We start from the raw sequence: 72089 nt of genomic DNA, 5'->3' as shown, positions 1-72089 counted from the left end.
TGAAGCCTCCATCTATGCCCATGTAACTACTTCTATCTTGTCATTTATCGTAATCATCTTCGACGATCCTCTCGTAACCCTTCCCATGTTTTCTTCACTATTCTTAGCTCCATGCACCTGGCAGTATTGCCTGGGAGGTCATCCCTGTGCACCCCTCTGCTCTGGAGATATTGGCTCAGCTTCAAGTAGATTCTTGACTATCTACTGCTTCTGCTCTCTACTGGCCTATACCAGCTTTTCACTACCCAAATCTTCTTGCCCGTATCAGTTTCAATATCTTCTCCCCCGTATCAGTTTCAACATCACCATTGCTAAGAAGTGCAACCCAAATCTGTATCAGGTTTTTTCTCTTCAACCATTCTTGATTTTTTGAATTCTTGCATACTTTTATTTTCTACTCTGTCAATGTGTATGATCTGAATTCTAATCGACATGTTCAAAACTTTAAAGCTAATCATAGATAATGATTTAATATGAGACAAAAATATGTGTACCTTGTTGTATCGTTGAATTTGATAATGGATGCGGTGATATCCAAGTGCTAGTTGTCAATGACAAGATGGGAAAGTAGGTTTGTATTACATAAGCGACATGGACGTCAAGGAAAATTTGAAATAGAGCAAGACCATTTTAAATTCTTAAAGGGTGGGATAATTTAAATTTAAAATTGGGCGGGATAATTTGAATGCTCTACCGCATGCTAGAGCTGGAGAAATGCATTCTAGCTCTACCACATGGTAGAGCTGGAGTTGAAATGACTTAAACTAGTGCAAGATGACTTGAAATGACAAACCATCCATCTAGTATCGTACCTCTATCTTGACTTGAAGAGTCAAAAATCACTTACTCTTACCTACTAGGCCTTTCAAGGTTCTATGCTATGGCTGACCTTACTAGTCACACCCATTTAAGTCTAGCTCTACCACATGGTTCCACCCCAGCTAGACTTTAGAGTGTTCTAGCTCTACCATGTGGTACAGCTACATTTATGCAACAAAAGATTTGAGACAATTTGGGTATGCATAGTGAATTGATTCTTCTCTTTGTATGGGTGACCCCATCAGAGAACGGACAACACGAACTTGTGCTAGGGAAGTTTCTCTATGTCCACATCACTCCGTGCATGGATTTGAGCATCGCAATCACTTCTTCCAGTGCATCAAAGTTGGGTCCCGACGAAGATAGTGCAAAATCACCATAACAGAGTTTTGGATCCGAAATGAGTCCGAATCGCATCTGAACACAACAAGAAAGATCCGGGTTGCTTGCCACACATTTGTCCATGCATGGTTCAAATTTCATGCCTCTTCAGCACCGTTTGGGCCACTGTTGGAAATTTTGGCCATTTGGCACGCTCGTGCATCTTTTTCGAGAACTCCGATTCGGACAGTTAGAAGTTGAGGATCCGGGACCCCATCAGAGAACGGACCACACAGACTTGTGCTAGGGAAGTTGCTCTATGTCCACATCACTCCGTGCATACATTTGGAGATCGCAATCACTTCTCCCAGCACGTCAAAGTTGGGTCCCAGCGCCATTCAACACACTTGTTTATCTCCTTGGTTCTCGTCATGGTCTCTTCTTGGAGTAATTGGTTTTGTTGATTTGCATGGTACACAGCTAGATCAATGCATTCTAGCTCTACCACATGGTAGAGCTAGACCTCAAATGCAATTCTAGCTCCACCACATGGTAGAGCTAGACCTCAAAGCAGTCTAGCTCTACGATGTGGTCTAGGTTGGATACCGCTCTACCACATGGTAGAGCTAGATCAAATGCAATTCTAGCTTCTTGGTTCTTGTCATGTGAAGTAGATCTCATCTTGGAGTAATTGGTACACAGCTAGATCGATGCATTCTAGCTCCACCACATGGTAGACCTAGATCGGATGCAATTGTAGCTCCTTGGTTCTCGTCATGTGAAGTAGGTCTCTTCTTAGAGTAATTGGTTTTGTTGATCTGCATGGTACACAGCTAGATTCAGGTTTCTTGCTACACATTTTTCCATGCATGATTCGAATTTCATGGCTCTTCGGCGCCGTTTGGGCCACGGTTGGAAATTTCTGCCATTTGGCACGCTCGTTCATCTTTTTCGAGAACCCGGATTCGAACAGTTAGAAGTTGAGGATCCGGGACCCCATCAGAGTACGGACCACACGGACTTGTGCTAGGGAAGTTGCTCTATGTCCACATCACTTCCTGCATGGATTTGGGCATCGCAATCCGTTCTCCCAGCGCGTCAAAGCTGGGTCTCGGCCAAGATAGTACAAAATCGCCATAACAGAGTTTCGGATCTGAAATGAGTCCGAATCGCATCTGAACACAACAAGAAAGATCCGAGTTGCTTGCCACACATTTGTCCATGCATGATTCAATTTTCATGCCTCTTCGGCGCCGTTTGGACCCCTGTTGGAAATTTTTGCCATTTGACACGCTCGTGCATCTTTTTCGAGAACCCGGATTCCGACAGTTAGAAGTTGAGGATGTGGGACCCCATCAGAGAACGGACCACATGGACTTGTGCTAGGGAAGTTGCTCTATGTCCACATCACTCCGTGCACGGATTTGGGCATCGCAATCACTTCTTCCAGTGCGTCAAAGTCGGGTCCCAGCGAAGATAGTGCAAAATCGCCATAACAGAGTTTCGGATCCGAAATGAGTCCAAATCGCATCTGAAAATAACAAGAAAGATCCGGGTTGGTTGCCACACATTTGTCCATGCATGATTTGAATTTCATGGCTCTTTGGCGCCGTTTGGGCCACGGTTGGAAATTTTTGCCATTTGGCACACGCTCGTGCATCTTTTTCGAGAACCCGAATTCGGACAGTTAGAAGTTGAGGATCTGGGACCCCATGAGAGAACGGACCACACGGACTTGTGCTAGGATAAAACAACTACTTGCTTCTCTCTTTGGCGAGAAGAATCCCTTGCAGGCACCTCCTAAGGTCGTGTGACTACGTTTTTTGCTTGCCTACAAGACGGCAGAATTCGGCCAGTTTGTTTCTGTGTGACGGCAGGACTGCAGGTCTTCTTATTCGCTTCTTACTTGCCCCTGTTTGCTTGCCTTTCTCTGATGCTCCATTTCTAGCGTTACACCTTCGTTTGTCCCTCTTTTGCAGCTACAACATACCACCAACTGTTTACGGTCCATAATCCTTTTGGCAATCTAACTCATCACAGCAATTTACCGTGCGTGCAGTCCCCAGCCTGTGTTTTCCACTCAAGATTTTGTTTGAGTACTATACCAGCTTTTAATGATCACCATCGTTCTATCGACTAGTCAGTGTCCAAGTCGGTGACCGACCGCCAAGAGGACGCATTGGGTCAACTGGGTCAATGTCCCTCACTAGGTCTAATCGACCACGTCTTGGTGGCTATATATGAGCGAGCCTGTGAGGTCCATATTCACCATAGCTACAATAACCTTGTTTCTAGAGCATACAACCTCAGCCCTCTACCATTTCTAGCATGCCAAGGGCCATATGTAGGCATCTCTACATGATCACTAACATCATAGACGACCTGAGATCAAATGTCACCGAGCTTCTAGAATAGCTCCCGTTGAATCTAGCACACATCTAGAAGCATCTAGGTGGCATCAACCACCACCTATTAGTGCCAGCACACACACAAGACCACAGGTGTGCCTCAGAGGCTAGCTACAAAGAGTGCGACATTAGGTATGCTGATATCCGCTAAAACATATTAGGTGAAATTTGGACTTAAAAATGGCACTTTGATTAAGGAGGCTAATTTTGATCCTTATACAAAAATTAGAAGTCCACTTGAGAAAACTCTTGTGCAACCAACCTAGCCTTATACTTTTTCAAAGTCTCGTCAACCTTATACTTTACTTTCCACACCCACTTGGTGCCAATAACCTTCCTATGACATGGACAATCTACTATCTCCCAAGTTTCATTCTTCGGAATCCTTCATACTCTTCTTGCATTAGTGTCTTTCCAAGCTAAGGCATAAAACCGGCCTCCAGCCCTTCTCCCCATTAGGGCCAAAAACGTCTCAAAATGGGCTGTGTAAGGAGTTTCGCTAACTTGCTAATTAGTAGAATGTTGACGGTCAAAACGGCTCTAAATTTGGCCGTTTTGGATATTTAAAGCGTATCTATCTGATTGAACACGTATCTAAGTACATATTTTAAAATCTAAAAAAATATATCATTTTCATGCTACTCTTTAATGGCTCGTCTCGAAATTTGTCCTCTTTTAGTGACTTCGCGGCAAAATGACCATTCCCTCCAAACGCGCTCTCATCCATTCTCCAAAAAAATTTCACTCCTCTGCTTCTCTAAGAATTTCACAAGCTACATCTCATTCTCATTCTTCTGTGTCTCTCATGTTCTAATAGCTCTGTTAGTAATGAGTGATACATCTAATCGTAAGTTTCATTTGAATATCAAGCTCAACTAAGAGTATGCAACTACACGGAGTGTCTACCAAAGATCCCTTTCATGTGCAAATGAAGCTCAACATCTTCGCAACGAAGGAAAGAAGCATATTGACCTATGGTGGACAGATGGAAGTCTATATCCACCGGCTCCCAAAACAGGAAGGTATCCTTCTTTTCACACACCACATGATTTGATTAGATTTGTTGGTGATGGGGTGGATGGCTTACTTGGTTATAGTTCAAGACTATCTCAATCACATATTAATTATGCAGAATATACTACATATCTTCAAAATACTTCATCTTTGAATGCAACAAAAATTATAGAACTTGAAAAAAAAATAGTGTCTTTGAAACAAGAAAATGATCAATTGAAAATCTTAAAAGAAACTCCAATAGGGTTAAGAGCACGAGTAAAACGAATGCGGGATGTAGTTAACTTAACAGAGAGATCTGGACAAAGAAAAAAAAGGTTAAAGCTTGTAAGAGATCATGTTACTAACCTTTTAGGATTTGACATGTCTAATGCTCAGGAAAGGGTAAGATTTTTGAATGAGCTTATGAATAGGTCGGATATCTTGAAACTTTTGGAACTTCCTGAAAATCAAACTCAAAAAAAACTAGTCTTTCAACATCTATTAAAAGATATGGACTTATTAGTCCAGCCTTCCCAAATGCAAGAAGTTTGTGACACAGTGGGAGTGAGTAGAAAGGGATACAGAGCCATCTCTAAAACCTGGTTCAGGGTCCTTAAGTATTACAAAATCAAAGCTTTTGGGTTGCCTAGACCTCACAATGTTGGAAAATATAGAACTCTGTTAAATGAGGAAATTTCTAAACATTTCGAAGAGTATTTCCATATTGAGGGAACAATGCCATATGAGAGACAAAAAAAAAATCGTCTTTTGAATACAACGTTTATAATAATATTTGGATGAACATTAGAAAAGTCCAATCTTTTATGGTGAGATATTACAATATAAGAGAAGTAGATTGTGGAGGAAAACTTGTATTTGTTTTAAAATTAGATGAAGCTCAAATCCAAAAATGTCAAAAAATGGAAAGAATATCTATATCCCTAATGAATAAAGCATTGGACTATAGTCAAGGTAAGCTTGATTCTCCATACCACAAAACTCAATTAGAAATGGAGCTATGGTGGATTGGATCAGCTCATGTACCAGTAGAGAGTCATGAAACATTAAAGTGGCTCTTCTCACAAACAGACATTCCTTCAGTTATTCAGAGCCAAAATACAGGTGAACACCTTCATGTAGACGACATAGGTGATTTCATTGTGGAATGGCATTTGAGTGCCGACCTCAAGGCGTTGAAGTGTATGTTTGGTGTATGTGGAGGAGCAAATACCAAATATCCATGTCTTTATTGCATGGCAAGCACAGGGACAAGAGAATGGCTTGCAGAAAATGAGATTGGAAAACCACCATCCAGAAATAATGTGAATGTTGTCGCTTATCCAACTTCTATTAAAATATGGGATCCAATTCTACCAATACATTTAAAAAATGTGCATATATGTACATTGCATGCAGAGATAAGAATCTTGGACAAATTGCTCAGACTTCATCTGGACTATGCATATTCTATTAAGCCAACTAAACTTGCAGATGAGTGCATAGAAAAATGCGAAGCCTTGCTCTCTCAAATGGGTTTCCATGGTGGGGAAGTGCATCTTAAAAAAGATCCTGTTCTTTCTGGAGGTACAGGTGATGTTCTGCAAGATGTTTCAATGGGAGGAGCAAAAGCGAGAAGATTTTTGAGCAACCATGACACCAAACAAGTCAATGCAATGTGGAACTGCTGGAAACAGCTATGTGTCATCACCACAAATGTCAAAAGTAGACCAGATGTAGCCAACAAACGTATGGAAGTTTGGAAAAAACTCGACAATTTTTTCAAAGTCCTAAGACAACAAGTTGGTTCAAATACTTATGTAGATGATTTCAAAAAAGCAATAAAGCTTTTGATCAAAGCTATCATAGATGCCTGGGGAGAAAAAGACATAACTTATTACTTGGTGAGTGTTCAGACTTATCAAAATAGTTAAAATTAAAGTGTAATTTCTTAAATTTACTAACAAAAAATTATCTTTGTAGCATATTCTTTACTTGCATGGACCATATTTTGCTACAGAAGGACCCCTTGCAACATGGAATACACAAGGAATGGAAAAGTCACACTATCAAGCGAGAACTTCCTTTTTTAGATGTACCAGAAGAGGAGGTGGTCAAAGAAGAAGCAATGCACTTAAAGAATTATTCAATTGGTTCTACAGGAGGCAATTACAAAGGATGAGATCAAAGACCCAGCAATCTGAAATTACACAAACACCTCAAGACAGAGACTAATGATTTACTAACACATTTGTATCTCTTACAAAATATTTGCTGAAATATAATCAGTCCTTGCAAAATATTGTGTACATTAGTTTTTGATTCTCTTGGGACTACTTGGCATATCACCTCTGTATCTCAAAAATTTTCTCCTTCTATAACCTCCAAGAAGATTGATATCTGACACCTCAGCTGCCAGCTGCATAGCTAGAGTAGCAAAGAAAGTATCCTGCTCTTGAGGCATTGAAACCTGCAGCATATCCAAAGATTCTAAGAGCAGCAGCTCTCTCTAGAAGCAAAACCTTGTTAGCATTTATTTGAAGGGGAGTGTATCCCATGAACCTTGACAAAACCTTCATGGCAAATATTGGCAACTCAGCATCTTCAGAGAAGTTCATGTGGAATGCACAGAACACAGCCTTATCCAATGTAGGTAAGTAGTGCATGAGAGCAGATGAAGGCCTTCTTGACCTAGTGTCTGTAGCTTTCACTCTGCTGCCTCTAGCTCTTCCTAGAAAATCATCCTTATCAAGCAATTCAATCTGCAAGACAAAAACCTCAATTTAAAAAAATAACAATCACAATAACATTTTACAAAAGATTAAATGGAAGCTACCTTCTGCAACTCATCCTCAATTACTACTTTGTCTTTCATCAAGTTGCATGAGCCAACCCTTCCCACTTTATCAGAATCTGCCTGAAGCTTGAAATCTCTGCCAAAAGACTCAATACCTAACTCAATAAGCCTGTCCTCAAAATCCTCATCTCTAAGTGAAGGTTTCCCCTCATCCACTTCTTTAAGGCACAAGGCAAGGGCATCAGTAGCAGGGATAAATGAGTGGTCAGATGTTTGCAAATCAAGTGCCAAAAACTCTTCCTTTGACTCTACTTCTGTATCAATAAAGTCTTTGGTCACTTCACAAGCTTCTGAAATTACTGCAATACAGTAGTCTTCTCTGATATTGAAGAGACATTGAAGATAGGGCAGAGGAATAAAATCTTTCTCATTGATATAGAAGAAAGGAAGGTTTGGAACACTAATTGAGGATTCAGATATGCTTGCTTCCTCTGAGGGCTCTTCAGTTATAGTGAAAGCCCTAAATTCTGCAACATCAAGATTGGCACTTTCTCTCTCCTCAGCTTGAACATCAATTTCTTCCTCTTCTAAAATCTCACTTTTCTCTAAATTTGAGACTGTGGTGACATTAAAGTTTTCTTCCTCATTCTCTGCATCAATTTCTAGTTGTTGCTCTTTATCTTGTATTTCTGCTTTCAAAAATAGGAAGAAAAGAAAGGAGACATCCTTGGGGACAAGGTTGCAATGCTTTTTATGGATTGGACAAGAAATGGATGAAGGGCATGTGAAAGAGGTTCTATTCGAAAATCTATTGAATCTCTTTGTAACTTTGGCTTTCTCCACTGACAGCTGTGTAAAATCGGTAAGGTGACAAAAATCGTTGTCTCCGATATGAATACAATCAGCTTCAATTGACATTTCAAATTGTTTGTACTCCTCTTCAAGAATGCCCTTAAGCTTCAACAAAACATCTGAAAGAGAAAACCTTGGATTGAATATCTCCACTGCATCTACGAATATCTTCATATCATGACCATCTTGCAAAATAGCATTCAAGAGTCTTTCACTTGGGCTTTCTTCAAGAAGTTCATGTCGACCCGCAACACTTTTACTCATTGAGATATTTGAAAAAAATGCTGGAATAATTCTGATGAGCCCGAACGAAGCGAAAATGAATGGTCCAAAACTTTTGGAATTCCTCTATCGCTTGGTGCGGGCTTTGGCAATTCCAAGGTCCCAAAAAAAAAATAGAGTTTTGCAAAATAGGGCTAGGAAGACACTGTAGTGCAGAGGTTGACTAGACGAAAACATGTGGTCCAAAAGCGGGGAAAAAATTTGTAAGAGCTTTTAAGAATATTTGTAGCGTGATAAAAACACCTTAAATAGTGACCGTTTATGCCACGTGGCAAAAATGATTACATGACACGTGTATCCAACGATCCATTGTACGACAGATTCGAGGTATAAAAGTTTAATTTTGTTGAAAATATTTCTATTTTTCACCGACACGGTATCAAGCGAGATCAGTCCACCTTCTTTCCCGAAAACTACTTTTACATTTCTTACCCATATCAAGCGATTGCACGTTTCCACTACATTTGGATTCCTTCAATCGCTTTGTTCCGTCTTTCTCTTAATTGCCCGAATCAAGCGATTAAGCTTATCCGACTTTTTTGGATTTCCCTCATCGCTTCGTTCGGGCCTCCTTTTTCACCCTGCTTTGAGCGATTGTGTGATTTCCCGAATCAAGCGATTATCCCTTTCCAACACCCTTGGATTTGCTCTATCGCTTCATTCGGGCCACTTTATTTTTTTATCTTATTACACAAATCACGTCCATCGAGTCTCTTTTTTTTACTTCAATGGCGAGGACAAAACAGACTGCAAGGAAAGTCTACCCACCTTTGGAGACTGAAAAAGCTGAGGACAAACCAGGACCTTCCAAACAAGAAAAGCCTCTTCCAAAGCCTCGTGCAAGGGCAACAGCAAGAAAGAGATTAAACTATCAAGTGAAGTCCTTAAGAGAGATCAGAGCAGCACAAAAATCTACTAGTCTTCTCATCCCTCGACTGCCATTTACTCGGGTTGTCAGGGACATATCAGAAAGGTTAGTTGGCAAAATGAGAAACACAAATCTTGATAAAGTCTGATGGGAGTCATAGGCCCTTATGTGTCTTCAAGAGGCTGCTGAAGATTTTTTAATCGACTTTATGAATAATGGATACATTGCTGCTGCATTTGCTCATAGGATCACTCTTATGAGCAAAGATTTTGTGCTTATGTCCAGACTTAGATATAAGTTTGACAAAGCTTTGGAGCCCATTCCAAGTCAAGATATGAGAGCTTTTGAAATTCTTAATATCCCTCCAGCAAGACAACCCAAACAATCAGTTGTTATTGAAGATATTTCTCATACTTATGGTACAAGAAAAGCTCAGGATATCAAAGAAGAAGTTGAGAAAGAGAGAGAGCAGGAGAAGATTACAGAGGATGCCATTCTTTCTCAGCAAGCTGAAATTCTCCATGCATCCAATTCAGAGCTTTATCAGAATGTGACAGGTCAAATGATAGTAGATGTGTCCATGCATGGAGAGGATGAGGTTTATTGTGACATTGCCCCTGAAGACACAAGTATGCTTGTGAATCACAATATTGAGATATCTGACACAGCCCTCTTCATCTGTCTGAGGTTTGTGTGGATTTGCTTTTGCCTTCTTGATGAATTTCTCATATTCCATATTTTGTTGACATGTTTTGTTTATGTCTCCAGATGTCTTATGAGGGATCTTCATGAATCAATGGTTGTACAAGTGACCATCCTTGATCCCCTTGTTACACAGTGCCTTTTCAATAGGCAAGTGGATCTTGCAAGTTTTCTCAAAAACTTTGATATGCTTACCTGCAATTACATTGTATACCCTTATGTTGAAGTGTAAGACTCACACTCAATTATCTTTTGCCTATAATAGACATTTTAATATTCACAACTAATTGCAGTATCCATCTTATCACAGGGGCCATTGGAGTCTTATTATCTTCAATCTTTTGGATAGAGATGTGATCTTTATGAATTCTTTAGCATCCATTCATGGGAGGAGTAAAATGTAAGAATCAACTTTTCCATGGTTTATGTCCTAGAACAATATTTTGTATGTTTTCAATTATTTGGTTGACCCTCAATATTTTATGCTTGCAGTGCTGCCAAACTTATCTTGAGTTTTCTAGGTTCTACCTATGTAGACTACAAACTTGAAGATTTTAAGTACTACAATCAGAAAGTTCCTTTGCAGAAAGACTCAACATCTTGTGGATGGATGGTGCTTGCTAATGCTTGGAGATATCTTGAGTCAAGATTTAGAATGACAACACTTACTGTAAGTTCATGAATGAAAACCATTGATTGATTTAGTAGCAACCTATTTTCTTACTTTCTTATTTTCTTTTGTCTAAGTTGCATGAATATCCAGATTCTTGGGTAAGTTGGGTAAGGGAGAAGGAAGTATCCATGGTTTTGAACAGATCCATCAATCCATATGATCCTGATTCCCCCTATCCACCTAATAAAGGAGCCAAGGATACAACTTCAAAGAAAAGGAAAAGGGAGGAGAAGGAAAGCAATGTCAAGGATGGCTCATCCAAAAAGGAAAAGACCTCTGCCAAAGAGAAGAAGAAAAGAAAGAAGAGCCCTTCTAAGAGCAGATCTTCCAAGGGGAAAAAGAGCCATTCTAAAGAGAAGACCCATTCTAAAGGAAAGATCCCTCAGGCTACAGAGAAGAGCCCTACCCCTCCTGCTAAAGAGAAGAGCCCTACCCCTCCTGCTAAAGAGAAGAGCCCTACCCCTCCTGCTAAAGAGAAGACCCCTAGCCCTCCTGCCAAAGAGATGAGCTCTTCACCAGCTCAAGGGAAGACTCCTATCAAAGAGAAGATCCCTAGTCCTCCTGCCAAAGAGAAGAGCTCTTCTCCAGCTCAAGAGAAGACACCTATCAAAGAGAAGACCCTTGTCAAAGAGAAGAGTGCTACTAAAGGTCTTCCGTTTCACTCACCAGTGAAATTTAAAATTCAGAAGCGTCGTTTATCCAACAAAGATAGTAAGAGTGCAAATGTTGGCTCTCCATTAAATTTCTTTTTCATGTTCCCCAAGAAGACTGCCAAGTCTCCAAGGCCAACCTCCAAAGAACCTTCTCCAAAACCAGACCCCACTGCCAAATCTCCCTCACCAACACCTAAAGATCTCAGAGAAGAGCCCAACTTACCACTATTTGAGGAATTCACTCTAAAGTCTTCCTCTCCAACACCTCAAGAGCTGAAAACTCCAGAACTTGAACCTCAATCAGCAAAATTTGATCGAAGCAAACAGAAGAGAGAAAGATTCTCTAAAGATGCAGGGTCATCTCATGCCAAAAGGAAAGTTGATTTTGTTGAGTGATTCCACAAGTTGGCTTTTGTTTTGTTCATTTTGTCCATATGAACACACCCTTTTTGGGACAATATTCTGTACTTAAATTCAGTATCAATAATTTGATATTCAACTATTAAACCTTGTTCTGTGTTGTGAACAATATGTTGACCATTTTTGTGAAGAAGTCAAGACGAAATTTAGCAGAATATATTGATTACATTATTGGAGAAATCCTTTTCAGCTATACAAACTTGCCCTTGCAAGTGGCTCAAATACAACTTTTTTTGGGGGGAGACATGTGATGCATGAGGTTACTTTCTCCATCCTTGTACTGACAATAATATCATCTACTTTGAATCTATATTCTGGTGGTATTTCGTCTAGAAACTCAAGCGACTCTCTTACATGTTGCAGTCGCCAGTTTGATGTTACTATGAGTTTCCTGGGATCTATGAATGGATGGACTATGATGTTAAATTCAAACTCTGGACAATTCTCTTCAGAATCCAAAGGGACCCAACTACCAAGCTTGCTTTTCCATCTCCTATAGTCATAGCCCAAAACTAGGGATTGGCGACACAGTTGGTATGAGATAGACAAAGAATTTGGGCTTACTCTACAACTGATATTGTCCCCCATATGAAAAGTTTCCTTGGTACTCCATCCTTCTCCAAGTACAGTGTCCAGATCAGTCAGAGATAGTCTTCTATTAAGCCACATCGTTCTTGTCCTCTCCAATTCCATTGTATTGAAACATGCCACAAAGACATGTATAGGCAAGAACCATTGAATTTTTATCCTTCTTGAAATCCTTCCAGGAGACATAGCTTTAAGAATATCATCTTTGATTTTGGATTTGAAGCTTGTTATGGTATTTGGATCAGGAACTTTCCATTCCAGTGACATTAATGTGGGAATAGGTATGTCATAATTCTTCACTCAACACTCAACACACCATATACAAGAATAAGAGTACACATAATATGAAAGGTACTCAACCAATACATCCATGGGTTCTCTATAGTGTGAACCCGACTAAATGAGCAGGCGCTATAACTATGCCAGTCTCTAGAATGGTTGTCACACAGCCTGTCATCCCACTGGCTGCATATCACCCAAGATCTCACCAACCATGCCAGTGGTGTAAGTGTGGGGCCTATCCCCCAGGCGGGTCATCTCAGTGGCCACCGCCTCACTAGACGAGCTCGATATCTCAACACTCCCCCTCGAGCTCAACTCCATCTCATGTACACCAAGCAAAGCTCTGAATCTGCGGAGCTTCTTTGTACCCAATGCTTTGGTGAAGATGTCAGCTACCTGATCATCTGTGCTGACATAAACAAGGTCAAGGTCTCCTGCTAAGACCTTCTCTCTGACGAAGTGGTAGTGAACCTCTATGTGCTTCGTACGAGCATGAAAGACTGGTTCCTAGCCAATTGTATACTACTAATGTTGTCACAGAAAATGACAACTTGTCTATCCACTGATAGACCCAAATCTGCAAGTAGCTTTCTCAACCAAGCTACCTCACATGCTGCCATAACAGCTCCTCTGTACTCGGCCTCTGTACTGGATAGAGAAACCGTAGGCTGCTTCTTGCTGCTCCAAGTCACAGCAACACTCCCCAAAGAAAACATGAATCCACTGGTAGATCTTCTATCTGAGATACTACCAGCCCAATCAGCATCTGTGTACCCATGTACACATATCTCTGTCCCAGTCTCATAGAATAGTCCACAATGCAAAGTAGACCTCACATACCTCAGTATGCGTCTCACTGCATCCAAATGCGGTTTTCGTGGAACCTGCATCGTGGAACTTGCATAAACTGACTCACCAACCCAACAGCATAGCTCAAATCTGGTCTGGTGATCGTCATGTAGATCAAACTTCCTACTATGCGCCTATACATAGTAGGATCCTCCAAGATCTCTCCTGAATCTGCACTCAACTTGCCATTCTGATCTAATGGCACGGAAATAGTCTTACAGCCTGTCATACCATACTTGGACAACATGTCCAAACCATACTGCCTCTGCAGTAATCCAATACCATGTGGTGACCTAATCACCTCAATGCCCAAGAAATATCTAAGCTCCCCCAGATCCTTCATCTCGAACTTCTGTCTAAGCAAGATCTTTACATCAAAGATCTCTGCATCATGGTCCCCCGTAATGATCAAGTCATCTACATAGATGACAACAAGCACAACTCCTCTATCACCATGTCTCACATACAGCGAGAAATCTGCATTGGCTACATGAAAGCCAATAGTGACAAGATATTCAGAAATCTTGTCAGACCATGCTCTTGGTGCTTGCTTTAAGCCATACAAGGCTTTCTTCAACCTGCAAACATGCTCGGGGTGACCCACATCCTCATAACCAGGTGGCTGCAACATATACACCTCTTCTTGCAAATCCCCATGCAAGAATGCATTCTTTACATCCATCTGATGTAAAGACCATTGCTTTGACACAGCCACTGCTATCACAACTCCCACCGTTGCCATCTTGGCAACTGGGCTGAAAGTTTCCTCATAATCAATGCCATATGTCTGCGCATATCCTTTGGCTACCAATCTAGCCTTGTACCTGTTTATGCTTCCATCACTGTTATGTTTAACTTTGTACACCCACTTGCATCCAATGGCTTTCTTGCCTTCAGGCAATTGCACTAAATCCCAAGTTTCATTTCCATATAGTGCATCCATCTCCTCATCCATAGCTTTCTCCCAACACACATTTCCAACAGCCTCATCAATGCATGTGGGCTCAACAACCTGCACAACCTTTGCCATATATGCATAGTGATGTGCCACATAACCATCATATGTAAATCTCTGCACAGGATTTTTCACTCTCCTAGATCTTCGCAGCTTTTCATTCATGGCTTCCATAGCCTTCTTTACACTAGGTGTTCTCATAGCTGGGATCCCAAGCTCCTCATCAAGGCTCATATCTGAGCCACTAGACTCTCCATCAACATGAGAATGCCCTGCAGAAATGTCAGGCATACCAAGGGGCTCAACCATTTTCTCTTTTCCTTTACGTGATGTAGTAATCACATTTGCAGGGTTGGTATTATGACGTAGCCTGCCACTCCATGGTCTGTCAATAGACCCACTAGATGAGGACTCTCCTGGTCCACTCAAAGACTTTGATTGCTGACCTGCATTCTGTGCAACCACACTTCCACTCAAATCAGCCCCAACAGCTTCTTTTTCAGCAGCATACCAGCTGCTCATCTCATCAAAGACAACATCCCTGCTTACCCTCAACTCACGTGTAGCAGGGTTATAACACCTGTATCCCTTTTGCTCAAGGGAGTATCCAATAAACACACATTTTTCAGCTTTTGGATCCAGCTTAGTTCTCAGCTCATCTGGCACATGCACATATGCAATGCATCCAAAGACTTTCAGATGAGACAAATCTGGTTTTCTGCCAGTAAACCTCTCCTCTGGAGTTACATCATGTATGGCTGCAGTTGGAGTCCTGTTCATGATGTATACTGCTGTAGAAACAGCCTCAGCCCAATAGCTATGCGGCATATTCTTCTCTTCCATCGATGCTCGCGCAATCTCAGCAATGTGGCTGTTTTTCCGCTCAGCAACTCCATTTTGCTGCGGAGTGTATCTGCATGTAAACTGTCTCCGAATACCATTCTTCTTCAAAAAATCAGAGAACTCATTGGAGAAGTACTCTCCCCCTCCATCTGACCTTAGGCACTTTACATATTTCCCTGTTTGCTTTTCAACCAAAACTCTGAAATTCTGAAAGTGAGTGAACACCTCACTCTTCTCCTTCATGAAATATACCCACACTTTCCTTGTGTGGTCATCAATAAAAGTCACATAGTACCTGCAGCCTCCCATAGATATGGTCTTCGTAGGACCCCATACATCTGAATGCACAACATCTAGTGCATTTCTGCTCACATATCTGTTACGTGGAAACACATGCTTTGTTTGCTTCCCAAATTGGCATGCTTCACATATTTTCTGCATACCTTCCACTTTAAATTTTGGCAGTCCTGTCACAATTCCTTTTGTCTGCATAGACTTCAATCTCTGCACATTTACATGTCCAATCCTTTTATCCCAAATGTCTGTGTCTGCAACAATTCCTGAACCGTTTGCAAACATCGCAGCACTCATTTCAGGCATGTCTACATTCAATGTAAACATTCTGCCCACTCTATTGCCTTTTGCAACCAACCTGCACTTGTCTTTAAAGTCTTCAACATAACAACCATCAGGGTTAAACCGAACCTGCAAACCCTGCTCAATCATCTGGCCAACTGAAACCAGATTTTTTGTTATGTTCGGTACATGAAGTACATCTGCAAGGTACTTCACTTTGCCATCCTGCATAGACAATGGCACATCTCCAACATGGGCAATTGGATGAGCAGTGTCATCCCCTGTTTCCACAAAACTTGGTCTTTCCGGGTTTTTCATCTCCTTGAACCACTCCCTATGACTTGTCATGTGGTTTGAAGTGCCTGAATCCACATACCATACATTATCTTTTTGTGCTGCATCAACATTTTCAGACATGGCATTCACGACATGCTGCATAACAAACAACCTTTCATTATCCTCATTATTTCTGCTTGAGGATGCATAGTTGTTTTGCTGCACTTTCCCATTTTGCATGTCAGTCTGCTTCTTATAACATTCTGCCTGCACATGTCCAGGCTTACCACAATAATAGCATTCACGTGCATCATTATATTGCCTTTGCCAATTTCCACGGCCTCTTTGACTCCCCCTGCCTCTAAATTTGCCTCTTCCACCTGCGTGTTGTTGTTGTTATTGTTGATTCTGGGATTGTTGTTGTTGCTGCTGCTGCTGCTGACCATAATTCTGATTACCTGTTCGGCCACCTCCTTGACCGCGTCCACGGCCTCCTCTACCTCGTCCTCTTCCTGAACTCGTGTAGAAGGCCTGTTGCTCTGAACTGTTTTTGCTTTGTGAAGACTGTTGGTCTTCACCCAAGCTCTTCTCTTCGATAATAAGCATAGACACCAAATCTGTAAAGTTGGGAATGTTTTCCCGAGTCTGAATGGACGTCTTGAACGCCTTATATTGTGGCCCGAGACCACGTAGACAGACTTCCACCTTATCATCATCATCTACTGACACACCAATAGATGCAAGGGATTCCACAATACCCTTTATCTTGAGCGCATAGTCATTCACAGACATGCTCTTTTTCTCCACAGTATGAAGTTCATTCTTCAACTGTATTTTACGTGCCTTGGTATTTGTTTCATAGAGCTTTACCAAGGTGTCCCACGCCTCCTTGGGGGACTTGGCATCCTGAATGTGCCCAATCATGGTGTCCTGTATACTAATGGAGAGCCAATACATAACCTTCCTGGCTCTTTGGTTCCAATCTTTAAACTCTTTCACATCTGCAGAGCAGTTGGATTTATATCCAACTGCTCCAGTATCTCCGGTGCCTCTTCATGCTCACCTTCTATGTAGTCCCAATAGCCTTTTCCCATCAGGAAATTCGTCAACCTGAACCTCCAAGCATGGAAGTTATTCTTATCAAGCTTCTCAGCCACAATCTGGGTTATCCCATCATTTGACATCTTGCCAAACACACAATTTACCAGAAACAGCACTCTGGTTTTTCTGCACAAACTGCTGTATTTTTTGCAGCGGTACTGTAGTACTCTCAAATGTCACAACCAGTGACTTCAATGTGCATACATACACCCAATGGCAACTGTAGACCTCTTTGCAGCACCCACAGTGTCTGTACAGTCAATCTGTCTTCCTGCAGTTCTTAAAACAGAGTTCTGCAGAGAATCGATGACTTACCCGCAGTGCTCGAAATCGCCTGCTTTCTGAAAAACGGAGGTCCAAACGCGCCCGAAACGCATTTTCGGCCCGAAAATTTAGTCCGATAGGACTGTATAGGTGCCCTATAGCTTTACTCTCGCAAAGAAAGCTCCTCAATCATCAGAGACCGTTTGCCGGTGCCTCCCGTAGAGCTCCCAACAAGGGTGTAGTCACCAACACAATAGGGAAGAGTAGTTGAAGCTCTTACCCTCGTACCGCTTCCTGTGGTTCTCTTGCTTGCAGCTCAGCCCTTAGCACGAACCAGGCTCTGATACCATGAAAAAATGCAGGGGGGAAGAGAGCTTGAGCTCTTGCAAGCACACACACTCACAAAACCCTAATAGAGAACACACAAGGTGAGAGGCTGAAATCTTCTTCTTTTCTACTCAACACTCTTCAACACACCATATACAAGATAAGAGTACACATAATATGAAAGGTACTCAACCAATACATCCACGGGTTCTCTATAGTGTGAACCCGACTAAATGAGCTGGCGCTATAACTATGCCAGTCTCTAGAATGGCTGTCACACAGCCTGTCATCCCACTGGCCGCATATCACCCAAGATCTCACCAACCATGCCAGTGGTGTAAGTGTGGGGCCTATCCCCCAGGCGGGTCATCAGTGGCCACTGCCTCACTAGACGAGCTCGATATCTCAACAAAGACCATTGCTTTGACGCAGCCACTGCTATCACAACTCTCACTGTTGCCATCTTGGCAACTGGGCTGAAAGTTTCCTCATAATCAATGCCATATGTTTGCGCATATCCTTTGGCTACCAATCTAGCCTTGTACCTGTTTATCCTTCCATCACTGTTATGTTTAACTTTGTACACCCATTTGCATCCACAGTGGCTTTCTTGCCTTCAGGCAATTGCACTAAATCCCAAGTTTCATTTCCATATAGTGCATCCATCTCCTCATCCATAGCTTTCTCCCAATACACATTTCCAACAGCCTCATCAATGCATGTGGGCTCAACAACCTGCACAACCTTTGCCATATATGCATAGTGACGTGCCACATAACCATCATATGTAAATCTCTGCACAGGGTTCTTCACTCTCCCTGATCTTCGCAGCTTTTCATTCATGGCTTCCATAGCCTTCTTTACACTAGGTGTTCTCATAGCTGGGATCCCAAGCTCCTCATCAAGGCTCATATCTGAGCCACTACTCTCCATCAACATGAGAATGCCCTGCAGAAATGTCAGGCATACTAAGGGGCTCAATCACTTTCTCTTTTCCTTTACGTGATGTACTAATCACATTTGCAGGATTGGTATTATGACGCAGCCTGCCACTCCATGGTCTATCAACAGACCCACTACATGAGGACTCTCCTGGTCGACTCAAAGACTGTGATTGCTGACCTGCATTCTATGCAACCACACTTACACTCACATCAGCCCCAACAGCTTCTTTTTCAACAGCATACCAGCTGCTCATCTCATCAAAGACAACATCCCTGCTTACCCTCAACTCACGTGTAGCAGGGTTAAAACACCTGTATCCCTTTTGCTTAAGGGAATATCCAATAAACACACATTTTTCAGCTTTCGGATCCAGCTTAGTTCTCAGCTCATCTGGCACATGCACATATGCAATGCATCCAAAGACTTTCAGATGAGACAAATCAGGTTTTCTGCCAGTAAACCTCTCCTCTGGAGTTACATCATGTATGGCTGCAGTTGGAGTCCTGTTCATGATGTATACTGCTGTAGAAACAGCCTCAGCCCAATAGCTATGCGGCATATTCTTCTCTTCCATCAATGCTCGCGCAATCTCAGCAATGTGCCTGTTTTTTCGGTCAGCAACTCCATTTTGCTGCGGAGTGTATCTGCATGTAAACTGTCTCCGAATACCATTCTTCTTCAAAAATTCAGAGAACTCATTGGAGAAGTACTCTTCCCCTCCATCTGACCTTAGGCACTTTACATATTTCCCTGTTTGCTTTTCAACCAAAACTCTGAAATTCTGAAAGTGAGTGAACACCTCACTCTTCTCCTTCATGAAATATACCCACACTTTCCTTGTGTGGTCTCATCAATAAACGTCACATAATACCTGCAGCCTCCCATAGATATGGTCTTCGTAGGACCCCATACATCTGAATGCACAACATCTAGTGCATTTCTGCTCACATATCTGTTACGTGGAAACACATGCTTAGTTTGCTTCCCAAATTAGCATGCTTCACATATTTTCTGTATACCTTCCACTTTAAATTTTGGCAGCCCTCTCACAATTCCTTTTGTTTGCATAGACTTCAATCTCTGCACATTCACATGTCCAATCCTTTTATGCTAAATATCTGTGTCTGCAACAATTCCTGAACCATTTGCAAACATCGCAGCACTCATTTCAGGCATGTCTACATTCAACATAAACATTCTGCCCACTCTGTTGCCTTTTGCAACCAACCTGCACTTGTCTTTAAAGTCTTCAACATAACAACCATCAGGGTTAAACCGAACCTGCAAACCCTGCTCAATCATCTGGCCAACTCAAACCAGATTCTTTGTTATGTTCAGTACATGTACATCTGCAAGGTACTTCACTTTGCCATCTTGCATAGACAATGGCACATCTCCAACATGGGCAATTGGATGAGCAGTGTCATCCCCTGTTTCCACAAAACCTGGTCTTTCCGGGTTTTTCATCTCCTTGAACCACTCCCCATGACTTGTCATGTGGTTCGAAGCACCTGAATCCACATACCATACATTATCTTTTTGTGCTGCATCAACATTTTCAGACATGGCATTCACGACATGCTGCATAACAAACAACCTTTCATTATCCTCATTATTTCTGCTTGAGGATGCATAGTTGTTTTGCTGCACTTTCCCATTTTGCATGTCAGCCTGCTTCTTATAACATTATGCCTGCACATGTCCAGGCTTACCACAATAATAGCATTCACGTGCATCATCATACTGCCTTTGCCAATTTCCACGGCCTCTTTGACTCCCCCTGCCTCTGAATTTGCCTCTTCTACCTGCGTGTTGTTTTTGTTGTTGCTGTGTATTCTGGGACTGTTGTTGCTGCTGCTGCTATCCATAATTCTGATTACCTGTTCGGCCACCTCCTTGACTGCGTCCACAGCCTCCTCTACCTCGTCCTCTTCTTGAACTTTTGTAGAAGGCCTGTTGCTCTGAACTGTTTTTGTTTTATGAAGACTGTTGGTCTTCACCCAAGCTCTTCTCTTCTATAATCACCATGGACACCAAATCTGTAAAGTTGGGAATGTTTTCCCGAGTCTAAATAGACGTCTTGAACGCCTTATATTGTGGCCCGAGACCACGTAGACAGACCTCCATCTTATCATCATCATCTAGTGACACACCAATAGATGCAAGGGATTCCACAATACCCTTTATCTTCAACGCATAGTCATTCACAGACATGCTCTTTTTCTCCACAGTATGAAGTTCGTTCTTCAACTGTATCTTGCGTGCCTTGGTATTTGTTTCATAGAGTTTAACCAAGGTGTCCCACGCCTCCTTGGGGGACTTGGCATCCTGAATGTGCCCAATCATGGTGTCCTGTATACTAATGGAGAGCCAATACATGACTTTCCTGGCTCCTTGGTTCCAGTCTTTAAACTCTTTCACATCTGCAGCAGTAGGATTTATGTCCGGTATCTCCGATGCCTCTTCATGCTCACCTTCTATGTAGTCCCAATAGCCCTTTCCCATCAGGAAATTCGTCAACCTGAACCTCCAAGCATGGAAGTTATTCTTATCTAGCTTCTCAGCCACAATTTGGGTTATCCCATCAGTTGACATCTTGCCAAACACACAATTTTACCAGAAACAGCACTCTGGTTTTTCCTGCACAAACTGCTGTATTTTCTGCAGCAGTACTGTAGTACTCTCAAATGTCACAACCAGTGACTTCACTGTGCATACATACACCCAATGGCAACTGTTGACCTCTTTGCAGCACCCACAGTGTCTGCACAATCAATCTGTCTTCTTGCAGTTCTTAAAACAGAGTTCTGCAGAGAATCGATGACTTACCAGCAGTGCTCGAAATCGCCTGCTTTCTGAAAAACGGAGGTCCAGACGCGCCCGAAACGCGTTTTCGGCCCAAAAATTTTTTAGCCGATAGGACAACATAGTTACCCTATAGCTTTACTCCCGCGCGAGAAAGCTCCTCAATCAGAGATCGTTTGCCGGTGCCTCCCGACAAGGGTGTAGTCACCAACACAAATAGGGAAGAGTAGTTGAAGCTCTTACCCTCGTACCGCTTCCTGTGGTTCTCTTGCTTGCAGCTCAGCCCTTAGCACACCAGGCTCTGATACCATGAAAAGATGCAGGGGGGAAGAGAGCTTGAGCTCTTGCAAGCACACACACACTCACAAAACCCTAATAGAGAACACACAAGGTGAGAGGCTGAAAATCTTCTTCTTCTTCTTTACTCAACACTCAACACACCATATACAAGAATAAGAGTACACATAATATGAAAGGTACTCAACCAATACATACATGGGTTCTCTATAGTGTGAACCCGACTAAATGAGCTGGCGCTATAACTATGCCAGTCTCTAGAATGGCTGTCACACAGCCTGTCATCCCACTGGCCGCATATCACCCAAGATCTCACCAACCATGCTAGTGGTGTAAGTGTGAGGCCTATCCCCCAGGCGGGTCATCAGTGTCCACCGCCTCACTAGACGAGCTCGATATCTCAACATTTATGTACTTGAGGATCTGTCTAGCCGCATCCAAGTGTGGCTTCCTAGGGTCTTGCATAAACTGACTCACAAGTCCATAGCTCAAATCTGGCCTCGTAATGGTCATGTAGATCAAACTACCCACTATGCGCCTGTATGTAGTGGGGTCCTCCAAAAGCTCACCTGTATCTGCGAAAAGCTTTGTGTTCTTCTCCAATGGCACTAAAATAGGATTAAGAAGCTAGCAAGGGAATTTTATACAAATGGCTATGTTACCAATCATTTGCTCCATCTCTCCTCATCCCATAATCTTGTTAGAGAAGTGACTCAAGATGATATTATTGCATGGGATGACATCTGTGGGGCGATTGAAAAACGAGGAGTTCGAGAATATGATCAAAGGCACAGAGTGGGAATTCATGAGCAACAAGATGTTTTATGTGTGGGATGGTGGTCATCGAGTTATGGCATGGATGGAGGAGATTAATAAATGTGAGTCTACTTAAACTGGCTACTTTTTGAATGCGGTCTTTTTTTTAATAAAATAGTTTTGGGATGGTGGTCATCGAGTTATGGCATGGATGGAGGAGATTAATAAATGTGAGTCTACTTAAACTGGCTACTTTTTGAATGCGGTCTTTTTTTTAATAAAATAGTTTTGGGACTAATTAGATTTACACAATCTAACTGTAGCATTCAAGAATGTTGCATCAAGGCATCCTTTTGTTGACGTTATCCTTATTGAATTCAATGAGGATAGCAAGGGGGAGGTTCTCACAGTGATAGCTCACTTAAACAGGTAAGAGAATATATGTTTTAAGACTCTTTAAATTAGGAATATTCAACGTACTATGTTTCAATCTTTCATCATAACCTTAAATTTTGTTGCCATAGGATGAATGAAGTGAGCTATGTTTCTTCTTTCGTTGTGGACAAAGTGTGCCTCATTAGGGTGCTTGGGTTGGCAAATAAAGAAACAATTATGAAGCACACTAGAGAGATAAAAAAGGCATGGATGGACAAACATGCCTTGACACATAAAAAAAGGGTCGCCCATCCTGGTAACTATGAGCTTTCGAAACTTTCCTAAATAGTATCCAGGTAAACCTTCAATCTTTAGACACTTGCAATATATGATTTACATTTTCATATCATCCACTAATGTTATAATTCGTGAATAATAGGATGAGTACCTCGTAGCCACCCGAGATATTGACCCCCTATAGTAGATAGTTTGCTTGTAGAAGAGTTTCAAGAGAAATGGAGAACATAATTTTATAAAGATGAAAGAAAGTGGAGGGATGCTACAAGGTGGCTGGCGGCGGTGATTGTAAACCTTGAACAAGGGGAAGGTTTCTTTGAGTAAGAAATCTTACGCTATTTCCTTTGTCTATTTCACAGACAATAATATTTTATGGTTTTAATGTTGCGGTTTAATTTTGTTGTTATGTTGCAAACAACTAGTGCAGGGATGAGAAACCAGATTGTTTGATAGAGGATAGGCTATACAGCTTGGCATCTAGCTCATGCTAAATGACCACAAAGAATAGATTTTGGATATTTTGATTGATGGCAATTTGCAGAGGCTGAAGGATTCACAAATCTCTAAAAGTATGTAATAATTAATTTTCCTATCTTCTTGATATTTACAAAGTACTCTATTTTGTTTAAATAACAATTTCAATGGCAACGTATCAAATGCAAGTTTGTTCAGGGATTAGCTTCGAAGAGAAGTCATATGGCATGAGATTGGAGTGCAGGGTGTAGCCGATCCTTACAGTAATATAAAAAAAGTAGAAGGTAATTTTTCCATGTACATTCTTGGATGACCTCGCCATCGTTCCTGGATGATCTTGCCAATATTAAGAGATTGTATTTTGGGAAGTTGTTTGAGGAAACGGTGGGATCCCTAAAGAAGTAAGGTGTGGTAGCTTCAAACCATGCTGTCGTCAAGGCTACCAAGCGTGTTGTGTTCAAGTGCATAACATTCTACAAAGCATACTTACTACTTGGTTGTACTCTTATATTTGTAAACTGAATGGATATAATAATGTGTAGATGGATTTGTAAGTGCGTTGCGGAGAGATCTATTGCAGATGTGCCTACAATCTTAAAAGAATGGTGCAATCTAAAACATGAGAGCACTATGTATACATAACAACAACTTTGAGACCTTTGGGATGCATGCCCTTTGTTCCTTGACATCCCAAGAGTGAGAAGCAGATGTATACTTGGGCTTGTAAAGTGAAGCAATCAACCATGGTATGAACTATACAATTAGATATTTCACTTTATTTTAAATATTATTTCTTATATCTTTTTGAATCATGAATTCTATTGTAAAGCCTAGAAGTCTACGTGATAAATCACATGTTCAAGCCGAGGGCAAAGGTCTTATGAAAGATGAAGGGGATGATGAAGATGAAAAGGATGATGATGAGTGATGAAGGGAAAAAAATGCCAAAAAAGGATGCAACGAAGGGAAAAGGAAAAGGAAAGTCACTACAGGAAGAGGACGACTCTGATACCTCTCCATCAAAATATGATGAAATCGATTCTAATGATAGCAATCGCAAGATCGAGGCAACCCCAAAAGTTGAAGAAGTTGGTCATACAGCAACACAGGCAAGGAACTCTTTTACTTGTGGTTCATTGGTATTATTATTACATTGTTTGGATACTTACATAGATTAAGGTATGGATTCAAATAAGCTTGGCAGCAAGAGGTGAAGCACCAAATGCACCATTGGGCCGACCAATTAATCCACCTATCCTAGGTAACCTGACTCCAATCCAAATGAATTTTCCGGATATGATTTTACTCATTAGTAATGATAATGTAAAGTATTTGTGTGTGGTGCATGCACTTACAAAAGGTATGCTTTGTAGAAGTGTCTCGTTGTACCACGATAGTAGTCCTTGACGCTCCTAGAGCGAACATCAAAGTGCTAGTTCCTTTACTATTATAGAAGCCTCAACGTTAACAAGTGTAATAATCAATTATGACCACATGTGAAAATATTGTAAAGGTGTTTCTTATATCTTGTAATAACAATTGATGTATAACTCTACTCAACATGGTGTGGTAGGACATCATTCTACAAAGATGATGGTATATGTTGGGGATCCTTTAAAGATAGGCCGTGCACTTCTGAACCAATAGTGTCCACTGGAGCTAGAACATATCTTTGATATGTTGTTGAAAAGCCAATGTGGGAGACATAACCTTTACTGTTAAAGGTGTCAATAATACAAGCACAACATGTGATTGTAGTGTAGTCAGGTTGTCCACTTGAGGTTCTGTTTATGGCTACCCTGATGACATTGTCCCATCATGGAATCTCTGCACATGTGAGTGATGAGATGATTTTCCCTGCATTAAGACCTTATGTGTTGTTGTGCATATGTTGTGTGTATGTCATGCTTACATTTTTGTGTATGTCATTCTGATGCCACATAGATGGAGAGGAGCATGCATTGCTTCAGATTTGTGAGACCATCTTAGATGACAATGGCTCTATTATTGTCATCGGTACTGTGTATCAAGTGGCAAACATTATAGCTTACGTCGAGCACCCTGGTTTCTCCTTAGACACCCTGGTGAATGTGCAATGCACAACGTAGATTGGAAGGGCCTTTGGACAAGAGGTAAGCAATACTAACCATAGAGGTTGCCATTGAACATCACTTTTTGCTACAAAAATCATCTCATACTCTTGTGTAGATACATACCCTCGCTGCTACCTTCACGAGCATAGTTGGACAAAACCATACACAACCTTTCTCACCTGATTCTATCATTGATCCTTGTAACATGATACAGTGGGGTAGACGCCCACAGATGGGACATCATGGAGAGGTATGGAGTTAGCTCTTCATGTGCTATGGTAGCACAAAAATTAAGTGTGAACATTGTTTGTATTGATCCTGAAGAGGAAAAATTCAATCTTTTTGCCATTACGCATAAGCTTGTGTTTCCTCAATTCATCAAATAATTGTTTATGATTGTGTTATGATCTTATTTTTTATATTAAAAAAGAGAGAAAGAGGGCGAGAGCAACGCATGTTGGGGTTTTGCAATAAGACATCATTCCCCTCTTCAACGATGTTTATATACAACATGTCAAACAAACCAATAAAGAATCAACATTTTTTGTATTGTGTAGATAAATAAGGTAGTGAAGTGTTTGTAGACTTGAGAATCTGTACGCAAAACATGAGTTGAGTAAGCTTTATTGAGAAATGAGAAAGAAATATAGAGAGAGTGAGCAAGGAGAAGGACAAAAAGAGTGAGTGAGAGAGACAGAGAGGGAGGGAGCGAGAGCAAAGAGAAGGGAAAAGAGAGAGGGAGGATAAAGAGAATGAGCAAAGAAAGGGACTGAAAGAGTGAGAGAGAAGGGTAGAGAGGGAGAGAGAGAGAGAGAGAGAGAGAGAGGGAAGATAGAGAGAGTGAGCAAAAATAATAATTGAAAGAGTGAGTGAGTTAGAGAGAGAGAGGCGAGAGTGAGCAAAGAGAAGAACAGAAGAGTTAGCAAAGAGAAGGAGAGAGAGAGAGAGAGAGAGAGAGAGAGAGAGAGAGAGAGAGAGAGAGAGAGAGAGAGAGAGAGAGAGAGAGCCAAGAGAAGGATAGAGCGAGAGTTAGCAAGAGAAGGATATAGAGAGAGAAGGATAGAGAGAGAGAGAGAGAGAGAGAGAGAGAGAGAGAGAGAGAGAGAGAGAGAGCGAGAGCCAAAAGAAGGATAGAGAGAGGGGGAGGATAGAAAGAGAGAGAGAGAGAGAGAGAGAGAGAGAGAGAGAGAGAGAGAGAGGAGAGAGAGAGAGAGAGAGAGAGAAAGAGAGAGAGAGAGAGAGAGAGTGAGCAATGATATGGATAGAGAGAGAGATGAGGATATAGAGAGAGAGAGGGAAGGAGGATAGGAGGCAAGAGAAGGATAGGGAGGGAGAGAGAGAGAGATATACAAAAGAGAGAAGGATAGAGAGAGTTAGCAAAGAGAAGGATAGAGAGCGAGAGCGAGAGCGAAGAGAAGGATAGAGAGATAGAGAGAGGGAGGATAGAGAGAGAGAGAGAGAGAGAGAGAGAGAGAGAGAGAGAGAGTAAAGACGAGGGTTTAAGGTTAGCAAAGAGAAATGGACAGTGGTAATAGAAGAGAGAGAGTGTGTGTGTTAGCAAAGAGAGACAAGGATAGAGAGAGTGAGAGAGGGAGGGTTGGAGAGGAAGGGATGGAAGCGAGAGAGGGGGAGGGAAGAGGGTGGGAGAAGGAGAGAGAGGGATGGAAGAGTGAAAGGGAGGGAGAGAGAGGAAGGGTGGGAGAAGGAGAGAGAGGGAGGGTGGGAGAGTGAAAGGGAGAGAGAGGGGGAGGCTAGGAGAGGAGAGAGAAGGATATAGCCCACACCACACTCTCTCTCCTAGAGAGAGTGAGAGAGGGAGGGTGGGAGAGGGAAAGGGGGGAAAGAGAGAGAGGGGGAGGGAAGAGAGAGGGGGGGAAGAGAGAGAGGGGGAGGGAGGGAGAGAGAGGAAGGGTGGGATAAGGAGAGAGAGGGAGGGTGGGAAAGTGAAAGGGAGAGAGAGGGGGAGGGTGGGAGAGGAGAGAGAAGGATATTGCCCACACCACACTCTCTCCTAGAGAGAGTGAGAGAGGGAGGGTGGGAGGGGGAAAGGGGGGGAAGAGAGAGAGGGGGAGGGAAGAGGGTGGGAGAAGGAGAGAGAGGGTGGTGTGGGCTATAGGCTGGGCTGGGCGGTGGTGGGCGGAGATGTTTGTGGCATTAGTTAGAGAGAGATTGTTCAAGTAGAGAGAGAGAGCAGCCAAGAAATGCTCCCTCCACCAAGCTCCCTCGATGACCATCCTTGTGTTCTATCTCCTTCTTTCTATGGTATGAAAGAGTGGTTAAGATGGTAGAGGCATCAGTTCATGTGGTTTTTCACAACAATATCATAGATCATACTTAGAGAGTATATAACACTATATGTCAATCACTTTGCAAGACCCCCAGTTGTATGGCCAAATAGAAGAGGTACGAACCTTACTTTGGATGAGATCCGAGCATTGGAGGCTGGAGGATTTGTGTTGCAAAAGTGATAACACCAAGAAGCAAAGATGTAGCCTACCATCATCGGTCTCAACAAGGTATAGAAGTGCCATACACTAGATATGGCAACTAAGATGATAGATTCTGTAAGATCCCTATTCCCACCGAGCAATGGATTCAGGATACTGGCAGCGGAAGTAGCACTTCTCGCGCGGGACAGGGGTCCCACATTCGGGGCCTCACCCACAGATATCCGGATAAGAGACTAATCCGTCGGTTATTCCAAAACCAAACCCGGAAAAACTTCCTTTACCGGAAAGCACAGGTGATTCCACCAGAAAAAAACTCTTACTCTAACGTAGTCAAACCCTTACTGATCAACAGATCCGACTGCAGATCTATAAAGATACTTGGTCAGATCAAGGAAGAAACTTGCACTTGGATCATTGGGATCAACGCTTTTTTCCCCATCAAGAGGCACAGCCGTTGATTCCTATCCATAGAACAATTACTATCCGGGATTTACTTTATCTATCGTAGCAACAGAATTTGAGTCTCGATTTACGGATCCATCAGTCCAGCCTAACCCCATCCAGTCCCATGGGTTAGCCAACCGCCCAACCACTGTAGTGATGGGATCCAATTAAGAATTTGGTTAGGTTTTGTCCCGGGTACCAAGGAAAAGAGTTCCAAGGCCCCCTAGCCGGAAGTTCATGCAAAAATAAAACTAGTCACACCACTTACACACCCAATATGAAATTGTCTTTTCACAGATTCAACCAGTTTTAAAACAATCCTTTAATAAAACCATAGTATCACTGATCACCATCTTCCAATTTATCCGGTTGATTCTTAATTTTCCCAACATTCCTTCATCAGAGTATCTATGGCATCATTGGCAACTAGGACGCTCACCACCTGTCCACTCAGAGGCGGTTTCCTAATTCCTAGCCCATAATACTTGGCAATATAATCACTTATCAAGATGGACTCTCGTTGAAGATCAGCAAGATCAACCAACAGATCCATATAAAGAGCCATGGACTCATCCGTGAGGACCAGCAAGGTCAGTCAACCAGATCCATGCCCGGTTTCAGAAAACAACTCTTACTCCTTGTTCCAATATCTTCCTCGATGCACGCGTGGGTATCCTGGGTGACCCAGAGCCCGAGCACCGTATGGTCATCACCCTCTAGGATCCTTCGCAGGTGACCTAGCGCTTCACTCATAGGCCGCTTCCTTGGCCCCTCATCCACCGTACCGGAAGCTCACCATTTTAATCGCACCGAAGCTGGTCAAGACCTCGGCCGACCTTGCTACGCGAGACGTCCTCCATTGACTCTCCGTCAGCAGTTGCAACTTTATCAGTTAGGTCTCCACGACCTTAATCACAAGATGGTCACAATGCTTTCCCAGCATTCTTGACATAAAACAGTCATTTACAAACAGCATTTACAAACAGTCACAAAATACAGTTTCTATATTAACTCTCATTTTTCCACATTATCCCTCATCAATCCACATTGCTTATTCCACATTCCAGTTATATGTGTACTCATCCCATCACATCATTTTCCATCTCATCACTTTAGATTCCTTCACATCACATATCATATATTCACATCCATACATATATCCACATCCACATCCATGCATCTACATCGACATCCTCATTTACATCCATACATCCACATTCACACTCACATCTACATGCATACATCCATACATACACATCCATACACTATTTCCTCATTCCCATTCATATAACCCCATATGCCTTCTCATCTATTCTTTTTCATCACATCCATTCTCACCCTATCACAACCCATATTCATCTTATCTCATCACATACACTTCTTATCTCATCCCATACACATCTTATCACATCTTAACTCTTCTTTTCACATCCTAACCCATCTCTTATGCATACCTCTATGCATGAAATTCAATTATGCTAAAAGTAACTCTTTTATAATAAAATATTCATCTCTTATGCATACCTCTATGCATGAATTTCAATTATGCTAAAAGTAACTCTTTTAATAAAATATTCATCTCTTATGCATACCTCTATGCATGAATTTCAATTATGCTAAAAGTAACTCTTTTATAATAAAAGATCCATCTCTTATGCATACCTCTGCATGAATTTCAATTATGCTAAAAGTAACTCTTTTATAATAAAATATCCATCTCTTATGCATACCTCTATGCATGAATTTCAATTATGCTAAAAGTAACTCTTTTATAATAAAATATCCATCTCTTATGCATACCTCTATGCATGAATTTCAATTATGCTAAAAGTAACTCTTTTATAATAAAATATCCATCTCTTATGCATACCTCTATGCATGAATTTCAATTATGCTAAAAGTAACTCTTTTATAATAAAATATTCATCTCTTATGCATACCTCTATGCATGAAAATCAATTATGCATAATATAAAAATCAATTTCTCTAGGATTACAATGCATATCTTTCAATTAATCTAGGATGATAATTCCTAGAATATGGTAGGAAATCCTCTTTTCATGCTTTGAATGAAATTATTTTATGTGTAATGTTTTATAAAATTTTGCCATAGCTCCGCTACTATAACTAATAAATCTCAATTATTTTAAAAGATAGGTTATCTTTAAGGAAATGATTAGAATGATCCCTAATTGGATCATTAACCCTTAATGGATTAAATCAAAATTATCATAAACTAAAAGCATAGATTAAAAAAACTCTTAATTTATTCTCAAGCATAGATTAATCTTGGATTAAGAAAAAGCTTTATGAAAAGCTTCATTTGGATTGAGAATGGGTCATGAGTATGACCATTTCTTAAGTGAGAGAGAGAAAAAACCATTAGAATTAAACATAAATGAAAATTTATGTAATTCGTTACTATCATTAATTAATTAACTTCAATAGCATTTCAAAAACCATACCAATTAAGCTTCTCAAGCTTGAGAGGGGTTGAGAAGAGAGAAACATTGAGAAATTATAGAAAAGATCAAAATTCACCATACTTACCTTACAATTTGCTTGATTCTTTGTTCACGGTAGAGGCCCCCAACCAATCAATTGGTTTAGTATGTTGATGGAGCCACCAATGGGGATTGAAGAAAGAGAGAAGTGTCAAAAACTAGTGAATTATTAAAGAATTCACAGTTCTTGGCTTAGGTGGAGTAGAGTAACAAAGCATAAGACACTATATTTTTTTCGACAAGTGAAGGCTTCTATTTATAGGAAAAATTGAGCTCCTAACCAAACAAACTGATTCTAGAATTTTCCAAGTCAGTTAGGTCACTTTTTGACCATTTTTAGGTCAGTTAAGCTAACTTTTTGGAACTAGACTTGAATGAGAAGAGAGGAGAGATGAAATATCTCAATTTTTATGAGTTTAAAACTCATTCAAGCATGTGAAATATGCACCTCCTTTAAAGAACTCCCCTTCCTTACATATGTGTCAAAATGGAATCATTATACCCAAAATATCTCATATTTTTAATATTGCTCATAGTTTTTTACTAATAAACCTTGTACATTTTCAACTCTTCATCTTATGTGAAATATGCACATCCTTTAAAGAACTCCCCTTCCTTACATATGTGTCAAAATGGAATCATTATACCCAAAATATCTCATATTTTTAATATTGCTCATAGTTTTTTACTAATAAACCTTGTACATTTTCAACTCTTCATCTTATGTGAGCATTTACTCATTTTTGGATACCCAAAATATCTCATATTTTTAATATTGCTCATAGTTTTTTACTAATAAACCTTGTACATTTTTAACTCTTCATCTTATGTAAGCATTTACTCATTTTTGGGTATCTTCTTTTACAATTTGGATTTATCTCCTTCCTACACATGGATTGATGCTATTGGCCCATAGGAACCTTAATTGGACCATAATCCAAAAATTTCTGAAAATCTAGACCCTTAGACTAAGGTCCATTATACCCATTTCCAATTAATTCCAATTGCACATTGGAAAATTCTTTTTGAATTTCTGTTTTAGGGGAACTTATTTTAATAAGATGAGTTATTTTTCTATCCAAAAATATTCATAATCTGAATATTCTCTCTCTAGAATAATTTTCTCTCTCTAGGCTAAAACAATTAGAAACAAGGTCTTTATATTTCTGAAGAGGGATTGATTACAGGGGAAGATACTAGACATCAAAAAGGGGTTGGGGGAGGAATCTTACAGATTCAACGATATTGAATACAGCCACTATCTTTAAGCATTTGGTCATTAAGGCTGGACAGATGGAAGTGGAGACCGAGGAATCACTACTACTACGTAGTGAAAAATACACGGTGACTATGGGAAAGGATCCATCATGCCCCTATGGATTTTCAAATTAGGGTTGGGGCAGGTAAATCATACTATGCATACAAGTACCTATATTTTGTATATTTGCATACCTTTGGGTTAGATGAGTACCATTACATGTTTATTCATCAACCATTAGTGCATATACAAGCACCTATATTTTGTATATTTGTGTATTTTTGAGTTAGATGCGAACCATAACATGTTTATACATCAATCCACTCTACAAAAGGAGGACTTAATCAGAATGTTTAGCATTAGACGAATAATCTAAAAAGGAGCTCTTTTAGTTGGTATATAAGTTGAATGATAATATTAATGAGAAGACTATTTTTAGAATGTTTGCTTTGGAAAATTTGCATGAGAATGTGTACATAGCGTTGAACTCACACACACACACACACACATATATTATAATATGATATTGCCAATATATATAATGTCCTAGATGTCTTGTTACCTTCTATGAAGGTTTATATACTTTTCACTTTTTTATATCTTTCTAGGACAATCGACATGGTTGTTGTAATGCAATGCTTCAAATGGAAATAATAAAATAAATTTATTTTTCTATCGATGTCAATATTGTTATTTTATATATAATTGATGTCATATCACTATCAACTTTCTCTATGAAGGTTTATATACTTTTTCGCTTTTTAATATCTTTCTAGGATAAGTGACATGGTTTTATTGCAATCGCTCAAATAAAAATGATAAACTTTTTTTTTGGGTTAATGTCAATGATTGGAAATGATAAATACATTTTTTTTTGTTAATGTCAATGGTGAATATCATCATTTTATATATTAACACTTTTTTAATGTTGATGTCAACATCAACATTTTATATATTATCAATGGTTGGAATATCTTGGTACATTTATTTAAGTATAGAATTTGTCTATGCAATTACTATTCCTAAATATAGTATTTATTTACACAATTAATTTTGCTATTTTAGCAATTATCCTTGCTAATCAATCTGTGCTTTTAGTATATTCTATATATATATATATGAACCCCTAGCTCTTACTTTCACCCTCACTCCCATCTTTCATTGTCTCCGTCTCTCTCACTATCATTCTCTTCCTCACTATCATACTCTCCCTCTACCTTACCCTCATTCTCTCCCTCATCTCACCCTTATTCTCTCCCTTCCTCATTCTCCCTCTTTCCTTTCCTCTCTCTCTCTCTCTCTCTCCATTATTCTCTACCTCACCCACCCTCATTATCACCCTCTCCATCTTTCTTTATTTTTCTTTGACTCTCATTATCCTTACCCTCACTCATCATGTCTTCATCAAATGCCCGGAACTTTACTAATTATCCTTACCCTCCACCCTCATTCTCACCCTCTTCCTCTTTCTCTAATTTTCTTTAACTCTCATTATCCTTACCCTCACTCATCAAATTCCCTGAACTCAGCTTATTATCCTTACCCTCACTCATCATATCTTCATCACAAATGCCCCGAACTCTACTCTCAAGGATACCCTCGAAGCTGTGTTCAAGGATTTGTACAAGAAGTCGGATAGAGATCTCAAAATTATAATAGAGGCCTTTAATTTTTGGGATAAGCTTTTAGCAGATGAGCTCATTGACTCAGGAGATCTATATGTGTAGAACATGAAGATTAGAGCCACCATCGGTACTTGACTTGGCAGAGTTACGGTTACATTGGTAAAGAAAAGGAGGAGCCCCTCTATGAGGAGCTAAAGAATAGAGTAGCCCCTCTATGAGGAGCTAAAGAATAGAGCAGCCCTTAAAAGCACTTAGGTTGAGGAACCCTGAGAATCCTCTGCTGATATGCCGTTAACTAGCTTGCATGTAGTTGTGTAGTTATGCAGCTATGCCATGTTGTTTTTAGGAAACACTATTTCGTAATAACTTTTTTGGAATAAAATAAACTTTTACCTATAACTGTGAATGTTATTTACCTTGTCAATTTTACATTGTTTATTGTTTTTAGGAAATAGTATGCAAGGCTGATGTAATATCTTTTATAAAATTCTTTTATCTATAATTGTCTATGTTATTAGCCTTGTTACTTTTACATTATTTATTGTTTTTAGAAAACAATATGTAAGGATGATATAATATCTTTTCTAAAATAAAATTATTAACTACGTATGATTGTATATATTATTCACCTTGTCAATTGTACATTGTTCATTGTTTTTTAGAAAGTGAAATCTTTAATTTTAAGTTTCATGAATCCATAATGACATGTAAGTGCATGCACTGATATGCAAAAGTGTACAAAGAATAAGAAGGACATGTAATGAAAAGGCATGCAATCACATGCAAGGGCATGTAATCATGTGAAAAGGCCTGGAATCACTTGCATAGGCATGCAATGACATGTAACACTATGTTGCAAAGAGTATTAAAGAGCATGAAAGCACATGCAAAGATATGCAACGCTATACAAGTACACGCAAAGAGTATTAAAGGACATGCAATGCTATGCAAGCACATGAAAGATACATAAAGGATAGAAATGGTCATGCAAGGACATAAAAGCGCATCCAAGGGATAATAAAGGGTAAGTAATACCATGCAATGTAATACAATGACATGCACATGAAATAACATACAAGTGTAATGCAATGCAATGACATACACATGCAATGACATGCAAAGAACAGTAAAGGGCAAGAAATGTCATGTAAATGAAAAAAAGAAGAAGCAAAGGAATGCAAAGAGTATTGAAAGGCATACGATCACATGTAGAGGCATACAATAACATGCAGAGATGAGGTAAGAGAGGCAGAGAGGGAGGGCGAGAGAGAAAGAGATAAGAGAGAAAATAAGATGAGGTGAGAGAGAGACAAAGGGAGAAAGGGAGGGAGGCAGGGTAAGAGATGAGGTGAGAGCGAGAGAGGGTAGGTGAGAGAGATAGTGACATGCCAGTACATGCAAAGGAATAAGCAAAGAGAGAGAGAGAGAGAGAGAGAGAGAGAGAGAGAGAGAACGACATGCCAGCACATGCAAAGGAATAATAAAAGCAAACAAATTAAGAGAGAGAGAGTAGACAAGTGGAGAGAGAGAGAGAGAGAGAGAGAGAGAGAGAGAGAGAGAGAGAGAGAGAGAGAGATACACAAGGAGAGGGAGGAAGAGAGAGACACCCTTGACAAGGCAGGGAGGAGAGAGACAAGGATAAGACGAGGTAAGAGAGACAGAGAGGGAGTGAGGGATAGAGAGAGAGAGAGAGAGATAAGAGAGAGAGAGAGAGAGAGTAAGATGAGGTGAGAGAGAGAGAGAGGGAGAAAGGGAGGGAGAGGTAGGGTGGGAGATGAGGTGAGAGAGAGAGAGAGAGAGAGAGAGAGAGAGAGAGAATGACATGCCACAACTGATGCAAAGGAATAATAAAACCAAACATAGTAAGTGAGGAAGAGAGAGAGAGAGAGAGAGAGAGAGAGAGCTGAGGTAAGAGAGAGAGATAGAGAGAGATGAGGTGACCGAGGGGAGAGAGAAAGATGCGATGAGAGCAAATAACAAATCATGCCTACAACGTGCTTTCTACAAAGGCAAGCAAACGATTAACAGATTCTCACTCAAACATAACTAGAATGCCTTGACTTTTGCAAAGTTTTAGGATAGAATATGGCAGTATATATCTTCTCTTTTTTTTTTTGAACACCATTGGTTCCTCCTCTTATGGAGGCTCTCACGCATTAATGTACAATTGAAAATATTCTCTCTCTCACGAATCTCCAATCACTTAAAAAGAATGTGTGTGTGTGTGTGGGGGGGGGCATGGGGGGGAGCAACGAGTGACATGGTCGACCCACTTGCCCTGAACCCATGTGGATGCCTTCTCAAATGTTTGATCCATGGTGGTTTAAATGATTTCCAAATCCATATCTAATGGATTGTGCATCAAATTCATGCCATGCTCTATCTAGATTAGGAAAAAGGAAGGAAGCTGCTTTTGAGGCCTCTTCTAGAAAAGTTATTCCACTTCATTGTAAAGGGTAATAAGATGAAGAAGAAGAAATAAGGTGGTGGAGGAATGATGGCTATTATAAAAGGTTAAAGAAAAAGAGAGTATCTGTTGATGAGTTGGCGCAAGTCCAAGTGTCACTCATCCGAAGGAAAACACACACACACACACACACACACACACAAAGCAGTTTTTGCTCGGCTCTGTTGTTGCTGCTGCTGCTTGAAGAGCCCGAGGCACTATGGCTTCCAACCATTCTGGTGAGAGACCAATCCCATCGTACATTGTGTTTTCTTTGTATGCTTGTACGTATTTTTGGGAGAGATTGTTCGGATCTACCGTGCATTTATGAAAGGTACACCGATCGCCCATTGCAGGCCCCTGAAGCTTAGGGGTCGCAATGTTATGTAGCTTCTCTCCTAGACCTGGCCTCAGTAGACATGGTCCTGACCCTTGATGCATGTGTCCCCTCTCGCTTACCTTTCTCAGTAGACATGATGCTGCATGCATCTGAACCTTGATGCATGTGACATCCCCCTCTCGCTTATCTGTAGATCCGAAAACAGAGCAACACTCGGAGTGTTGCATTCGACTCTCCACTTGGCCTCTCCGTAGACATGGCATTTGCATGAGGCTTGATGCATATGACATCCCCTCTTGCTTTTTACTTAGATAGGATGCCCGAACGTTGCTCTCGGCGGAAGAGGAAGCCAGGGTTTTGCACTCAACACTCCACTGGCAGCTTCCAAATTTTGACCACTTCCATTTTTATATCTTTGAATCTGGAACAGCAGGAACTGTACCATAATGGGAAATTTGTTGCTGTTCTTGCTGCTTCAAGGAGATTTTGAGTATCTGCAATGGCTGTGGCTGCTTTCTCCACCCGAGGAACCTCAGGCAAGCTTTTCCCAAGATTCGGCTCACAACACTAAATCTGAGAGAAACTTTGCAAACAACTGTTTGAACTGAAATGACCTGAACTAAGTGGAATGGTTGACAGAATATCTCGCAGCTATGTCATCCAATTGACAGCTCAACTGTGATGTAGCCACTTGATGACTGGTGCATAGATGCAATACTCAAAATGATGTCAGGTGTTTGTAAAGGTGCCACTATAAACATGCGCATATCTGTCCAACCATGCTTCTTGAGCTCTACATTCTCTACCTCTGAGTCTATATAACAAATACTGCCTAAGAAAGCACATATTAAATAGTAAACTTGGTAGTGTAACTGGGAGCTTGGCTTTCTTGAATACTTCTGGAGCTGTAAAATCTTCTGTACTGCTTGGTTTGTAGAGCACTATTATTGTCAGGGATGAGGTCGCCAGAACCTGTCTTCTGATGTTTGGGATAAAATTGCCAGTTGAAAATTCTGCCTCAGAATTTGGGTCGCCATGTTTCTGATCCAGAATTTCTTTCAGCATCCTTTCCCTTATTCTTGACTCCAACACATGTTTCTGATCCGTAATTTCCTTTCCCTTATTCTTGACTCCAACACATGTCCAAAGAATTTGGTTTTCTCCTTCCTTTCGAATTCACCTTGTCAAGGGAAATTTTTCCAGCTGAACTGAATCACATTGAGCAACAATGGTGTTGACAGTTCCATCCAATTCTGATCCAGAATTGCCTCCCAGCATTCTTTCCCTTATTCTTGACTCCAACACGTGTCTAAAGCTTTTCATTGTCTCCTTCATTTTGAATCCACCTTCTGTCAAGGATATTCTTCCCAGCTGAAGGAATCACATGGAGCAATAATGTTGTTGACAGTCCCATCTGTGTCATTCCCATTCGTGGGTACTTGCTGTCTGCTGTGTAACTTAAGTGGTACACGTCTTGAAGGGGCACAATTCTTTTTGGAATTACCTGAAGTGGCATTCCATCTATTCTTGTGATAGAAAGATGGAGTCAAGAAGCTCTCTTTTTTTGTGGGCTTTTTACTTGCTAATTTTTTGCTTTTAGTGAGGGGTTGTCTTGGATGAAAAATATTCTCTCTTCTGAGAAGTTGGCTCATATCTCTGCGCAAGAACCAGGGCTATATTGAATCTCCAGGCTCCAAACCATCCTCACAACACTAGATTTCCAACACTAGATGGCTTTCGTGTAATGTCTGTAGCTATTGAACTCTGTGAGCAACTGTTCAGCCATCTTGGTGGGGCACTCCTCGCCAGCTATCACTACTGCTAGCCAGAATGAATCGTTCCAATAGGATGACCTGGACCAACCCATCATCCAAGACATCTTGGAAGCTCTTCATTATCAACACAAAACGCGCCCCCCCCCCCCCCCCCCCCGCCCTCCTTTCCCTTGTTACGTCCTGAGGGCTAGGGCAGGGAACACATGGACTTGTGGGGACCTGGTGGGTTCACATGTAGGCTAAGGGCACTAGCAAGAGAGGTCTAGATTGGCCATGGGATTGGAAATAATAGCCACAGGCTAATGATAATAACTAGGGATTAATAATGGCTAAAAGCTTATAAATAAAGCAAAAAAGCTTTATAAATAAAAGAAAGGCAACTTATAGCAAGGTTATTACTATATAAGTGACTTGGGGTCACTTATTAGACACAAGAGATCAAGGAGGCACTCAGTAGGTAGCCTGGGGCTACCAAGGAAACGTGCAAGATTTTGTGGCCATGGAGTTGTCAGCGGGGGTGGCTACGGCTTGGTGGTATGGGATGCCAGGTTGGGGTCATCAATGACTAGCAGGCTCGCGCCAATTTGCACCTCACGCTAAGGGGTGGTTCGGGGTACCGAACCTATGGTTGGGTGGTGAGTTGCTAGCCACAATCTATCACGATCACACAACATGTTCGACGTTTAGGTCTATGGAAACCTCGCTATGGTTTCTTAGGTATGTCTTCTACCTTGATCCACACTGGTTCTATGTTAGATAATCCTTGGGCACGGTCGTGTAAAGACCTTACATTGGTGACAGAGCCCGGATCTGACAAAGCATGAACCCGAGGCATAAAGGATGCATTGGATCATACCCTCGTGCAGGTGTGCAAGGAAAGCACGCAGAAGGATGGAGATTTATGCCGATGGCTATCATCTGGGTGGAAAAGAATAGATTGGTGATATATGCCCGTGACATGGTTCTAGCTAAAGGGAGATCCTAGGTGAGAAACGCTGGAGAACACTTTGCTGAATGCTCTGTTGAATGCGATGCTGGACTGAATGCGATGAAGGACTGGAACGCAGATGTCAGATGCCCCTTCATCCACTAAAACGCTGATGATCTGATAGGTGACGATGCGCTTCTATTTATATGCGGGTACTGATGCAGGTCGGCCAGTTTGCTGCAGTCGGCCAGCTCTGAATATGCTCACGACTGCCATAAAATACTATAAATGCCATAAATGCTATAAAGGCTGGTCGGCTGACTTGAATGCTGTCGGCTGCCTCCACAAGCCCCAATGCTTTTGTCTAGATGGTTAATATGATGCTACAATGCTGAATCCAACTCATACCATGTGGTACATGCTGAAAACATTCATTTAAATGTCCATAAAATGCCTGATGATGTTTATGATGCTAAAATGATGCCATGTCACTGTACACCTGAATGGTGTGCACGTGACAGGCAGATCAAAAGAGTGCCTGGGAGAAGTATCTTCCAATTGTAGAGTTTGCCTACAATAACACAGTACATGCCTCCATGGGAAAGGCCCCGTTTGAGATTATTTATGACAGAGTGATCTTGCCACCCATCCTGTGCACGAAGGATGAGATTTTTGCAGCTGATGAGTATGTGCGTGACTTGGATGTAGCCTTTGCTCAAGTGCGCACAACCATTGCAAGGACACCAGACAAGCATAAGAGGGCTGCCGACAAGCATAGAAGGGACATACATGCAAGTCAAGGAAGGTGATTGGGTATTGCTGAAATTTGAGAAAGCTAGGCTTCGGAAGAGGCCAGGACGAGAGAGATCATATCCCAAGCTTTCTACTCGATATTATGGACCCGTCAAATTGATTGACAAGATCAATGAAGTGTCTTATAGGCTTGCTTTACCCAGTCATTGGAAGATTTACAATGCTTTTCATGTGAGTCTTTTGCGAAAGTATGTGGGGCCAGATCCGAAAGAGCCTGTCTCACAGAAGATCCGCGTGAGATTGATGAGCTTGAGGAGATCCTCCAGCCAGAGCAGATTGTATTTCACAAGGAGAGAAAGCTACCACATGGAAAGCTTTCCAGGAGATACCTTGTGAAGTTTAAAAATTATTTCCCCATTGATGCAAAGTGGGTAGATGAAGATTATTTTACTGATTATCGGCAGCTTTTGCATGTATATCTTGAGGCTTTTTAGTTGAGGTCAACTGTTTAGAAGCCAGGGGGGATATCACCATTTGGTCCATCTCCATTTCTAGAGCCACTTCTATGGGACTGTCACTCCATAGAGCGGCCAGATTTGTACCATGTTCACATGTGGCCAAGCCAGTGCCTCATGTGAAAGGGTCAGTCATCTTGTGTCACATGGACAGGAACCAGTTTTATGCCACCCGTGTGTGACCAGTATGGTGCCATATAGATGGGAGCTTATTTGCGGCCACCCGCGTATTATCAGGATTGCGTCTTACCCATGGGATTGTCACTCCATGGTAGGACTGATATTTATGTCGAGCTTTGTCTATGGGATTGTCACTCCATAGAAAGCCTCATGCCAGGATTTGTGTTTTTGCCTATGGGACTGTCACTCCATAGGAAGACCAGGACTTTACATTTCTATCATGCGAGTTTTGTGCCTGACAAGAAATTCTTGTACAAGTTTCATGAAAGGGAGATTTCATCCATTACATGTGTACATGCATTCATGTTTGCATGCATAAACTTGTTTTCGCATGATTTGTTTTTGTGTATTTTTTTTTGCTATGACATGCCAGTACACTGGACGGGGACGCTCCTAGTGTACCGTGGGTGTGCTGTCATGCTGAAGAGTTGGTGTGCCGTATGAACAGGTAGTAAGTATTACCCTTTTTGGCCTTTTCAAATGTAAAATCCATAAAGTAATGTAAACCTTAATGTTTATAAGGTTGGGTGTTCACACATATTTAAAATATTGGCTGGAAACTTAATGCTGCAAATACACAAATATAGCAAAGAGTTGAACTAATCTATTGTATATTTTGCAAAACATGAATATGTACAATGACTCAGATCCTGACTCGTATTATGCTAGCGTTGAGCTACATGCACAAACAAAAGGCTACTGATGTCCCAATACTTCCACATGGCGGAGACCTGCACATTGAGTCTTCTTTTTCTGACCCAAGACTCACCTCCTTTCTGCTCCTTGATTTGGACTTTGATTTAGTCTGACCCTGGCCCATCCTTAAATAGGTGCAATCGGCCAATCTAGGGTCCCTGTAGTTGGCACTTCCAACTGGTCAACTGCCTCCACACTTGGGCGCCTAGACCTCGCTCTTCTGGGTGGATTCCTCGGTACGTGACTTGTTTCAATCCTGCCCCTAAACTTGCACCTTAGCCTGTAAGATTGAGATATATGTCCATGTGGCACTCACCTATGTGATTCACATGACAAGTAACCTTAGTATAGGTTTTAATAAGTCTAGCATGGGGCATAAAATGAAGGCATAGCATGAGGCCAAGTGGACATGATGAGGTTAGCCATGTGGGGCAGTGGAGACACATGGAAAATGGGGGGTAATTTGATGTGCTGGGATAGCAACCAAGCTATGCTAGACTTGTGCTTACAAGAAATAGCACAAGAGAACTGGCTGGATGGATGCCTGATGGATATTAGCTTCAAATCAGGAATAATCGAAGCAAAACATTGAATGATGCCATCCCATATGCCAAGATTTCATATGAGACCATGGCGAAGAAACAACCAAAGAAACCCCAACAACCCTCATTGACAAACTAGGTAGGATCCCAACATTAAAAGAAAAAAAGGCATGGGAAGACTTTACAGACTCCTGCAGAGACACCAGAGTCAATCACAGACTTTGGAAGACCCCAGTTCGAAGAAATCAAAGAAAGCGGAGCAGACTCTTCAGTACATGAAGGAGGGTTGGTGCTTCACTTGTGGTCCGCAAGGGCACATGAGGACGAATTGCCTGCAGTCAAAGTCAAAGGGAGCCCATGTAACCGAGGCTAAAGGTAAAATTACTTCCGTACATACTATTGTTTTTAGATCATAGTTCTTACAAGGGTTGTAGCTTTAATATGAATGTTTTCAGCAATATAGACCTAATGAGCATGTATTAGTCATATGTGGGAAAAACTGTACACATTCTTTGTGACCCTAGGAGTGCTCACAACTTCATGAATGTTGATCCCTGAATATAAAATTAAGTGGCAAGATAGGGCGGTCAAGGACTCAACTTGGGAGTCGGCAACTAGTTTGAATAAGCGCTTTTCTAATTTCATTTAAGAGTAAATATTTCAAGAGGGGAAGTATGCTATGCACCTAGATACTAATCTACGAATTATAGACATAATCCAGTGGGGTTAGGGGCACCGAGATTAGGGATTAGTAGGCAGATACTTGGCTAGGGTTCCTAGATTGATAAAACAAGCTTAATGCCTTTTATAGCAAGTTAGCTATTTATGGCATAGTTATCACTATATAAGTGAGAGCTTAGGTTATTATGAGACACCATTGTGCAGATGCACCATTGAAGGTCTGGCTTGGACCAAGAGAGCAAACATGCTCCCACCATTTTGGGTATCTCGAAAATTCATGTGTGTGGATGGGCTTTGGATGCCCAAAAGATCAAGAATGTACAAGCTTTGGAAATGGGGGATTATCTAGCATAGAGGACCAAGTGTTCGTAGCATGGTCCAGGCACTCGAGGCGGTTTCTTGGACACAGAAATGGGCTTTGGAGCTCAAGTGTCAAGTGGAAAGTATGCATGGTGAACTCTCAAGGATTTGGGAGAGATCGAGCAAATGAAACAGGTTTCTACATGGTGCTTACATGTATTTCTCATGTGGTGGGACACAAAGAGATCATCTCCTAAATTTTAGGGAAAGTTGCTATTTTTGGCAATCTCCGATGGAATTTCCATCCGTGTCATTACCTTTGGAATTCGGCAGAGATCGAGGATTGCCAAAGTGCCATTGTGAAATTAGCTATCATCTGGGATATTTTTAGAGCTGAAGATTGTGGAATTTTTGGACTTTGGATTTGGGACGTGTGGCAGATAAGAGGATAAAAGTGAGACGAGTGTCCTCACACTTGTCAATTCAACTCTACACACAGCATTGTAGCATTTTCTTGCTTATTTGAATATGAGAGAGTTATCTCTTGGGCGAGTTTGAGCTTCAAGCAAGTTTTTGGAGGCTGAAAACTCTAATTTTTCAGTATTTCTCTTCATATCTAAGCCCACCATAGGCATATCCAACTTGGGGAAGATGATTTTCACTACTCTACACCATCTTGCACACCCTGGATGGCTGAATTTCAGCAAAACAGTCCTAAAGCTTGCTGAAATTTCTGGTTTTATGCGATATACAGGCTGTTTTTCAGGTTTTGGCGATGCAACATACAGGCTATTATACTGGATGAGCCACATGGGCTGGTCTATAGGTTTATGCGCTCATGGATGAGCCACATGTGCTGGTCTACAGGTTTATGAGCTCATGAATGAGCCACATGGGTTGGTTTAGAGGTTTATGTGATTGTGAAAGAGTTATATGGGTTGTCATATAAGTTTATGCACGTATGAAGAGCCATGTGGGCTGTTATACATGTTTGTGCGTCTATGGAAGGACATGCTGGATAGCCATATTGGATGCAGGACAGGTTTATGGTTGTATATGGATAATTTGGCATCTCCCATGGGGAGAGTAAGGCCCTCAAATCTTATACATGTTATATTTCTCCTTGGATAATGAAATACTACAAGGGGGGGATCGGCCCATTCCGGCCTCTATGTAGTGTTATATGTGCAACTTTTAATTTCAACTTTGTGGATTGTTTACTGGCTATGATTAAGTCTTGAATTGTTTAATTGTGCTCATGGTCAAGCAATGCACACCCACTACCGCGCTTCCCGGATGAGTTACAATTTTTTTTTTTCGCGAGATGAAGATCCTTCTATTAGTTAATGAAAAAGTAGCCACAAAGGGCTAGATACAACCACGAAGGGCTAAAAAAACTGAACTCGCCTCTTTTAAGGGCAAAAAGCAAATGATTGAAAGGAGAGGAGACACTTCTCCTCCGACTGACCGCTCTGTGAGGAGAAGGCTATCTCATACAGGGGGAGAAGGGGGGGGACAACCACACAAGTGGTCTGTAATGCCAAATGGGGTCTCCTCCTCTATCTGTGAGGAAAGGGCCAAGCCTCCAAAGCCTCAAGAAAGCTTCCTGCCGATTCTGCATGCAGTCAGAACTTCCCCCACTGACCGCTGAGGGTGTGAATGATATTGAGCCATATGTTCCTTATGGTCTCAGCCGGTGGAGTGTGGGTACCCTTGATGGCCTTGCTGCATCTAGCACGCCAAATGTGCCAGGTTGCTATGCTATTGCAAATCTCCCATCTTTGGCATGAGCCTGGCCACTAGTCACCTATAGGTGGAGCTATTACTGGTACTGCTGCAATACGATGGTGAGAGACCTGAAGGGCTAGCGCTCCCCCATCCTCCTTATAAGCCCTGACCACTCTGGCCTTTGTGGCCCAAGCGATTGTGCCCCATGTAATGATCCAGGTCGATGCCTTGTCCATAGCGAAGATGCGGAGAATCCGCTGCCAAATCTGCTGAGCCTTCGGGCAATCCCAAAGGCAATGTCTCTGAGACTCTCCCAAAGGCAATGTCTCTGAGACTCCTGAGGGTGGCCGCACTGTGGGCAAGCTGCTGGCCGACCTCCAACTGCCAACCAAGTACCGACCGCCAAACTTCTGTGTGCCATCAACCAAAGGGTGATGTTTCTAGGACAAAAGCTGTCCCAAAGCCTCTTCCAGAAATCTGAAAGGAAGCGTTGTGATAGGCCCTGAGACTGCCGGTGTGTTGCTACTGCCGGTGTGCCATCTATCATAGGCATCTGGATCCTGCGGCCTAGCTGCGTTGTATATGCAAAGAAGGGGACATCCAAAGTCTCCTCCCGATCTGCGGGATCATGCCAAGTCCACTCTCTCGGGTCCCACTGAAGACGAGTAAGAGGTTGGCACTCCCATATCTATAGCCGCCATAATCTCTCCCTGGCCACTTTGGTCGGTGCTGGATCTATGCGCCATTCCTGTGCCCGAAAACCTATCACCCTCACCCTCTGCAAGGTGCAGCCACTGAAATCCTCCAAGGGTAGCTCAGATCTCTCTAGTCTGCCATGGGATCCAATAGAAAAAGTGAGCAGACGACTGTCCTCATCTGCTTTGTGGACCGCCACAAGGATGTCATGTTTGGTAAACACGCCTGGCCACATTGGGGGGTCGGGTCTAGAATAGGGGTGAGCCACTCCTAAGGGATAGTTGAGTCAATGTCCATGCTAAGCCTGTCTCTACCTCGGGGCCAATAGGAAACCCTTCCAGGGCTCACCACCGAGAAGGAGTCATCTAACAATCCGTCTTGGCCTCGATGGGCTGACCTCCAAGCTCCATCCTAGCCAAAGGCTAGAAATGGGTGAGAATGTCAATGATGCGAAGATCGTGGAGGTGGTGGGAGAGCTCGATTGCCTGTCCCATGATGGCAGCTTCCACTGACTCGGGATCCCACTCTATCCCCGGGGCTGCACTGAAGGGGAAAGAGAAGAGAAGATCTCGCTTCGTTATCCGGCGTAGACCGCCTGGAGTGGCGAACAACCACACATATCCGAATAGGGGCTATTGTCTCTTCAATCATGTCAGTCCCTTCCGTCGGCAGACATGGGAAGAAACTGTAGTCCATAGGCTGTCCCAAGATCTTGGGGGCCCCACCTGGGGAATTTGGGGGGAGAGCACTCACCGGGGAGGCGGCAATGGTCATCTCAACTGGCTCAAAAAATCAATGAATCAAGTGATGGACGGAACCCGCCGATTGCCTCCACTCCGGGTCAGGGGTTGGGGGGCGATGAGAGTGCTCTAGAGAGGCAGATTGGGGGGGGGGGGGGGGTGGGGGTGGGGGGGGGGTGGGGGGGCTCGGATGATGAGGGTGGGGCAAGGTGAACTGCTGCGAGAAGAGTTGGTGTCGAGGATGGGAGAAAGGGGGAGTGGGGTTCGGGGTGGCGGCGAGGGAGGGCAGAGGGGCGGAGAGGCCGGGGAAGGGTGCTGCTTTGAGAGATCCATTGGAGAGGAAGGCTGTGGGGAGGGGCCCGCAGGGGGCTCAGAGAGGCCGCCCTCTCAGAACACTAGGGGTTTGGGGGGGGGGGGGGACGAGGGATCGGTTGCCATACTGGTGGGGCCGGAGGGGCCCGCTCCGAGACTGGAGAGGGTGCATCTCCAACGGGAAAATGCTGAGGTAAATGCTCATAACAGTTCTCTGACAGAATCGAATCCTCCTGAGCTATGCTAGCCTGGCGCACGCGGCGGCAGAGCTCAGCTCTAGTGGTCGTCTAGCGAGGCCTGGGCGCGGGCCAACCGTCCGCCACTCGCTGGCAACTGGGTAGTCTGTAGGTGGGGCGTGGTGCTCTGCTGCCTGAGGGCCTACCTCTCTCCCTTCCTCGTGGTGAGGATTAGCACGAGAAACGGGGGGAGGAACCACCGGAGGCGGTCTCCTGGACTGCCGCTGAGGGCAAGCTCTGGCTAAATGACCCATCTGCCTGCAAATGAAGCATTGACCTGGAAGGCTTGAATACTCCACGCGGTGTTGAATGGGTTCGCCCCTAAGGCTAGAAATAGATATACAATGCGGCACAGACTCCAGTGAGGCTACACATATGCGGAGGGATGGAATCCCGTAGGTGCTGTACAATGGTGAGAAGCAGTAGCAGCTGCTAATGATCTCAATTGAATGCTTAAAAATGAGATGAATTGGGGGAAAGGGAGCTAGCCCTTATATATTCCCCAGGATGCTGGTCGGCTAGCTGTAGCAGGCTGACAGCATGGCAGTAGCATAAAATGCCTAAAAATACCAAAAAATGGTAGAAAAATGCTGAATAATCTTTGCTAAGATATGCCAATGCAGGGCCTCATAAATGGCCAATACAAGCATGAAAAAAGGTGATGTAGACCCTCTGGAGATGATATAATCCAACACCTCCTCTTCAGCGCCAGAGGGGCGGTCCAATACCAGCACGCTGAAGTAACACCTCCATGGTAGCTCTCGGAAGTGGTTTAGTGAAGAGATCAGCCACATTGTCCTTGGTAGAACAGTAGGCTAGTCGAAGAAGGCCCAACTCGATCCAGTCGCGTACAAAATGATAATGCACTTCAATATGCTTGGATCGTCCCCGTATCACAGGATTCTATGCTAGAGCAATAGCACTCTGAGAATCTGAGAAAATAGTAACCGGGGAAGTGTCGGCATAGCCCAAATGCTTCAAAATCTCATGAATCCAAAGTGCCTCAGTAGAGGAGAGAAGGTAGGATTTATACTCTGCCTCGGTGGAAGAAGCAAAAACAGTCCTTTGCTTTTGAGACTTCCAAGAAACCAATCCAGATTCAAGCATGAAGCAATATCCAGATGTAGACCTCTGAGTATCAATACAGCCTGCCCAATCAGAATCTGTGAAGCCAACCAAATCATCACCACAAGAGTAGGTGATGCCATAATCTGAAGTACCTCGAAGATAACAAAGAACTCTCAAAGCTGCCTGCCAATGAGACCTTCGAGCGACTGATGAGAACTGGCTGAGGACACTGATAGCGTAGGAGATGTCTGGACCGGTGTTTTCAAGGTAAAGCAATGAGTCCCCTCTCAAAGTGTAGAGAGAAAGAGGAAGGACAGCAGCAAAACAGTCCAAGATCCACCGGGAACCTCCTACCAAAAGGGTAGGGACTCGTGGAGGAAGAAGACTGTAGAGCCACTTGTCTGGCAGCACCACGTGCAAGAAACGTACCACCAACAGATGCTGTCGAAGAAAACGCAGCCAAAACACTTCAAAACCTGCCTCTGAAGAGCAAAACATAGCCTTTGGGGCTGGCTGACAGGAACCAAAAGAGGGCTGGACCAGAAACGCAGCAAGGTACTGAAACACAGCTACTGTATGGGACTGATTTGCTGCCGGAGAAGTGATGGAAGCAAAGCGCACAGCCAAGTGGGCAGATTTGCAGAGTTTGGAGCAGCCTGGACCTAATCGTATGATACCATGAAGGAGATAGCACATGCGGAAGCATAAACAGTAAACATATGAGAGAGTGCAAAGGAGATTGAGAGAGTTGGACAAGATCACCTTTTATAACAGCAGTAAAGCTTTACAATGGCAATGGCCAGCAACTGACTGTTGAACTATGTGCAAGGGAAAATGGATGAAAGAGTGAATAATGGGGAACTCCTTATATAGTGCAGGAGGGAACTGGCCGACTGCCTCTAGGGCTGGCTGACTGGCCCTGGACAAATAAATAGGAGAAAAATCCAGTAAAATCCCATATAAATAGTAAAGCTCCAAAAACATTGAGATGCACAATTCTAACAGCTTTGATAGATCATTTTTGGCTCCCCTAGACTGATTGGCCTAAGCTGGCCTTCATAACTTTGTTGTCATTATATGATTAACTCTATTTTTTTCTGTCAATGCTTTACCTGCAGAGAGCAAGGGGTCAGCTGTAGAAAAGGAAGAAGAATCAGGTGGTACTGCAAGTCCCAACACAAAGGCTGCTAGTGGAATTGCATCTCAAGATGACCTTGGTGCACGAAATCCTTTTGATTTTTCAACAATGCCAAGTCTTTTGGATGTAAGTACTTATTGCCCTTAAAACAGAGGCTTGGTTTAGAAAGATCATCATGTTATTTACTAAGAGATTAATTGCACGTGTGACTACGTGTATTTTAGGATCCAGCTGTCAGGACTTTGGCAGAGCAGATAGCAAATGATCCTGCTTTCAGCAGTATGGCAAAGCAACTCCAGCGCGGTGTGGACAATGGCAGTCAAGAGAGTCTTCCTCAGCTGGACACACAAGAATATTTTGATGCCATGAAACTTATTATGCAGAATCCACAGTTCAAGACTATGGCTGAAAGGCTAGGCAATGCTCTGATACAGGTGCACCTGCTTCGGTGCTTTTGTGCGTATTTCCTGTTGACATGGCTTCGATATGCATGGTTTTAAGAGGGTCAATGTAAGCAAGCCAATGTACATGGATTTGATACACATGGTTTTTAGAGGGTCAACATAAGCAAGCCATTTGTGTTGCTTTATCATCAGGACTCAGACATGTTCAACATGCTACAAAATGTGGCAAACCCGGCTCATAAAGACCAGCTTGATTTGAGAATGGCTCAAATCCGTGACGACCCCACCTTAAAGACAATACTGGATACAATTGAAAGTGGAGGTCCTTCAGCAATGGTCAAGTAAGCTGTAAAACAAATGTTTACTTTATATCTAAAGATCATTCTTCCAAAGGGAATCTGGGACATCTCTTTTCATTCCCAGTACATCACTTTCTTGTTTTTATTTCTGCAAAGTGTGAGAAACAGGCATTTCACTGGGAATCTTTGGCTGCCCAACCTGAGTCTATGACCACGTGCACATTTGGGTCCTCCCAGCCCTAACGTCCTCATTCAGTGAAAGATGAGGGATATGTGAGTGCATCCATGCTATTTATGACAGAGAATTGTACTCGCTAGCCTATGTGGGACTACTTTCTATCCCGTAACTGCCAGTGGTGTCTTGTGCACTAGCTTTGGCCTGCATGCACAACACATTCCCCTAAGCCAGCGCAAGGGGGACGGCAATAGTGTTGCAGCAGGAGAATCCTGAGGACTTTTTTCCTGGTTGGGATCAATGGGCATGCGTGCTGGGATCTGATTCCAGCCTTGCCCAACCTGCCCATCTATGACCGCTTTTGCTGGTTGGCGGCTGACCAGCCATGATGTCCACATGGAAATATTTGTTCATGGGAACATGTTGAATACACCTACTTTGTCTCCTAGACATTTGTTGTCTTTATGTGTTGGGTCAGCTATGCATGTACATAGTTGGAAGTCTGGTAAACCATGAGCATTTCCCTCATTTGGAAGTGATTCACAGGTACTGGAATGATCCTGTTGCGTTAAGCAAACTTGGCCAAGCTATGGGTGTTGGAGCTGCTGGTGTTTTCCCACTTTCAACAGGTCATGAAGCAGCTGCTGGAGTAGAGGATCATGAGCAAGAAGATGATTCGAGTGTTCATTATTTTGCTAGTGTTGGCAAGCTGGAGGTAATGTCATGCTGAAGGATTTTGTTTTAATGATTTGAAGGACAGAATTTTTTTTTACAAAAATGGGGCAAAGATTGACATTGTGCTAACAGCAAACATTGCACTCAACAGGATTTAAAAGCTCTTCTCTTAGATGGTGCCAACAAGGACGAGAAAGATTCTGAAGGTCGCACGGCATTACATTTTGCTTGTGGATATGGAGAGGTTAGTATCATCATCTTTGACTTTCTAGACCAAGCAACTGGTTAAAAATCAATGCAGGATTGATGGTTTTCCCCTCTCTGGAGTGTCATGCCAAGTATCATCTCTCCTCTTAGTTTATAATATATATCAGCCTCACTATATGTTGTTAGGAATCACAATGACTACTTTGCCCACACCTGCCTGTTCATTGAGTCCACATGCTTTTTTAAATAGTATTGAGCTCTTAGTGTTTCCAAGTGCCTAATGTGAGGTTGAGACAGTTTCCGCAGCAAGACCAACCACTAAACAAGTGGATAAAAGCTCTTTTTAATCAGGTCTCTTGAGTCCACACGTGTTTCTCTCCATGGTGCAATGTGAGGTTGAAAGTCCATCAATGCAATAACAGCAAGACAAACTCCCAAACAAGCACCCATAACTCTCGTTTTCCCTCCGCATTGCACATATCTTTTACACACATTTTCTCTCCCAAACAAGCACCCATAACTCTCGTTTTCTCTCCCCAGTGCACATATCTTTTACACACATTTTCTCTCTACACATTTTCAAAAGAAAAAATTGATTCCTTTATTGATAATTTTGCATTAACATATTGGGAATAATTAGGAGGGATCTTACAATCTGTGTGTGTTGCTACCTTTGTCTTTTTGCATTTACATATTGGGAATAGCTAGGAGGGATCTTCCAATCTATGTGTGTTGCTACCGTGGTCTCCACTTCAACAATTGGTACCAAAGGGGGTTATCTTGGCCCTCACTCCTCAGCAGCACCTCGAGTTGCTCTTTTGATTGTCTCAAATTGAGCTATCCTCTTAGGTGGAGAAGGTATACCCTATAGTGCACTACATTAACAAATTTTTTGCGTATTTTGACCCGTTTTGGGTGCGTTTTGGGGCTCGTCTGCATGCTGTACCACTACTCCGATTACAAAACTTTTTTTTTTCGTGAAATGGTGTTTTATATTATATGTAAAAATGTACATCAGCCACATGGCTCTTAGGTGGAGAAGGTATACCCTATAGTGCACTACATTAACAAATTTTTTGCGTATTTTGACCCGTTTTGGGTGCGTTTTGGGGCTCGTCTGCATGCTGTACCACTACTCCGATTACAAAACTTTTTTTTTTCGTGAAATGGTGTTTTATATTATATGTAAAAATGTACATCAGCCACATGGCTCACAAAGGGGGTTATCTTGGCCCTCACTCCTCAGCAGCACCTCGAGTTGCTCTTTTGATTGTCTCAAATTGAGCTATCCTCTTAGGTGGAGAAGGTATACCCTATAGTGCACTACATTAACAAATTTTTTGCGTATTTTGACCCGTTTTGGGTGCGTTTTGGGGCTCGTCTGCATGCTGTACCACTACTCCGATTACAAAACTTTTTTTTTTCGTGAAATGGTGTTTTATATTATATGTAAAAATGTACATCAGCCACTGATGAGACGAAACAGTAGACCTCTCTACTGCCTCCCAAACGCGAGAGACAAAAGACCAAATCTGACGGGCCACTGGACAACTCATGAACAGATGCATAACTGTTTCAGTGCATGTCGTACAGAAGAAGCAAGAGGCCAATGTAATTTTACGACGGCTGAGCTGATCCCATGTAGGTAACCCTCCCACCAACATCCTCCAAATGAAAACCTTACCTTGGTAAGGGAGTTTAGATTGCCAACCACGCATAAGAGTTTTTTGCCACCATGATTTAGACTTGTGCAATCCCCACACCTTATTGGCCTTGGCTGAAACCCAATCTTTCTCTGATACGAGCTTATGATAGACCTGGTTAGCTGAAAGTGATATCAAGTCACCAGATTTACATAGTGCCCAATCAAGCCAAGGCTGATCTGCAGATGGCCGAGGCAATGGAGTAAAAGGCTCAACTACATGCATGATGTCAACCCATAGTGCCTGAAATGTCCGAGGAACCCTAAAGTGCTGCCGAATACGACGAAACGAATATGGCCTATCACGACCAGGTATCACAGCATCTCGGATTCTAACCAAGCCTAACCTGACCATGCAGTTGAGTCGTATGCGTGAAGCATCTCTATCTGGCCAAACAATGACACGCGACTCCACAAATGTTTCAAACTGCAAAGAGTTCAAAAGTAGTCTTTCATGACCAGGATCCCACCGAGCCAATAGTAGAACTTCATGCCAAGAAAGGAGAATATGCGATAAAATGTGAGATGAGCGAATACGGACAGGATGAGCCGCATTCACAATGTCCCACCATGAAGCTTGCACACGTGTCCGTCCATGTGACAATCCCTCCAACTCAATCAAGTCACGAGCCATGAATACCCAAGGCTGCTCCTGCAAATACATATCCTGAAAAAGGGCCCACCTGCGCGCCACCATATGCAAGCGGACATCCAGTAAAGCAGCCCCACCCATTCTTTTGTGCGTCGTAATGTGATTCCAAGCTATCCATGTTTGACCCATAATATTTCCTTGCCTCTTCCACAGCATAAACCGAATGGGAGCAACCAAACGGAGAAGAGATTTGTGTGTCCAAGGTAGCAAAGGCAAAAAATAGAAAATCATGCTAAGCATAATAACCTGAGCTACCTTAACCCTCACGTGCATAGGCCACCCTTGAGCTTTCCAATACACAAATTTATCTGAGATCTGAGCAGAAATCCAAGCAAGAAGCGCTTGGGAGTCCACATCCGCACCCACTGGATACCCAAGATGACAAACAATGTCTCCTGTATGCACCACACGGCCTTGCCACCCTAATGCCTCAAGATCAAATTCTGTGCATACAATGAGGGCTGATTTTGTTGAATTTATTTTCAGCCCAGAAGCCAATGCAAAGTTATTCCAAGCTTCCATTGCTCGATCTATATTGGCTTTTTCGGCCCTGAGAAACATAAAAGTGTCATCCGCAAGGGCTTAAGCAACCAATTGCTTGCCATGAGGGAGATGCAAACCAACCACTTCACCATGCGATGCCATAGCATCTAGGCGAGATAACATAGGATGAGTGGCAATGGCAAAGAAAAGAGGGCTAAGAGGACAGCCCTGCCGGAGAGAACGGGTGAGGGAAATACCATCCGAAAGTCCTCCATTGAGCATAATCCGCGTGATAGAGCCAGAGCCTTGCACCAAATTAGCCATTTTGGGACCAAAGCCCATGGCTGCCATTAACTGAGAAAGGAAAGACCAGCTGACATGATCAAAAGCTTTTTCAAGATTCAGCCGCACCATCACAATCTCTTGCTTCTTTGCCTTGGCATAATCCACTCCAATTTGAACATTAAGAATATTATGCAAAATATTCCTGCCATGCACAAATCCATATTGATATGGATGAATAAGAGTAGGAAGCACCTTTTGCAAGCGATTGGCAAAAATCTTTGTAAATATTTTTTACATAATACCCATAAGTGAGATCGGGCCCATTGAGCCAAAGAAGTAGGCGAAGGGACTTCGGGCAACAAACGAAGTATGCCCAACTTCCAATCGGCAAGCATATATCCCTCATCCCAAACCCTTTGACAAATAAGCGTCAAAGGCTCTGCAAGCTGATCAGCATATTTTCGGAAAAACTCGTTTGTCAAACCATCCCAACCAGGGCTCTTTCCCATGGGAAGTTTGGAGAGAACAACTTCCACTTTCCCTTGAGTAACAGGAGCATCAAGCTGAACTGCCACATCAGGGTCAACTTGATATCGTACTTCAGCAAACAATGACTCTCTTGTAGCCAAGACAGCCGGCGAGACATCCTCTCGAGGGGCAAGCAAATCTTCATAAAACCTGATGCAATGCTAAATAACCTCAGAAGGTTGAGTAACAAGGTTGCCTTGGGCATCCATCAGCCTAACAATATTCTCACGCATATGTTTTTGATACAACATATCATAGAAGCGATGAGATTGACAGTTAGCATCCCGCAAAGCATCAAGACGTGCAAGTAGTTTAAAGCGAGCATATTGTGCTTCCTGCACCCTAGATAGCTCCTTTTTCAGCCATTCTATGGCATCCACAACTTCAGCATCCATAGAGTCAATAAACATGAACGTCTGCAAGCCCTTTAAAAGCGACTCAAGAAGAGCCACATGCTGTTTTTGTATAGAGGCATTAGCAAGACCATAATGCCGCGCTAATTTCCGAGTGTTGGTAAGGAACACTGGCCAAGCATGATAATCAGCCATGGACACTCTTGTGGAGAAATGTCGTATCAACTGACGCATATAAACATCAAAAGCTTCATGCTCCAAAAAAGTGTGATTTAAGCACAAAGGCAAGCGTCCCAACAAGCCTTTATATGCATCCACAGGATGATAGACCATTTCAAACACAAGCGGCCAATGATCCGAGAAAACCTGTTGCTGATCAACCATCATAGTAAGAACCTCTGGCAAAAAGAGATCTTGATGTAAAATATACATCCTATCCAATCTAGCATAAGTGCCCCGAAACTGTTGTGAGGCATAAGTGTAACCCCTTTCATCTGGATGCAACCAAGACCACATGTCTTGTTTTAGCGACCTTGCTGCAAAAGCTTCCCATGCCATTCTCTCCGGGCCATCCATTACAGAATGAGGCGACGTGGCTTGCTCCGTGGAGACACACATATTAAAGTCTCCCATCACAAAGCCAGGATGAGAGATTGAAAGAGCACACAAGTCATTCCACAGCAAACGGCGTGCACGAGCATTATTTGGAGCATACACCCCTAACAACCATAAAGGCGTATCATCCCAAACAATCTGTATCACTAGAAATCTTCCATGAACATCTTGAATCACAAGAGAAGGCTGAAACGGCGAACGAACAGCAAACATAACACCTGACTGCGAAGCAGGATGTCCGCTGTAGAAAACATAAAACCCCTTATATACATAGGCTTTGCCAGCCAACTTATGCTGCTTATGTTCAACTGCCTGCACACAAAACATCCCAACCATGACAAAAAGTTGTACGCCAAAGCCTAAACTGCTTTTGGCGCGAAGAAATACCCTTTACATTCCATTGTACAATTTTCATAAGCCTTCCCAGAAAAGGAATCAACAAGGCCGTGTACTAGGCCCATGACAATCTGCCAAATCACGAACCTTTTGAAGCATTGCATTTTTAGACATGGTATTTGTAATCTCAGACTGCCCTTGGAGTTCCCGAGCACGTGCCGAAGGGTAACCATCCCATGGCGAGATGACCTCACCCTTCGAACCAAACACAAGAGGCAATTGTTGTTGTGCTTCTTTTGTTAGGCGACTTCTAATAGGATAGCGTTCTACTCTATCCACCCCACGAGTCCCTGTACCCTGAGAAAGTTGGCCTCCCGGCCTCTCAATCCTGGTCTGCTGGGCACCTGAACCCAAAGGGCGACAAGCATATGTATGTAAGGGCCCCTGATGAGTACGCAAAGGCCCCCGCCAAACAGCATCTGAGAAATCTCCCTGCGGGTCAACAAATCGTGTCTTTTTACCACATACTTCCACCCATGGCTGCTCAACCTCATTCTGAACATCCACGTACATCCATGTGCTGGGTATCATGTAAAGGAGCATCATGCTCATCTTCCACGGGCAACTGCCCATCAACGATATCCTTGGTAGCAACAACTTGTTCTTTCTTAGGACATTCGGAGACAAAGTGGCCCATCTCACCACATTTGAAATAGTGGCCAACAAATGTATCCCACCTCAATCATACATTAAAGGTTGTAGCCCAGCCATATTGACACGCAAATGTGTCGGCCTAGGTCTCCCAGTATCCCACAACATGCATAGACGATTTCGGTTTCTAGATGTCATTCGAGGCACCACCAAGACATCACCGATACCTCGCATGAGACCTGGTAAAACACGCCAAAACATTGGTGGGAATTGTTTCACTTCAACCCAAACTGGGCAAGCCTAGCGCAACATATCTTGGTACTCTGCCATAGGCTTCCACGGAACCACATGAACCAACTGCCCATCCAAAAAGAGTGGCACCTGCTCCAAGACTGCCCTACGGGCTTCCGAAGTGCGAAAAAGTATTTCATAAAAGCCTCTCGGACCATCATAAATCTCCTCAAGTGCCTCAGGCGACACCAAGCGGCCCAACCATGCTCTAAGACGAGGCAACAACAGAATACGCCCAGTAAAGAAGAAGATAGCAGCACGATCATGAAAATCTGCTAGCTGTTGTAGCAACAAAGGAGTCGCCATGCATACATCAGCCACACCACCATTATCTACTGCAGCCATTTGCACGCTATTTGCCTTCACATATTCTTGCAGAAGCTCACCAGTGATCTGCAGCAAACGTGCAAACTCCGGAGAAGGTACCTGAGAACTTTCCTCTGCATTCTCTCCAACATTCACCGGAGTGTAGCATTCAGCACCTGCAAACCCTAATTCAGCAGCTGCAACCATCCTCTCTTATATTGCTGAATTTCCATGACTTGAAAAACCCATACACAGAAACGTTGGTGTACAACACACACACACACACACAGCTGGCAGATTCTGCAGAGAGTTCAGAAGCAGCAATACACAAGTGAGCAGCACGCTTAGTCTTCACACAGGTCGCAAGCAAGCAGCTATCACACAATTCGTAGGCACAGGCGATCAGCTACCAGACATGACACCGGAAGCCGCGAGCAAATCATTTCATTTCTCTCTCTCTCTCTCTCTCTCTCTCTCTTCTCTCTCTCTCTCTCTCTACGAACCTTTTGCTACAAAGTTTCTTTTACATTAGGCATCAACTTGCAGCATACGATTAGCTAAAGGCTTTCAGCATTTGCGCATAGAAGTGGATATCATTTCAGGCTACAGGGGAGGTAGTACTAAACTTAAAGTCGTGCTATCTTTTAGCTCATTTCCAATAAAATGAGTCTTTTAGTATCTGGTAAACGTGTCTAAATAGAACTGAAATCATGCTCATTAGGTTTCTCTCATCCTCAATCACACTTTTGAACCTTCTTGCTTTCTTAATCTTTTCACAAGGCTTGTAAATCACGTCATCATTTTACTTAAACAAAATCTATTTAGTTTCACAAGGCTTGTAAATCACGTCATCGTTTTACTTAAAACAAAATCTATTTAGTTTTAGCATGCATCACTTTTTAGAACTCTTTTTCCTTAGAAAAAGATTCGTTCTATTTGTCCACCTCATGCGACAACCAGAGTTACGTGGCTGTTGCTAAGAATCCAGTATTTCATGCACGGACCAAGCATATAGAGATCCAGTACCACTTTGTGCGGGAGAGCATCTTGGAGGGAGACATTATCCTTGAATATTGTCCTACCCAAGGACAACGCTGCAAACTTATTCACCAAAGGATTATCTCAGTTAGCTATTGGCATTCATGGCAACTCCTTGGATCTTGGGCCACCCCCAGGACCTGAGAGGGGGCGTTAGCATATATTTTCTCTTGTTGGTGGCTATTTTGGTGTCTACGGGGGCCATTTCCATGCTCAAGCATTCCCCATATTTTCCCCTATTTTTTCCATATTTTTTCTCTATTTTATGGGCCTTTGATGTGGGTTGCCTATTTTCAGGTCGTGTAGGAGCCTAGGAGGCAGTCAGCTAGCTCATATGTGGTACTCTTTATCATTCTTTCTTGATCACTTTGGTGAGCACCTTCAGCCCTCTACCTACGGAGTCTATTCTTCGCCTACGGGCTGGTTGTATCTGCTCTTTTCTTGAGGATTAGTGCATCAATGCTTTGCTTTTTTCTCTCATCTCTCTCTTGGAGCTTCAACGTTTTTGTCATTCGTTTACATCTTTGTGCTACCCTTTGACACTATATGCTCCTCAAGAACAACTATAAACCAAAATATCAGCTAAGAATACCACAATAAATTTACCTAAACAACCTCAAAAGAGGTCATTCATCATCTATGAAACTTGGGAAGAGCGTTCATGAGCCCAAAAGGTAATACAAGAAACTTGTAAAGTCGGTACAGCATACGATGTGGGCGGTCTTGTCTCCACGGATTTCCTAGGTGAAGACTCACGCGGGCATGATCGGAAAAAGTAGTGCCTACCAAAACACCAACTGCACTGCTGTGAAGCTTCCGAGACATAATCCTAGTCGTGGGCTAGGGGTGACACTGAATGGAAAAGAGAAGACCGTGGCTTCCACATCCAAGGGAGTGGGGTGAGAGTGATGCAAGATCACACGTATATAGAGGGGAACCACCATCTTGGTGAAGGAGCTCGACTCAACTGCAAGCACCAGAAAAAAGTGTAGTCCACCAGCTGCCCCATGATTCGTATGGTCTGCCAATGGACCCTGGTGGGAGGGTTGCTATCGGTGAAGCAATGATGAGCATATCCATTGGGTCGGTGAAGTGCTGGACCAGCTGTCGTACCTGGCGTGGTGCGATGGATCGGCTGCAGCAGGCCGGCAGGCGTGGAGAAGTGAGGTAGACGGTGGTGGAGAGGATGGGAGGGTGAGTGAGGTGGATGAGGGGGAAGGGGGAGAGGGCTGAGAGCAGAGGGATGATCCCGAGGGAACGCTGAGGGCAGATGAGGAAGGCTGGTCTTCCACCAGGGAACTGATTGTGGGTGGCTCTTGAGTCTGAGGGTCCTCCGCATGCCGGAGAGGGATGACTGCATTGGACCTGTACTGGTGGTTAACTGGACTGCCCAATCTCCTTAAGGCTCTCTGTCAGGATTCTTTGTAAGGGCTTCTGCCTGTGATGCCCGGGGTGCTTGTGACACTGAGGCCGGCTGGTGGTTTGTCACCCTGGCCCTGTGGCCGGATGCTGTTGCTGATCCTGCTGGGGAGAAGTCCCCTCAGCAACGGTCAGAGGTGGTTAGATGCCTTTCTAGTCGCGTGTGAGGGCACTGCTTGGGGGGGGGGGCAGCACATCGTATGAGACACTACCCGGGAAGGCCGGAGAACAGGCGCAGAAGCCGAGAGCCATCAAGGCAAGGGATCGTGATGGCCTGAGGGAGTTTCTGTGGCAAGGCTATGAGTATCATGGTGGAAGGGACATTCGCCAGCCAGGTGACAGTTGCTTCTATCATCGGGGAGGGGGAGTGGGGGGGGGGGGGGGGGGGGGGGGGGGGGGGGGGGGGGGGGGGGGACCAGTCCAAGGGTGCTGCCAATTGATTGAAGGAGGTGACTGTACTCCTTGGGACGACTGGGAAGCAAGCTGTCATGGGGAAGCCTGATGCAGCCGCAAGGGAATGCGAGTTGGGTGAGAAGCCATGGTGCACAATGCGATGGGGCCTCTGCAGTGCAGCAGGATCCATTCAGCCAAGGCGGCAGAGATGAACTCCACCTGAATGTAACCGTTTTCCCCAGGCATTGGATGTTGGAGATCTGTGCCTACTCGCCGATCAGAGCAGCTTGTAGGAGGTCCTGAATCGAGCCCCTGGTGGGTCTCGGCTACCAACAAGCTTCCAGAACAGGGAGAAAGCTTCCAATAGAAGTGAGCAAGATATATGCTCTAGAAAATTGGCAATGGATAGCGGTCTTGGAAGGGGGTGATGAAGTGGCTGCCATGGAGTCCTCTGAAAGGAGGGGAACAACTGCCCACAGCTGAAAGAAAAGTGGACAAGACCCCGGGAGCAGACAAGAGGTGGGAGGAAGAGGCTGGGAAAAGGGGGCAGAGGGGAAGGCAGAGGGCAGAATGAAGAGGAGAAGAGGGGGGGGCTAAACACAGGAGGGAAGGGTGAGGGCTCCACAACTATCTAATGCATCTATGGTCATAACACCAACAAGAAGTGACATACCAAGTTGTGGCAAGCAACACGTGGTTTACCTCCAGGGCTCTAGATGCTAGATCAAGCTTCCAAGAGCTCCAATGAAGGAGCTTTTTCTTTATGCTCATGAGCACAGGGGAAAATTGCTGGGCACATGTAATGTCTATCTTGACCTGGCATCCATATCTGGCAATGTGTCCTCTCTCAATCCATGTGAAGCCAACATCTGTGCCCCAATCAATCCTTTTGGAATCATTGATCCAAAATCCGGCATACTTATGCCAATTTATAAAGGTCCATATAGCTAGACAAAACTCTTCCAAGATAGTGTGAAATGAGCAAAGACATGAGTAGGATGCCTCCAGAAACATTGTTGTATCGTCAGCCAACACAGAGTTGAAAAGCTCCTCCATGCGCACTTGAGCGAAGGAAAATGCTAAAGTTTTTGCAACAATGAGATACAGCAGCGGAGCAGCCTTGCCGTACGAAATGAGAGATCTCAAAGTGCTCACCTCGACCTCCACAACAAGCGTAGTGCTGTGAGCCTCGTGATAAAGTCAAGAGACACCTCTGATCCAATCTTGAGAAAATCCTATGCATGCGAGAGTACTAAGAAATCCCAATCCACTATGGCATAGGCTTTCTCAAAATCAAGTAGCAAGATTGCCAACGGCTGATTACTTGCCTTGGCTCACTCTACCGGCTCCCAAAAGATGTTATCAAAGATGCTTCTTCCTTGGAGGAATCCATTTTGTGTGTCATGAATGACTATCTGAAACACTGGCTGCAATCTCATGCTCACTTCCTTGGCAAGAATTTTGTATGCAGTCCCAAGAAGTGTGATTGGCCTCCACTGGGCAATGTTAGTCTTATCACCACCCTTAGGGATGAGGTGGATAAGACTCTTGGTAAGAAAAGGATCTCCTATGGTCGTACATCTCTATGGCATCTGAGGATGTCCTGAATCTACAGCTGGCAGGAGGAAGGTCTAGATCTCTTAGGGCAGGGACGTCAAGCTCTCTAGAGAGATTGTGGCCTCCTCGAGGGTCACAGGCTCTATTGCAATGACTGTTCTCTGCTTTGGATGAATTTGGGTGGTGGGTGTCATGGTCGCTCAATGGGAATCATGAAAGTTTGCGATTGAGCAGGGGAGAAAAAAATAAAGAAAGAAAGTAATAATAGCGTCTACAAAAGATATGAAAAACAACTATCAGCATATGACCATGTGTATGAGGTAAACTAGAGATGCAAAACAACTATCAGCGTATGACCACGTGTATGAGGTAAACTAGCCATGATCAACTAATGGTAATGCCACCCTCAATCAATACCGATCTGATGGCCAAGAGAGGCCTCTCTGCTGGAAGCATGTCATGGCGTCCAGTGTCTCTCCCATGGTAGGGAATGTGTTAAGATAGCTGCAGAACACGCAAGGAGTGCTCCACTTAGAGCCTGACATGGTCAAGAGCATTGCCTCTAATTTTTACTTCCGTTTGTTATCTGCAAAGGCTCACTCCCCTCAAAGGGATAGGGCACAGTCGAAGGTTTGGGTTTCCCTTCCTAGGCTCATTTCGGATGACATGTGTGCATTAGTTGATGCCCCCTTTTTCGGTAGATGAGCTTAGACATGCCATTCCAGCATTATTACATGATAAATGTCCTAGGGATGATGATATGTGTGCATTACTTGATGCCCCTTTTTGGGCAAATGAGTTTAGACATGCAATTTAGGCATTACCACATGGTAAATGTCCTGGGGATGATGGCCTCTCTCCCACATTTTTTGGGATGACATTAGGGATAAAATCAATGTGGCATTACAAGATATGTGGAACACAGACTCCATGCTTGGACATTGCTGCACTGTACACCATTCAAGTGGAGGAGGATAAGCTTTGACTCTCTTTTTTGTATACACAATGTCACAGTTGTGACTTAATCTCTCTTAATTACTCTTAATTATCCTTAATTACTCTTAATCATTGAAGGGTCACACCTTATCACATGGGTCATCACCAAAGGACACATCTCTACATCTCTACGTCCAAAGGACATAACTATTCATTTTTAAGAGTCACACCTTTTCATCAGTGCCTCTTCATTTGTACCTCTTTAGATCCTATTTAACAAGGCCTTGTGTCTCAATGCAATCAACATAGCTTTCCGCTCTTTGCCTCATGTTTACTGAAGTATTTAAGCATTAAGATATTATAATTATGTTTAATTAAGCTAAAAGCTTAACAGTGGTATTAGAGCAAACAAACTCCAACCTGTAGAATGTCCACAGCCAAACCCTAACCCTAAAAATTAGAAAACCCTAACCTTAACCCTAAAATTAGCCTTAGCAAGTGTTGTATGGAAGAACTAGAGAGAATGTTCCAGCCAATTTTGTCCCCATTGCCCAATTTTATGTGATTTTTCCACCCTTCACTTTAAATAGCCACGACTTTGGCCTTTATTTTAAAAAACAATTTTCAGCCAATGTTATGACATTAAGGCTTAAAGCCTTGTAACATAGTTTTTTATAAAAAAACGGGCCTTTACACCTTATGAAAGCCCAAGACCATCAATCGCCTGCACTTGCAAACTACCAACGAAGAAAAAAAAAAGTGCCTTCGCAACAAACTGCCCCCGTGCCAGCCAAGAGAGAAAAAAAAAAACGCCACATGCACCAAGAGTTTGCGCTTCTACACTAGCTTCAAAAAAAAAACGTGTGCCCCCAACTTGTCACATACACAGCACAAGTTTCCCCAAGTCTTGAATATTTTCAGCTTCTGCCTAGTGCCGAATCTTGAAGTACCGGCTTCTTCAAACACACACATCTCACGTGTGATCAACCCATATACCTTGCTATTTTCATCATTAAAAAAAACACAAACCAAAACAATGCGGCACTTTGATGTTCAAAAAACCAAAATTCATCATCATCCGGATACCACGCACTTCAGGTGTGTGCAAATCAAGATTTATGGTTTACATAAAAATGCAAACCCCCTTTGTTCCATCTTCATCGACAACAACCAATCCCAGTGCTTTCAGCTCCAGTAGAACTTTATCCTTATACAAGATGGTCTATAACAACATCGCCAGCTTGCAACCTACCCTTTCAAGTTCACAGTATGTCTTTGCCTCACCCACCTGTTGATGGTTCTCACTAGGGCCCAAAGGCGTTAGCATCCACAACCCCAGAGCCTCAACTTGCAGAGTCTTCATCTCAGCCTACTACTACTATGGAGGACGAAACTGTTAGAAGTCATCTCCTGTCAATATTTATACACAAGGGCCTTTGTTGTGGGTGTGCTCGCCCTGTATAGGTGTTTTATCATTTTTCCTCACTCCCCGTATTTTTTCCCTAGTTTTCTCCATTTTTCCGGTGGTGTGGATGGATGCCAAATGGTTGGCAGGAGTACCTAGTGGCTGGCCGACTGTCCATTCAACAGTCGTGTGGCTGGCCGACTTGCTCCTACAGCCGTGGAGGCTATTTACTGCTGGCCGACTGCTTCATGCAGTCGTGGAGGGCCACCAGCGTTGGCCGACTGCATGCATGGGGCATATAAATAGGCCCCATGTCCCCCACCACTTTCTCATTCAGTTATTTGCGGGATCTTGTGTATAGAGAAGAGTTTACACGCCTATTTCTCTGTGTTTCTTGTGCTGTCTATTTTCTGCACTCTACTTGCTCTTGTCAACCCAAGTTTGGTTATCATTTCCGCTGCATATTCTGACATAGTATCAGAGCCCTAGGCTCGTGATAGATCTTGGGAGTTTTCTGAGCAAGAGGGGGAGCGTTAGGTTGCTGATTGGTGGACTGTTTTGGACGGTTTGGAAAGAGAAGGTGCAAGAGAAGGCGGGCTAAGGTGCTGGACAGCCACTTGCAGGTTTTAGAGATTTTTTTTTTCCCACCCATCCACCTTTTCAGTTTACTCTCCGCGATGGCAGATTTACTAGAGAGGGCTGAGAAGCACGTGAAGATTCCGACTCTCCCCATGTTCCCAGTGGACCGTCAGTTGGACGGGTCCAATTATGGCATCTGGAAGGTCATGATGGAGTCTGTGCTGGAGTCATATGACCTTGATTTCATCATCATCGGGGTTCCACGACCAGAAGCCAAGGAAGGGGAGTTACTGTCGATGAGGAAGGACCAAGAGGCACAGGCACACATGTGGGATCGTGTCAACGCCAGGGTCCGGTCATTTATTTTCCTCAACTGCACACCACAAGTGATCAATCATGTAAAGCACATGACGCTGGCGAGAGGCATATGGGAGCACTTGGCTTCTCTTTATAACAGGGTATCTCCCATGAAACGGATCTCCTTGGAAGTGCAGATGCGGGTTATGAACCCTGCAAAGTCCTCGACGATGCGGGAACACAAACAAGTTGCAGGCCCTTCAGCAAGAAGTCCTACAAGCTGGGAAAGAGATATCATCTGAAGACATGGCCATCACTTTGCTGTCCCACTTGCCAGCTCAGTATTTTGCTTTCTACTCCTCGTTAATTACAAGTGGGAGGCTTAGCACCATTACCTGGGAGGAGCTTGTGCCAATGGTCTTGGACCAGGAGGAACGTTTCACGAACCCTCCTCACAGCGGCGGTTCGGAGGCCTTAACTGGCCAACGGTCGAAAGGCCGGAATAACAACAAGGGCAAAGGGAAGGCATCACCGGAGAAGTCTTCTGAGAAGAAGCTTGACTCAGAACGAGAGAAGCTGAAGGCCGAAAGATTCTGCAATGATTGTGGCGAGAAAGGCTTCTATTGGAGGAAGTGTCCTAAGCGGACAAGAAAGAGTGCTGATTCCTCAGCCTCAGCTGCAAAGACTCTGGCTAGAGATGATGGACTCCGACGCTTCATCATCTTCGAGCGAGGAGGTAGTTGGCTTCACCGCGAAGGATACCCGGGAATGGATTCTTGACAGTGGTGCTTCCAGGCACATGACTCCCTCCCGTGACTTCTTTCTGGATCTGAAACGGCAGGCGACAACTCCACTATTCCGATACATAGTGAGGGCCGGATGGAGATTATTTCCGACAGCAAGGGGGGCAAGCATGCTTCCCGTGTTCTTTATGTCCCTGCTCTGGGTTTTCATCTTCTATCAGTGCATGAAGTATGCAAGACTGGCTTTCGGGTGGAATTTGAGGAGCATTTACTTGCTCTAAGGGACCGTGAGACTGGCCAGGTTGTTTGGGAAGGCAGTGTGGAGAATGGTATCTACAAGCTCTCTGCACTCTCCTCATTGACAGGTTCTTAGGTCGGAGATTTGTGGCACTTTCATTTTGGCCACTTAAATGTGGATGCATTGAGGCGAGCTTTCCGAGATCAAATGGTGGTTGGCTTACCAGATGTTGGTAGTAGGCAAGGGCGTTGCAGTTCTTGCATACGTGGTAAGAAGCACAAGGAATCCTTTCCGAAGCAGGCTTCCAGGCGGGCTTCGAAACCATTGGAGTTGATTCACACTGTGTGGACCTCAGCAGACACCATCTTTGGGAGGATCTCTCTACTTTATGCTGCTTGTTGATGATTGTACCAGATTCACGTGGGTCTACTTTCTTTCCCAGAAGGACCAAGCTTTTGCACGGTTCAAGGATTGGCACGTGATGGTGGAGAAAGAGTCTGGATTTCAGGTCAAGACTCTCAGGGCTGATAAAGGAGGTGAATTCTCCTCGACTGTATTTCTCAGATTTTGTGCAGATCATGGCATCAAACGGAAACTGGCCAATACAGGATCGCCTTTGGAGAATGGAGTTGTCGAACGCAAGAACAGGACTGTGGTGGAGATGGCGAGGACCATGCTGGAGCATCGTGATCTTCCTCGTCCACTTTGGGGAGAGGCTGTGGCAACAGCTGTCCATACCCTCAACCGATCTCCGACGACTTCAATACCCCATATGACTCCATTTGAGGCATACTTTGGCAGGAAACCTGATGTCTCGCACTTCCGTGTCTTTGGGAGTGACGCATATGTACATATTCCGAAGAAGCAGAGGGGGAAGCTTGACTCCAAGTCCCGCAAGCTTGTCTTTGTGGGGTATAATTCTCTTTCCAAGGGATACAGATTGTATGATCCAGACAAGAACGAGATTGTTGTCAGCCGGGATGTGGTTTTTGACGAGCATGTTCCAGTATCCACTGTCGAGGAGCCGCCACTTCTTGGAGATCCAGAGGAGTCTGATGATGATTCCCAGACCATTATTCCAGTTGATCAACCAACCACAGTCAGTACAGGAGGTTGAACCCGCAGCTGGAGTAGAGCCCCCGTGACCACAGGAGGCTCCACGATCTGTTCGAGTACCTAGGTGGTTGTTAGACACCCTTCGGGAGTCGGGTGTCACGGAGTTACCCTCCGAGTGGACCACAAAGGACGGCCCTCGAAGATCACACAGAGTCCGAGATAAAAGCAATACAGCGGAGCTTCTTCAGGTGAACTATGCTTTGATGTCTCGTATTATGCGGGACAAAGAGCCCACTCCGGTAAAGGAAGCCCTTTCACAGGATACTTGGAGGAAGACCATGCAGGTGGAGCTTGATGCCATCGAGAAGAACAACACTTGGGAATTGGTTCCAAGGCCGTCAAAGCGGTCAGTCATTGGTGTCATATGGGTCTTTAAGACCAAATATGCGTCTGATGGGTCGGTGGACAAACACAAAGCCAGACTTGTGGCTAAAGGTTATGCTCAGCGGCCAGGCATCGACTACGAGGATACCTTTGCACCGACAGCACGGATGTCCACGATTCGGACCATTCTTGCCCTTGCTTCTTCTCAGAGGTGGCCCGTGTATCAAATGGATGTAAAATCTGCGTTCCTTAATGGTGACCTGCAGGAGGAGGTGTATGTTGAGCAGCCTCCAGGCTTTATTGTTATGCTAAAGGTTATGCTCAGCGGCCAGGCATCGACTACGAGGATACCTTTGCACCGACAGCACGGATGTCCACGATTCGGACCATTCTTGCCCTTGCTTCTTCTCAGAGGTGGCCCGTGTATCAAATGGATGTAAAATCTGCGTTCCTTAATGGTGACCTGCAGGAGGAGGTGTATGTTGAGCAGCCTCCAGGCTTTATTGTTCCAGGATATGAAGGGATAGTTTACAGGTTACATAAGGCCTTGTATGGTCTTAAGCAGGCTCCCAGGGCTTGGAATCAGAAGATTGATTCCTTCTTTGTTCGGATTGGATTTCAGAGATCGGTTGCAGATCCGAACCTGTATCTCTTTCGAGAACGCGGCATGGTCACGATTATCATCCTTTATGTGGATGATCTCATTCTCATTGGCGGTCATGTGGAGCACATTGGAGTGACGAAGGTTGCCTTGTCAAAGGAGTTTGAGATGACCGACTTAGGCTTACTCCACTTCTTTTTGGGATTGGAGATCTGGCAGACCCAGAGGGGGTTTTTCGTCTCTCAGCAGCGGTATGTTCATGAGTTGCTTGAGGCCTTTGGGATGGAGAACTGCAAGCCTATTACTTCGCCGATGGACCCGAACACAAAGTTAACTGTTACTGATCCTTGAGCTAGTTGATGTCTCGCAGTACCGGAAGTTGGTTGGTTCATTGATCTGGTTGCTGAACACCAGATTGGACTTGAGCTTCTCCGTGGGGCTGTTGAGCTCTTTCATGCATATGCCATTGAAGTCTCATTGGGACGCAGGATTGCGGATCTTGCGGTATCTGCAGAGTACGAAGGATCTAGGACTCTTTTACATAGGAGGGGATGGGGTCAGGCTCCAAGGTTGGAGTGACTCAGATTGGGGAGGAGATCCAGACACGAGGAGATCTACTTCAGGATACAGCTTTTTACCCTCGACTCAGGAGCAGTTTCTTGGAGCAGCAAGAGGCAGCCAACTATTGCCCTCTCTTCGACAAAGGCAGAGTACCGGGCTGCTTGTGGTGTTGCTTGTGAGGTTGTGTGGCTGCGGAGGCTGCTAGGCGAGATTGGGTTTCCACAGAAGGAGCCCACAGTCATCCAGTGCGATAACCAGAGTTGTATAGCTATTGCTCGGAACCCAGTCTTCCATGCCCGGACCAAGCACATAGAGATACAGTATCACTTTGTACGTGAGAAGATCTTAGCTGGTGACATCTTGCTACTTTATTGTTTGACGGAGGACAATGCGGCAGACCTCTTCACGAAGTCTCTACCTCAGGCTACGCTCAGGCGGCACTCCAGCTCCCTTGGGTTGATTTCACAGCCAGGAGCTGAGAGGAGGTGTTAGAAGTCATCTCCTGTCAATATTTATACACCAGGGCCTCTGTTGTGGGTGTGCCCGCCCTGTATAGGTGTTTTATCATTTTTCCTCACTCCCCGTATTTTTTTTCTATTTTTTCCCATTTTTCCGGTGGTGTGGATGGATGCCAGATGGTTGGTAGGAGCACCTAGTGGCTGGCCGACTGTCCATTCAGCAGTCGTGTGGCTGGCCGACTTGCTCCTACAGTCGTGGAGGCTATTTACTGCTGGCCGACTGCTTCATGCAGTCGTGGAGGGCCACCAGCGCTGGCCGACTGCATGCATGGGGCATATAAATAGGCCCCATGCCCCCCACCACTTTCTCATTCAGTTATTTGCAGGATCTTGTGTATAGAGAAGAGTTTACACACCTATTTCTCTGTGTTTCTTGTGCTGTCTATTTTCTGCACTCTACTTGCTCTTGTCAACCCAAGTTTGGTTATCATTTCCGCTGCATATTCTGACAGAAACCCACCAGCCTTGCTATCTAGCTCCAACAGATTGGCAACAGGCTTTGCAATAGATGCAGCAACAGTTCCAATAACAACTTCAAGAGTCCATGGCCACATTGGCTTCTCAAATCCAACAGTTGCGGATGGATCGCCATTCTCATACCAATTTTGTACTAGCAGTCGACATTACAGTATCAGTACCAGACAATGAAGACAACATTCCCCGTGAGGTGGAAGGTGATGGTCTTAAGACTCTTTATCGTCTTTTGCAAGCTAGTAAAACAAAGAAATTGGAAGTTAAACCCCCTAAGTCCTATGGAGAACAAACACAATAAGCGTACACTTGAACGATGACTTTATAAACTTCGCCTGTATTTTGACTCGATGGTCCTTACTGATGCCAAGAAGATTACATTTGCTGCGTCCTTACTTCAGGATACTGCCTTACTTTGGTGGCAACAGTGACATCATGTTGAAAAAATGGTTACGACGTGGGAAAATTTTGAACGGATCATTCATAACCAGTTCATTCCTATCAATGCAAATTTTCAAGCCTGAACTCGTTTACACCACTTAGACCAAATTGGTTCTCTAGCTTGTTATATCTCGCAGTTCACTAATCTAATACTGGAGATTAATTCTGTCCCTAACGGACGAGCTTCATGCCTTCATTGAAGGTTTAAACCCCACACTTCGTACCAATGTGCAAAAGTATAATCTTGCTACTTTCATTTATTATGCCAAGCATATTCAGGATCTGAATCTGAATTCTCAAACATCTGCCTCTCAAGGTTATTATGGGAGTGGTTCATGTATGGCTTGTGAAGGTTATGATTTATCTTCATCGGATAACTTTCAATTTCGACCAACTTCCCTTGGCAACATTCGTAACCTCGACAACAAAAAGGGCCATCTTTTAATCATTCTCAACGTCAACAGTTCCTTCAACCACGTGCATTTGAGACTTTGGACATGACCAATCTCGCACTCCTCGTCGTGCAATAGCTTCGCCTTCATCTTTTAATCATTCTCAACGTCAACAGTTCCTTCAACTACGTGCATTTGAGACTTTGGACGTGACCAATCTCGCACTCCTCGTCGTCCAATAGCTTCGCCTTCTCGTGAACAACAAAAGACAGGATTGTGCACAATTTATAATGGCAAGCATAGATGGTCTGAATGGCCTAAACGACCCAATGCTCCTTAAAACCGTAATGTGAAATCTTCAACTTCAAAACATGCAGTAGCTCATGCACTTCATGTTAGTCCTAACCTTGACATATATATAGCAAACTTTATTGAGTCAGTCGATTGACAACATCAAGGGTTCTTCCAGCAAGAACATCAAGATAATATTAATGGTTGAACCTTCAGATTCTTCTACATCAAGTTGCGACCAGCTGGTTTGTATCAATTATTTCTATCCAAAGTGGTGCAAATGCCCAACCAGCTACTGTATGAGTGTGTGTGCACGTGTGCGCTCTTAGTGCTAGCCTTCATTATTGCTGAATCTGCCCTTCACCTCCGGAAAACTGATAGAAACTCAGTTTGATGGTTTATCTATGAAGATTTGTCTATTGTGGTGACATATCTTGATGCATGAACCTTCATCTACTTTTGGGTGCTGAAGACTTGAGTGCGGATGTCATAGCAGTTGTTGATGATTGAAGCTTTGTGAATAGACTCTTATGGAGTCAAGATCACGCTTTTGTTTTTGCAAAGTTTGGGAAATAACCTGAACTTTTCATTGGTATAATAATTTATTTCTCTGTCATCCGACTCAAATGTCTTAGTTGTTTTGAATCTTGATGGCTCTTTGGTAGCTTCTTTTGTTTGAATGGCTCTCTGGTAGCTTATTGTGATATGAGGTTCAAATTTTATCTCTACGGTACATGTATCTGACTTTGCTCAAGAAAAACGTGCAGACTCATTCTTTTGGTTCATGCATTTCAGTTGAAGTGTGCAGAGGTTCTTTTGGGATCTGGAGCATCTATTGATGTTCTTGATCAAAATAGTAACACACCTCTCCATTATGCTGCGGGTTATGGGCAGCATGCGTGTGTTGAGCTTCTGCTGAAAAATGGAGCTGCCGTGTAAGTAACTATGCATTTCTGCTCAGAATTCCCGTCATCATTCATGACTTGTCAAGGAGAGATGCATGTTCCAAGGTGAGTCTGTTTACCAGTGAGAAGCTCTGCTGAGTTGTTGTATTGTGTTTCTGCAGAACTGTACAGAATCTGGATGGGAAGACTCCTATTGAGCTGGCAAAACTAAGTAACCAAGATGAAGTGTTGCATCTGTTAGAAGAAGATGCGTTCTTGTGAGCACTTGGCAGCTGTATTTGCGTTCATGCCACCCACACAGTATATAACGAGCGTGACTATCATTGATATCTCACCTTTGATTTGTGAAAATCTTCCAAGTGTTCTTTCTAGTTCTCTTTGTTGAAAGTCTCGATCAAGCTCTTCTAATAACAAAATAACTTCCTAATTAAACACTAATCTAAATTAATTAAGCATAATTAATATGACTAATCTAAAGTGGATGGAGCCTAAGAGTACTCATGATGAGGGAGAGCAAGTCCCATAGTACTTGGACTCCTCCGGAGTACTTAATCGTTGTCATGTCTAGCTCATGGATCTTCCAGGGTAATATTCTAAGGAAGTAGTGAAACCGTCTCTAAGACTGGAGACGATGAAGCTAATGACAAGCGTGTTTC

General features: G+C 43.3%; 1 protein-coding gene across 2 annotated transcripts; it reads left to right on the top strand.

The window, feature by feature from the left end:
* Positions 1–36690: 36690 nt before the first annotated feature.
* Positions 36691–71802, top strand: LOC147629360 (ankyrin repeat domain-containing protein 2A-like). 2 transcript variants are annotated; one of them, XM_086812597.1, is made up of 8 exons: positions 36696–36857; positions 49227–49372; positions 49471–49680; positions 49843–49991; positions 50671–50839; positions 50951–51043; positions 71324–71463; positions 71595–71802. In XM_086812597.1, the coding sequence occupies exons 1-8, from the start codon at positions 36839–36841 to the stop codon at positions 71692–71694; spliced, it is 1026 nt and encodes a 341-aa protein (XP_086668723.1). In that variant the 5' UTR covers positions 36696–36838; the 3' UTR covers positions 71695–71802. The 2 variants fall into 2 exon arrangements, with proteins under 2 accessions (XP_086668724.1, XP_086668723.1); XM_086812598.1 differs by lacking the exons at positions 71324–71463; positions 71595–71802 and adding an exon at positions 51711–51880 and having other exon boundaries at positions 36691–36857.
* The last annotated feature ends 287 nt before the right edge of the window (positions 71803–72089 follow it).

The sequence above is a fragment of the Cibotium barometz genome, chromosome 18, assembly GCF_041138505.1.
Source record: "Cibotium barometz isolate CiBa-2024 chromosome 18, ASM4113850v1, whole genome shotgun sequence".
Taxonomy (NCBI): Eukaryota; Viridiplantae; Streptophyta; class Polypodiopsida; order Cyatheales; family Cibotiaceae; genus Cibotium; species Cibotium barometz.
This window is presented reverse-complemented; position numbering and strand designations above follow the sequence as displayed.

Coding starts and splice junctions, on each gene's coding strand:
- LOC147629360 (XM_086812597.1), top strand. Junction 49,992..50,670: donor GGTCCTTCAGCAATGGTCAA/GTAAGCTGTAAA, acceptor AGTGATTCACAG/GTACTGGAATGATCCTGTTG. Junction 71,464..71,594: donor CTGAAAAATGGAGCTGCCGT/GTAAGTAACTAT, acceptor GTGTTTCTGCAG/AACTGTACAGAATCTGGATG.